Genomic DNA, 64377 nt, shown 5'->3' with positions numbered 1-64377 from the left:
CAGACTTTTGTCTAGGATGTTGTCCTCAGGTTCCCAGGATCTCTCTTCTGGACCACAACCCTCCCAGTCCACTAAAAAAAAGGTTTTCCCTCTGACCTTTTTAGAAGCTAGGATCTCCTTGACGGAGAAGATGTCCGAGGAGCCGGAAACAGGAGTGGGAGGAACAGATTTGGGAGAGAAACGGTTAATGATGAGTGGTTTAAGAAGAGAAACGTGAAAGGCATTAGGGATACGAAGAGAAGGAGGAAGAAGAAGTTTGTAAGAGACAGGATTAATCTGACACAAAATTTTGAAAGGACCAAGATAGCGTGGTCCCAACTTGTAGCTAGGGACACGGAAGCGGACATATTTAGCGGAGAGCCATACCTTGTCTCCAGGGGAAAAAATGGGAGGAGCTCTTCTTTTCTTATCCGCGAACTTCTTCATGCGTGATGAAGCCTGTAAGAGAGAATTTTGGGTCTCTCTCCATATGATGGAAAGGTCACGAGAAATTTCATCCACAGCGGGCAGACCAGAGGGCAAGGGGGTAGGGAGGGGGGGAAGAGGTGACGGCCGTACACCACGAAAAATGGGGATTTGGAGGAAGATTCAGAGACTCTGAAGTTATACGAGAATTCGGCCCATGGCAGGAGATCTGCCCAGTCATCCTGGCGGGAGGAAACAAAATGTCGTAAATAATCACCCAAGACCTGGTTAATTCTTTCTACTTGTCCATTGGATTGGGGATGATATGCAGAAGAAAAATTTAATTTAATCTTGAGTTGTTTACAAAGAGCCCTCCAGAATTTAGACACGAATTGGACGCCTCTATCCGAGACGATCTGCGTAGGCAAGCCGTGAAGACGAAAAATGTGTACAAAAAATTGTTTAGCCAACTGAGGCGCTGAAGGAAGACCAGGAAGAGGGATGAAATGTGCCATTTTGGAGAATCGATCAACGACCACCCAAATAACAGTGTTGCCACGGGAAGAGGGTAAATCAGTAATAAAATCCATACCAATCAGAGACCAAGGCTGTTCGGGGACAGGCAGGGGATGAAGAAAGCCAGCGGGCTTCTGGCGAGGAGTCTTATCCCGGGCACAGATAGTGCAGGCTCGCACAAAGTCCACAACATCCGTCTCCAGAGTCGGCCACCAATAGAAGCGGGAGATGAGTTGTACAGATTTCTTGATGCCCACATGACCTGCGAGATGGGAGGAGTGACCCCATTTGAGGATTCCGAGGCGTTGGCGTGGAGAAACAAAGGTCTTTCCTGGAGGAGTTTGCCTGATGGAGGCTGGAGAAGTGGAGATCAGGCAGTCAGGAGGAATGATGTGTTGCGGAGAGAGTTCAACTTCTGAGGCATCCGAGGAACGAGAGAGAGCATCGGCCCTAATGTTCTTATCGGCAGGCCGAAAGTGAATTTCAAAATTAAATCGGGCAAAGAACAGAGACCACCGGGCCTGGCGACGATTCAGCCGTTGGGCAGACTGGAGGTAGGAGAGGTTCTTGTGATCGGTGTAAATAATAACTGGAAATCTTGATCCCTCCAGCAGATGCCTCCATTCCTCAAGTGCTAATTTGATGGCTAGAAGCTCTCGATCCCCGATGGAGTAGTTCCTCTCCGCCGGAGAGAAGGTCCTAGAAAAAAACCCACAAGTGACAGCATGCCCGGAAGAATTTTTTTGTAGAAGAACAGCTCCAGCTCCCACTGAGGAGGCATCAACCTCCAATAGGAAGGGTTTGGAAGGGTCATGTCTGGAGAGCACGGGAGCCGAAGAAAAGGCAGACTTGAGTCGTTTAAAGGCGTCTTCCGCTTGAGGAGGCCAAGACTTGGGATCGGCATTTTTTTTTGTTAAAGCCACGATAGGAGCCACAACGGTAGAAAAATGTGGAATAAATTGCCTGTAATAATTGGCGAACCCCAAAAAACGTTGGATAGCACGGAGTCCGGAGGGGCGTGGCCAATCTAAGACGGCAGAGAGTTTGTCTGGATCCATTTGTAGTCCCTGGCCAGAAACCAAGTATCCTAGAAAAGGAAGAGATTGGCATTCAAACAGACATTTCTCAATTTTGGCATAGAGTTGATTGTCACGAAGTCTCTGAAGAACCATACGGACATGCTGGCGGTGTTCTTCTAGATTGGCAGAAAAAATTAGGATATCGTCCAGATATACAACAACACAGGAGTATAAAAGATCACGAAAAATTTCATTAACAAAGTCCTGGAAGACAGCAGGGGCGTTGCACAGGCCAAAGGGCATGACCAGATACTCAAAGTGTCCATCTCTGGTGTTAAATGCCGTTTTCCACTCATCCCCCTCTCTGATGCGGATGAGGTTATAGGCACCTCTTAAGTCCAGTTTAGTAAAGATGTGGGCACCTTGGAGGCGATCAAAGAGTTCAGAGATGAGGGGTAGGGGGTAGCGGTTCTTAACCGTGATTTTATTAAGACCGCGGTAGTCAATGCAAGGACGTAGGGAGCCATCTTTTTTGGACACAAAGAAAAATCCGGCTCCGGCAGGAGAGGAGGATTTACGGATAAAGCCCTTTTTTAAATTTTCCTGGACGTATTCAGACATGGCAAGAGTCTCTGGGGCAGAGAGAGGATAAATTCTGCCCCGGGGTGGAGTAGTGCCCGGGAGGAGGTCGATAGGACAATCATAAGGCCTGTGAGGAGGTAGAGTCTCAGCTTGTTTTTTGCAGAAAACATCCGCAAAGTCCATATAGGCCTTAGGGAGACCGGTTACTGGAGGAACCACAGAGTCACGGCAAGGGTTACTGGGAACCGGTTTTAAACAGTCCTTGGAACAAGAGGGCCCCCAACTCTTGATCTCCCCAGTGGACCAATCCAGGGTTGGGGAATGAAGTTGAAGCCAGGGAAGTCCAAGGAGAATTTCAGAAGTGCAATTGGGGAGGACCAAAAGTTCAATCCTCTCGTGATGAGATCCGATGCTCATTAGAAGGGGCTCCGTGCGGAAACGTATGGTACAGTCCAATCTTTCATTGTTTACACAATTGATGTAAAGGGGTCTGGCGAGACTGGTCACTGGGATGTTGAACCTGTTGACGAGAGAGGCCAAAATAAAATTTCCTGCAGATCCAGAGTCCAAGAAGGCCATAGTAGAGAAGGAGAAGGCAGAGGCAGACATCCGCACAGGCACAGTAAGACGTGGAGAAGCAGAGTAGACATCAAGGACTGTCTCACCTTTGTGCGGAGTCAGCGTACGTCTTTCCAGGCGGGGAGGACGGATAGGACAATCCCTCAGGAAGTGTTCGGTACTAGCACAGTACAGGCAGAGGTTCTCCATGCGGCGTCGTGTCCTCTCTTGAGGTGTCAGGCGAGACCGGTCGACCTGCATAGCCTCCACGGCGGGAGGCACAGAAACGGATTGCAGAGGACCAGAGGAGAGAGGAGCCGAGGAGAAGAAACGCCTCGTGCGAACAGAGTCCATATCCTGGCGGAGCTCCTGACGCCTTTCGGAAAAACGCATGTCAATGCGAGTAGCAAGGTGAATGAGTTCATGTAAATTACCATGGATTTCTCGTGCGGCCAGAACATCTTTAATGTTGCTGGATAAGCCTTTTTTAAAGGTCGCGCAGAGGGCCTCATTATTCCAGGATAATTCTGAAGCAAGAGTACGGAATTGTACGGCATACTCGCCAACGGAAGAATTACCCTGGACCAGGTTCAACAGGGCAGTCTCAGCAGAAGAGGCTCGGGCAGGTTCCTCAAAGACACTTCGGATTTCCGAGAAGAAGGAGTGTACAGAGGCAGCGACGGGGTCATTGCGGTCCCAGAGCGGTGTGGCCCAAGACAGGGCTTTTCCAGACAGAAGGCTGACTACGAAAGCCACCTTAGACCTTTCAGTGGGAAACTGGTCCGACATCATCTCCAGATGCAGGGAACATTGGGAAAGAAAGCCACGGCAAAACTTAGAGTCCCCATCAAATTTATCCGGTAAGGATAGGCGTAGACCAGGAGCGGCCACTCGCTGCGGAGGAGGTGCAGGAGCTGGCGGAGGAGATGACTGCTGAAGCTGTGGTAGTAACTGCTGTAGCATAACGGTCAGTTGAGACAGCTGTTGGCCTTGTTGCGCTATCTGTTGTGACTGCTGGGCGACCACCGTGGTGAGGTCAGCGACAACTGGCAGAGGAACTTCAGCGGGATCCATGGCCGGATCTACTGTCACGATGCCGGCTGGCAGGTAGTGGATCCTCTGTGCCAGAGAGGGATTGGCGTGGACCGTGCTAGTGGATCGGTTCTAAGTCACTACTGGTTTTCACCAGAGCCCGCCGCAAAGCGGGATGGTCTTGCTGCGGCGGTAGTGACCAGGTCGTATCCACTAGCAACGGCTCAACCTCTCTGGCTGCTGAAGATAGGCGCGGTACAAGGGAGTAGACAGAAGCAAGGTCGGACGTAGCAGAAGGTCGGGGCAGGCAGCAAGGATCGTAGTCAGGGGCAACGGCAGGAGGTCTGGAACACAGGCTAGGAACATACAAGGAAACGCTTTCACTGGCACGATGGCAACAAGATCCGGCAAGGGAGTGCAGGGGAAGTGAGGTGATATAGGGAAGTGCACAGGTGAACACACTAATTGGAATCACTGCGCCAATCAGCGGCGCAGTGGCCCTTTAAATCGCAAAGACCCGGCGCGCGCGCGCCCTAGGGAGCGGGGCCGCGCGCGCCGGGACAGGACCGAGGGAGAGCGAGTCAGGTACGGGAGCCGGGGTGCGCATCGCGAGCGGGCGCTACCCGCATCGCGAATCGCATCCCGGCTGGAAGCGGAATCGCAGCGCCCCGGGTCAGTGGAACTGACCGGAGCGCTGCAGTGGGGAGAGTGTAGCGAGCGCTCCGGGGAGGAGCGGGGACCCGGAGCGCTCGGCGTAACAATAGAATTTACCTGATTACGTGACCTGAAGGTCCTGCTACGCTTCTCACAGGTGATTAACTATTTATATACATTTTATACAGTTAAACTTCTACAAATAAGAAGCATATGATTAGAGCAATGACTATAGGGGTGAGAGGTGACTAGGGGTGGACTATACAAAATAGACATGTGCAATTCGGTTCGGCACGAATGTCTAAATTAACGAATTTTACCGTTTTCGTGCATTCGGACCCATCCGAATGCACGAAAACATATTTTGAACATTCCCGAATAGCCACAATAATACGAATAGCAAAGTAACGAATACATTCGTTATTTCCCGACCTGTAAATAACGAATGCATTCGTTATCCATAAACGACGTGAAGAATTAATTCTGATAACAAAGTTAATAAAAAGGATACAGATAGTTTGATTTTTCGGATACATTCGGTATTCGGGTACATTCGGTAAATCTTTTTATTCTTTTTTGGACTTTAGCGATCCTAAAAAGTTATGGAGATACCTTTTTTATTAAAATTTCGTAGGGTATCATAAAAAAATCATAATAAAAAAGATACAGTGGTGATGGAAAAAATTGTATCTAATTAAATGTATGATTTTTATTATGAAATGTTTATTCATTTTTAAACAGGGATCAATTTATGTGAGCGGGTAAAGCACTAAAAATGTAGCCGACAATAGCAAAAATGTAGTGTGTGCGTGTTTTTCACTTTTTTTTTTTTTTTTTAAACATTTTTTAGGTAGTACTATTACTCCCAGCATGGAACACACTCTTCCATGATGGGAGTAGTAGTTACCTGTACTAATTGACAGATTGCAGGGGTCCCTTGCGATCCTCTTGTATAATGTATAGATGCGGCGGCTGTTCTTCTATGGTCCCCTGCACTCAAGTATATATACACATATTCATATTTCCCGCAGAGCTGTGATTGGCCAGATGGTTCCAGCCAATCACAGCTCTCTGTGAGAAATAGGAATATGTGTATATATACGGCCGTGCAGGGGACCATAGGAGAGCGGCCGCCGCATTCATACATTATACTGGAGGATCGCAGCGGGTGTCAGGAGTGATACCCGCAGTGATCTTTCCTTTACTACAAGTACTACCACTCCCAACATGGAGTACACTCTGCTCCATGCTGGGAACTGTAGTACCTGTATTAATAGACAGATCGCAGCGGGTGTCAGAAGTTACACTGGCTGCCATATGTCTATTAATGCAGGTACTACAGCTCCCAGCATGGAGCAGAGTGTACTCCATGTTGGGAGTGGTAGTACTTGTAGTAAGGGACAGATCCCAGGGATGTCACTCCTCCTGACACCCGCTGCGATCGTCCTTATGTGAATGTCGGGATCAGCTGTTCTCAGGGCTACAGAGCCGGGAGAACAGCTGACGCTGAGCCGTAGGTATACATCGTATATCTACTGCCCAGCAAGAACTTACAGTGAGCCTGCAATGTGTATATACAGTATACACATTGCTGGCTCACTTAACCCCTTGCTGAGCTGTGCGCTATGCGCAAGCCCAGCAAGGGAAGAGTTAACTTACACTGCTGGACAGTGTAAGTTAACCCTTTGGGCGGTATACACAATATACAGCTATCTATAGATAGCTGTATACAGTGTATACAGAAGATGTAGTCCAGCTTACTTCCCTGAGTCCCGGGCCGGGTTCGTGTAGCTCCGCCCCCTAGTGATGACGTCATTAGGGGGCGGAGCTACAGAAGGGAACAAGACTAGTTAATCTGAAGCTCTGTTCACATTGTACGTTTTGTATAATGTGAACAGACCCTTCTGGCAGTGTCTACCCAGACAGGGAGACTCCAGCTGTTGCTAAACTACAACTCCCAGCATGCCCAGACAGCCAAAGGCTGTCTGGGCATGCTGGGAGTTGTAGTTTTGCACCAATTGGTGGTTCCCTGTTTGGGTAGACATTGCATCATGGGTGCTCTCCCCAGCGGACTGCGCCAAAAATGTCATAACCAATTTTTTGTGTTTTTTTCTTCTCGTTTCAGATCCGTGTATGCAGAGGATTACTGCGGATTCGATGGATTACGGCGGATTATATTTTTTTTCTTTAATAAAATGGTTAACGAGGGCTGTGGGGGAGTGTTTTTTTAAATAAAATAATTTTTCCAATGTGTTGTGTTTTTTTGTTTTTTTTATTGAATTTTCAGGGTTAGTAGTGGAAGCTGTCTTATTGACGGAATCCATTACTAGGCCAGGGCTTAGTGCTAGCCCCAAAAACAGCTAGCGCTAACCCCCAATTATTACCCCGGTACCCACCGCCACAGGGGTGCCGGGAAGAGCCGGTACCAACAGACCCGGAGCGTCAAAATGGCGCTCCTGGGCCTAGGCGGTAACAGGCTGGCGTTATTTAGGCTTGGGAGGGCCAGTAACAATGGTCCTCGCCCACCCTGGTAACGTCAGGCTGTTGCTGTTTGGTTGGTATTGTGCTGAGAATGAAAATATGGGGAACCCTATGCGTTTTTTATTTTTTATTTTTTATTTAAATAAAAAAAAAAACGCATAGGGTTCCCCGTATTTTCATTCTCAGCACAATACCAACCAAACAGCAACAGCCTGACGTTACCAGGGTGGGTGAGGACCATTGTTACTGGCCCTCCCCAGCCTAAATAACGCCAGCCTGTTACCGCCTAGGTCCAGGAGCGCCATTTTTGACGCTCCGGGCCTGTTGGTACCGGCTCTTCCCGGCACCCCTGTGGCGGTGGGTACCGGGGTAATAATTGGGGGTTAGCGCTAGCTGTTTTTGGGGCTAGCACTAAGCCCTGGCCTAGTAATGGATTCCGTCAATAAGACAGCTTCCGCTACTAACCCTGAAAATTCAATAAAAATAAAAAAAAACACAACACATTGGAAAAATTATTTTATTTAAAAAAACACTCCCCCACAGCCCTTGTTAACCATTTTATTAAAGGAAAAAATAAATAATCCGCCGTAATCCATCGAATCCGCAGTAATCCTCTGCATACACGGATCTGAAAAGAGAAGAAAAAAAACACAAAAAATTGGTTATGACATTTTTGGCGCTGTCCGCTGGGGAGAGCACCCATGATGCAATGTCTACCCAAACAGGGAGCCACCAATTGGTGCAAAACTACAACTCCCAGCATGCCCAGACAGCCTTTGGCTGTCTGGGCATGCTGGGAGTTGTAGTTTAGCAACAGCTGGAGTCTCCCTGTCTGGGTAGACACTGCCAGAAGGGTCTGTTCACATTATACAAAACGTACAATGTGAACAGAGCTTCAGATTAACTAGTCTTGTTCCCTTCTGTAGCTCCGCCCCCTAATGACGTCATCACTAGGGGGCGGAGCTACACGAACCCAGCCCGGGACTCGAGGGAAGTAAGCTGGATTTCGTCTTCTGTATACACTGTATACAGCTATCTATAGATAGCTGTATATTGTGTATACCGCCCAAAGGGTTAACCTACACTGTCCAGCAGTGTAAGTTAACTCTTCCCTTGCTGGGCTTGCGCATAGCGCACAGCTCAGCAAGGGGTTAAGTGAGCCAGCAATGTGTATACTGTATATTCACATTGCAGGCTCACTGTAAGTTCTTGCTGGGCAGTAGATATACGATGTATACCTATGGCTCAGCGTCAGCTGTTCTCCCGGCTCTGTAGCCCTGAGAACAGCTGATCCCGACATTCACATAAGGACGATCGCAGCGGGTGTCAGGAGGAGTGACATCCCTGGGATCTGTCCCTTACTGCAGGTACTAATACTCCCAACATGGAGCACACTCTGCTCCATGCTGGGAGCTGTAGTACCTGCATTAATAGACATATGGCAGCGAGTGTAACTTCTGACACCCGCTGCGATCTGTCTATTAATGCAGATACTACAGCTCCCAGCATGAGGCAGAGTGTACTCCATGTTGGGAGTGGTAGTACTTGTAGTAAAGGGAAGATCACTGTGGGTATCACTCCTGACGCCCGCTGCGATCCTCCAGTATAATGTATGAATGCGGCAGCCGCTCTCATATGGTCCCCTGCACGGCCGTATATATACACATATTCCTATTTCTCACAGAGAGCTGTGATTGGCTGGAACCATCTGGCCAATCACAGCTCTGCGGGAAATATGAATATGTGTATATATACGGCAGTGCAGGGGACCATAGAAGAGCAGCCGGCGCATCTATACATTATACAAGAGGATCGCAAGGGACCCCTGCAATCTGTCAATTAGTACAGGTAACTACTACTCCCATCATGGAAGAGTGTGTTCCATGCTGGGAGTAGTAGTACTACCTAAAAAATGTTTTTAAAAAAAATGAAAAACACGCACACACTAAATTTTTATTATTGTCGGCTCATTTTTTGTGCTTTACCCGCTCACATAAATTGATCCCTGTTTAAAAATGAATAAACATTTCATTAAAAAAAATGTACATTTCGTTAGATACAATTTTTTCCATCACCACTGTATCTTTTTTATTATGATTTTTTTATGATACCCTGCGAAATTTTAATAAAAAAGGTATCTCCATTATTTATTAGGATCGCTAAAGTCCAAAAAAAGACTAAAAAGATTTACCGAATGTACCCGAATACCGAATGTATCCGAAAAAAACAACACGAATACCCGAATACCGAATGTATCCGAAAAATCTAAACCGAAAATATTGCCGAACCGAATTTTTTTTCCAAAACGAAAAAACGAAACGAAATTAAACGAAAATTTTTCTAGTGCACAAGTCTAATACAAAAGGACCCTGACGTCCTAGGGACTCTGGCTATGGGGACCTATAAACAGGTACCGTATGGGATGCGGTACCGGGAAACCACACTTGCATCAGTGTACAGTCGGAATGGCTGGCTGTAATCAGGGTACACTAGGATGGGGGGTTCGGTAAAGAGGCCTCAGGGCCTGGAAGGCCTCAGGCTTCAGGGCCTGGAAGGCTACTTGTTGGTCTTCATCCCACTGTATCGGGAGTCTTCCATTGTAGTTCTCTTTGACAATCTCCCGCAGCAGAGTAGTCAGGGGACAGCAATTTGAGCGAAGTGTAATAGCCCGCAAATCCCAAGAAACTTCATATGTCCCGTACAGTTCTAGGCGTAGGCCAGTCTTTTACAGCACTCACTCTATCAGGATCAGGTTGTACGCCTTTGGCACTGACGACATGTCCCGGATAGTAGACTTTGGGTTTCAACAAATGGCACTTGAAGGGCTTGACCTTCAGGCCATGTTGTGTCAGGACTTGGAAGACTTCTCTGAGATGGTCTAGGTGTTCTTGGTATGTCCGAGAATAAACGATGACATCATCCAGATAGAGAAGAACACTTTAGAAATTCAGGTGTCCGAGGCATCTCTCCATCAAGCGCTGAAAGGTAGGCGGTGCGTTGCAAAGTCCAAAGGGCCTACTTTTGAACTCAAAGAGCCCCATCGGGGTCAAAAACGCCGTCTTCTCCAGATCTTCCTCGGCCATGGGAACTTGCCAGTACCCACTAGTCAGGTCTAGTGTAGAAAAATAGGCCGTGGATCCCAAGGCAGTGAGGGACTCTTCTATCCTATGAAGAGGGTAGGCATCTTTGTGGGTTACATTATTCAGCTTCTTGTAATCCACACAAAATCGAATGGTCACATCCTTCTTTTTGACAAGATCTAAAGGAGCATCCCAGGGACTCTGGCTCTCCCGAATGACATCAGCTTCCTTCATCTCCTGCAGCATCTTCTTCACTGTCTGGTACATCCCAGGTGCGACTGGCCGGTGCTTCTCTTTGATCCGATGCTGGATCATCGTGGTCCGGCCAAAATCGGTGGGGTGTTTACTGAAGGCTTCCTGGAACTGTTTAGCCACTTGAATGACTCCTCCAACCTGGTCCTGGGGAGTATCTTCGTCTCCTATCTGCAACTCCACCATGGGTCCACAGGGCTCTTGTCGGCCCCTTGGGCAGCCTGAGCAGTCCACTGTCTAGCAACTTGTGGCTTGGATATGACGTCTTGGGAGTCCAGCTGATGCAACTGAGCGATAGAAGTATACTTAGTTAATCTAGTAATTGCTTGGGAGAGATTAACCCCTCGAACCGGGACTCTCCCATTTCTCAAAGTCACAAGGCTTCTAGCTGCACGTACCAAAGGGTAGTCCTCCAGTTGCATGGGTTCTAGGAGTGCCTGATAATCTTGGTTCTTCACCCCGAGTCGGGAACGACATCAAATAATAGTCTCCGTCTGCGGCTGCAGGGTAACAGCTCCTATGTCTTGAATTCTCACCCGGCAGATCTCCCCTCGAATATTGACGAACTTCTGTTCAGCTTGGAGTGCCCTGAGGTGGTGTTGCGCGGCTCGCCGGCCAGAGGGTGACATTTAGGGAAGAGAGGCACGCAATGAGTTAACTATGTCATCAAATCAGTGTCTCATGATGTTCATTCCTAAAATAAACTAAGCAGCATGTCCATCACCAACACTAGTAACAATAACACCTTGTACCCTGAGGACATGATTCCCTACTTGCACTGTGGGCTCCCAGTAGCCATGCTTCAGTAATGGTTTCCCATTCCCATTCCCAAAGTGTACATCATTAGGCTTGCATAACATCTCAGGACCCCAATATTTGTAAAACACCCCTTGAGGAATAGTGGACACTTGGGACCCAGTGTCGATCAAGGCCTGCAATTTAACCCCTTCTACCACAATTTGTACATAGGGGCAGGGGGCTATTTTGGTGCTGATTGATTCTGGACCTTCAGTGGTTACTCCCGGGGTGCGGTTCTCGATCCCAGGCGATGCCCGTTTAAAGCCCAACATTGGCTCTTCCAGTGTCCAGTCTTATTACAATGACTATAAACAGGTCGTGGAGTCCCAGGTGGCCTTACAGGAGGGGTACTTTGTGGCCTGACAGGGAGAGGGCAGGCTCTTTGGAAGAAGGTGAGTTAGCCCTGCCCACCATAGCTTTAACAGCTTTAATTAACTGATCAATGTCCTGCCGTACATGTTGTAAGTCGTTAGCCCAGGGACTAGAGGGAGTCGAGGCAGTTGCAGGCTGAGGCGTGGTTACGGCCGGGGTTCCAAATGATTCAGCAGAGGGGGGCCTAACTTCTTCCGCGTTGGGCCCTGACTCAAGGACTTTGATGGCTAAGCTCTTGAAGGCAGGGAAAGCCATGTCAGGATTCTGTGCTGCCAGCATCCTGAGTTGGTCCTCATCCCACTTATTCTGTGCCCCATCTATGAACCTGTCCATCAACACCCTGTTGCCCTGATCGGGTGTAATACCATCTAGCTTTTGTACTGCTTCTAAAGCTGTAGGGCTGCAGCATAGGCCCGAAGAGTCTCAACTGGCTTCTGACGTCGCTCAAACAGTCTCAGACCTACCTCAGAGGGGGGAGTGAGACCCAAACACTTGATAAAGCCCCTCAAAGATTTTCCCTACTGTAGCCTTGTCGGCCAGTGGCCATGTGTGTACCTCCTCTAATGCAGGCCCCTGCAGCTGTCCAGTAAGTAACTGCACCTGTAGATGAGGGGAGAAAGCATAAATAGCGAAGAGGCTGGATATCTTTTCCTTGAAGTCCCTCAGTGTAAACGGATCACCGTTGTAGTGCGGGAGGACAGGATTTCCCAGGAAGACAGGTGCGGCAGCAGGTGTCCTGGAGGTCAGTGCAGCACCTGGAGATGAATCGGGTTGAACTTGTCCTGCCGACTGTGCTGGTTCTGCTGATGAAACCACCGGAGCACCACCATCTTGCTGAATAGGGGGTGCAGGTGGCGCAGACGCTGGAGCAGGTACTAGAGCAGGTCCTGGAAGCGGTGTTGCTGCGGCTGGATCCGACATTTCGGCAAACGGAATTGTCCCTTTAAATGAAGCTCAGGAACGTCGTTCCCTTTACGAGAAGTAGCTGTTCTTTAATCTGGAATTTGAGTGCATAGATCTCGAACTTGAGAGCTCTGATCTGGAAATTGAGTGCGTAGATCTCGAACTTGAGAGCACTGGTCTGGAAATTGAGTGCATTGAGCTGGAACTTGAGTGCGACGATCGTGAGTTGAGTAGAACCCAGCCAAGATCTTAACTTAGTGACCTGACACTTCAGGGTTTTACACCGTGCTGGCTCTTTAAAGCTTTCGGTCCTCCGCAACACTCTGCGTTTCTTCATTGTTCTAACTATGCTTTTCTGTAGGTCTTCTGTTTGAGGCTCCGTGAAGATGGCTGCCGCGGCTCCGGAGACCTCGGTAGGCGGGCAACAGGTAATTATAAAACCGGGGATGGGGGAGGCAATGGGGCAGCGCCACATAGGCAATGGGGCAGCGGTGCCGGCAATGGGGCAGCGGCGCCGATAGCCAGGGGGAGAGAAGCGGCGCCGATAGCCAGGGGGAGAGAAGCGGCACCGATAGCCAGGGGGAGAGAAGCGGCGACAGCAGGGCTCTAGACCCCAGGAAAGGCAGGGGGAGAGAAGCGGGCAGCGACGGCCTCTCTCCCCCTGCCTTTCCTGGGGGCTTCTGCGGGGTCAGAAAAACCGGGCGGCGGCGCCGGCAGTCTCTGGACCCCAGGACAAGCAGGGACAGATAATCGGGCAGCGACGGCAGGTCTCTGGACCTGCAAAAGCCGCTGCAATTCATTGATTTAAAGCGCCCGCTTAAATCATTGAACTGCAGCGGCTTATCGGCCTATAACACGCATATAGACTTTAGGCAAAAAATTTTAGCCTAAAAAATGTGTGTTATACGCCGATAAATACGGTATATTATTGTTAAATATGTACACGTAAAACATCACAGAATTAGGGTAGAGGAGAGGTGACTAGGGACTGTCCCACCTGGGGGACCCTAACTGAGTGTAGTTACTCTGATTTTGGGGACCACCATACAAGGTACGGTAAGCAATACGGTACCGGGACACGACAATAGCCTTACAGTCAACACTGAGAAGGTGCACCCTACAGACTGGCTGACTCAGCAAGCAGCAGCTCAGATAGCATCGACGCAGGAGACGTCACACCGGAGCCAGAAGCAACGCGGACCCGACCCGGGCAACAGGTAATTATAAAACCGGGGATGGGGGAGGCAATGGGGCAGCGCCACACTGGCAATGGGGCAGCGGTGCCGGCAATGGGGCAGCGTCGCCGATAGCCAGGGGGAGAGAAGCGGCGCCGATAGCCAGGGGGAGAGAAGCGGCGACAGCAGGGCTCTAGACCCCAGGAAAGGCAGGATGAGAGAAGCGGGCAGCGACGGCCTCTCTCCCCCTGCCTTTCCTGGGGGCTTCTGCGGGGTCAGAAAAACCGGGGATGGGGGAGGCAATGGGGCAGCGGCGCCGGCAGTCTCTGGACCCCAGGACAAGCAGGGGCAGAGAATCGGGCAGCGACGGCAGGTCTCTGGACCTGCAAAAGCCACTTCAGTTCATTGATTTAAAGCGCCCGCTTAAATCATTGAACTGCAGCGGCTTATCGGCCTATAACACGCAGATAGACTTTAGGCAAAAAATGTTTGCCTAAAAAATGCGTGTTATACGCCGATAAATACGGTATATTATTGTAAAATATGTACACGTAAAACTTCACAGAATTAGGGTAGAGGAGAGGTGACTAGTGACTGTCCCACCTGGAGGACCCTATCTGAGCGTAGTTACTCTGACTTTGGGGACCACCATACAAGGTACGGTATGCAACACGGTACCGGGACACCACAATAGCCTTACAGTCAACACTGAGAAGGTGCACCCTACAGACAGGCTGACTCAGCAAGCAGCAGCTCAGATAAAAGATTGCTGCTGTTGGAGCCTATAGGAGACTTTGAGAGAGAGAGGGACTGTCTGCGACTGCCATTCAGGGCCGGACTGGACATTGGGCATTTGCCCGGTGGGCTGGGCCGTCCACCTGCCCTATCGCGATACACCTGTTTTCTGCACTACACTGCACTACATCGGCTGCCGCTTTGAAAGTAGTGGCCGGTGCAGTGAAGAAAACAGCCCGCTCTGCCTGTTCACTGACACAGCCCACCCCATACCCTAAAAGGGGCGGCACTCCGTCCGGTGACCAGTCCCCCGGCCCCAAGTGCAGTGAGCCTGGGCAGGGACACTGCTGCTTTAAAGGGGTAGTCCAGTGGTGAAAAACGTATCCCCTATCCTAAAGTATAAAGGATGATAATTAAATTAAATGAATGATAATTAAATGGCAGGGGGGTGCAGAGGAGAAGAAGGCTGGGAAGAAACATGTAAAGGCAAGTGACTGAAGAGGAGTGTTCGGAGGAGAAGGGGGCTGGGGGGGCTGAGAACCTGAGAAATATAAAGGAAGATGACTGAAGAGGGGCAGGAAATTGTGAAGGAGGATGACTTAGTGGTCTTGGGGAGGGAAGTGAGCGGTGGGGGGGGGGGGGGACAGAAAAGTGCAATGGAGGATAACTGAAGGGGGGTGTGGAGGAGAAGGGGCATGGGAGGGGCCTAAAAAATGTGAAGGAGGATGACTGAGGGGTCTTAGGGGGAGTGAGGGGTCTAGGGGGGGGGGGCAGAAAAATGTGATAGAGGATGACTGATGGGAGGGGTGCGGAAGAGAAGGGGGCAGAAAAGTGTGAAGGAGGATGACTTGGGGTCTTGGGGGAGGATGAGTCTAGGGGGACAGAAAAGTGTGAAGGAGGATGACTGGGGGTCTTGGGGGAGGACGAGTCTGAGAGGGCAGAATAGTGTGATGGAGGATGACTAAAGGGAATGTGTGGAGAAGAAGGGGGCTGGGGGGGCCTGAAAAATGTGAAGGAGGATGACTGAGGAGTCTTGGGGTGGAGAAAGGATCTGTGGGGGGGGGGGGGGTCAGAAAAGTGTGAAGAAGGATGACTGGGAGGTCTTGCTGGAGGATGATTCTGGGGGGGGGGGGTCAAAAAAGTGTAAAGGAGGATGGATGATGTGAGAGTGCGGAGGAGAATGCCTGGGGGGGCAGAAAAAAGTGAAGGAGGATGATTGAGGGGTGTTGGGAGGGAGGTATCTTGGGGGAGGGACAGAAAAGTGGGAAGGAGGATGACTGAGGGGTCTTGGGGGAAGCGGTCTGGGGGTGGTGCAGAAAAGTAAAGGAGGATGACTGAGGGGTCTTGGGAGGGGAGCAGAAAAGTGTGAAGGATGATTGAAGGGGGTGTCAAAGGAGAAGGGGGCTGGGAGGGCACAAAAGTGTGGAAAAGGCTGACTGAGGGGTCTTAGGGGGGTGAAGGGGTATGGGCAGAGGTCAGAAAAGTGTTAAGGAGGATGATGGGGGCAGAGGAGTCTTGTGGACTTAGGGGTCTAAAGGAAGAGGGGAAAGATGGGTCTGAAAGAGTACTAAGGAGTCTTGGGGTAGTTGGGTATCGTTCACACTGGAGACAGTCTGTTGGCATAAATCCACTTGCAGCAGACTCCCATCTGCCCAAAGAATTAACTTTTTCATTCTTTGGGCTGATTTCCACCGGACCATCTATGAGATCCAATTACTTTAGCGGCACCTAGCAGACATTCAGCTGGCTTAAAGGACATCTGCAGCAAAAGATAAGTGTCTGACCACCGCTCGGACCCCCCCATGATCTCCCAAACAGGGCCCCCGCATTGCCTCTCTATGTGAGCAGCTAATGCGTGTAATGTCTATGGAGATCGATGGTACGCCCCCTCCATACACCCTCCCCATACAGTTCCATGGGGGAGGCACGAACGCTGCATCCCCGCCTCTCCCATAGAGATACATGGAGGATGCCTGCTGAATGATTTCAGCAGTCATCCCGGTCCGATCACCGCCTGGAGAGCGGCAGTGATCGGAAATGCAGAGGGCGTACAGGTACGCCCTCTGTCCTTATGTGACGGGACGCGAGGGCGTATCCATACACCCTCCATCCCCAATGGGTTAAGTGCCAGTGCACGTACCCAAAAGTTGATCCTTTGCAACTGTATGACCCAGGGGCGTAGGAAGCCCAAAAAATCTGGGGGGGATAGCATTGAGACGTCGGAAAAAGGCAGAGCCATTAATGGGGAGGGACTAAAAGGGGAGGGGCTAAACGGGGGGGTCAATACAGGCTCCTCATCACAGGTACCTTCAGGAAGCAGTGAATTCAAGGGATAGGGATCTGTCAGGACTGTGGGAGGTAGGCTGTGTGTGAGGTCAGGACGAGGGGTTAGTGTAGGCACTATTGACATCATTTTCATATACCCGGTATATTGTTATATAATTGCACAAATCTAACAGCAGCCATAGGAAAGCAAAGTGAAAAATATTATTGCAGCCATATTTTTTCCACCCAGCTTTCCTAGGCTTCAAAACAGCCAAGTTTGCCTACATATGCGGTAACACCTAAAATATAATTGCACAAATCTAACAGCAGCCATAGGAAAGCTGAGTGAAAAATATTATTGCAGCCATATTTTTTCCACCCAGCTTTCCTAGGCTTCAAAACAGCCAAGTCTGCCTACATATGCGGTAACACCTAAAATATAATTGCACAAATCTAACAGCAGCCATAGGAAAGCTGAGTGAAAAATATTATTGCAGCCATATTTTTTCCACACAGCTTTCCTAGGCTTCAAAACAGCCAAGTTTGCCTACATATGCGGTAACACCTAAAATATAATTGCACAAATCTAACAGCAGCCATAGGAAATATTATTGCAGCCATATTTTTTTCACCCAGCTTTCCTAGACTGTCTTCAGAACAGCAAAGTTTGCCTAAATATGTGGTAACATATATTTAGGCAATGTTTGCTGTATTGAAGTCTAGGAAAGCTGGGTGAAAAAAATATGGCTGCAATAATATTTCCTATGGCTGCTGTTAGATTTGTGCAATTATATTTTAGGTGTTACCGCATATGTAGGCAAACTTGGCTGTTTTGAAGCCTAGTAAAGCTGGGTGGAAAAAATACGGCTGCAATTATATTTCTCACAGGAATCCTACTAGGAAAGCTGAGTGATTCCTGTGAGAAATATAATTGCAGCCATATTTTTTCCACCCAGCTTTCCTAGACTTCAATACAGCAAACATTGCCTAAATATATATTACCACATATTTAGGCAAACTTTGCTGTTCCGAAGACAGTCTAGGAAAGCTGGGTGAAAAAAATATGGCTGCAATTATATTTCTCATAGGAATCATCATTCACTCAGCTTTCCTAGTAGAAAGCTGAATGATGATGATTCATGTGAGAAATATCATTGCAGGCGGGCGGGCGGCCATAGATTAAGCTGGAGCAGCAGGAGCTACCTTGCGGGCGACCGTCTTGGTGAAGGGCTCTTTTCCAACTGCGACACAGCTCTTCTTTGGCGGGCAAATAGAGCTACGCTGCAGTACGTAACTGCGCACAGGCACGTCGCCTCACTCATCCCCCAGAATTCATTACTTTCTTAAAGGGAAAGTAATGAATTAATACGTGCAGGCCGCAGGCATCAGCGGGGCCTGCTGAAGAATACAGGTAGTATAGGGTTGCCACCTTTCCCTCAGAAAAATACCGGTTGTGGGTGTGGCTATGTGGGGGTGGAGCTAAAAAGAGTGTGGCCCGATTGCACAGAGGACAAGGGATCAGGGGTAAAGAAATGCAGAGGGGATGGGATGGATACAATATATATGCGGGGGAAACTTTCCTATATCGCACAAAAAAATTACATTTAGAGAATAAAACTTACAATTGTAAATAACATTTATTTAACAACAGGCAATAAATTTAAGGGGATACCCAGCAAATATAAATATAATATACCGTATTTATCGGCGTATAACACGCACTTTTTAGGCTAAAATTTTTAGCCTAAAGTCTGTGTGCGTGTTATACGCCGATACCCCCCAGGAAAGGCAGGGGGAGAGAGGCCGTCGCTGCCCGCTTCTCTCCCCCTGCCTTTCCTGGGGTCTAGAGCGCTGCTGTCGGCCCTTTTCACCCCCTGGTTATCGGCGCCGCTGCCCGTTCTGTCCCCCTGACTATCGGTGCCCGCGCCGATAGCCAGGGGGAGAGAAGCGGCGCCGACAGAAGGGGGAGAGAAGGGGCAGCGGTACCCATTGCCGGCGCCGCTGCCCTGTTGCCTCCCCCCATCCCCGGTGGCATAATTACCTGAGTCCGGTCCGCGCTGCTCCAGGCCTCCGTCGTGCGTCCCCGGCGTCATTGCTATGCGCTGAACGGCGCGGCGCATGACGTCAGAGCGCCGCGCCGTGCATAGCAACGACGCTGGGGACGCACGACGGAGGCCTGGAGCAGCGCGGACCGGACTCAGGTAATTATGCCAACGGGGATGGGGGGAGGCAACGGGGCAGCGGCGCCGGCAATGGGTGCCGCTGCCCCTTCTCTCCCCCTGGCTGTCGGCGCCGCTTCTCTCCCCCTGGCTATCGGCGCCGGCACCGATAGTCAGGGGGACAGAACGGGCAGCGGCGCCGATAACCAGGGGGTGAAAAGGGCCGACAGCAGCACTCTAGACCCCAGGAAAGACAGGGGGAGAGTAGCGGGCAGCGACGGCCTCTCTCCCCCTGCCTTTCCTGGGGGTATATCGGGGTATACACGCGCACACACGCACCCTCATTTTATCATGGATATTTGGGTAAAAAACTTTTTTTACCCAAATATCCTTGGTAAAATGAGGGTGCGTGTTATAGGCCGGTGCGTGGTATACCCCGATAAATACGGTAAATACATTTGACAACCTCACCAAATAGTGCAAATGCAAACATTGTAACAGCTCCTCTGTATACACACTACCAACAACAAAAAATAGGATGAAAAAATCATCAAAACCAAATTGATACCGATAAAGCCCTCATATAGCTCTGTAGGTGGAAAACTGAAAATGTTGTACTGAATAAAACCACTATATACAGACCAGTATACTATAAAGGATCTGTACACAATATAAGTGATTATATACAGGACCATAAGGCGGTAGATATCAGCTGTACACAGGATGTGTATACCATATAAGTGATTATATACAGGACCATATGGCGGTAGATATCAGCTGTACACAGGATGTGTATACCATATAAGTGATTATACACAGGACCATATGGCGGTAGATATCAGCTGTACACAGGATGTGTATACCATATAAGCGATTACAGTTACATTTTGGGACTCACAATTACGTCTTTTCTGATCAGCGGCGTCCTCTTTCCTTTTCTTCTCCGCCCGGATAAGACCGCCATGTGGATCTCTTAACATCTGCAGGAAAAACATCTCAGACTCTGCATATATTCAGTGCCCTCCTCTCCTCTACACAATCTTTCCATCTATAGGCCCACAAACTGTAATAATGCCCTCCTTGGTGTCCTGCACAGTAAAAGGGCAGGTAGGTAGGTAGCCAGGTAAATAGGTAACTAGGTAGGTAGATCAGGAAGCCAGATATGTAGGTAGGTGACAAGCCAGGTAGGTAGGGGGCTAGCTAGGTAGTTAGGCAGCCATGTATGAAGGCCAGGTACATAGTTAGATAGCCTTGTATGTAGTTAAGTAGTTAGGCATCCAGGTCTAAAGTTAGGTAGCCCCCCCCCAATAAGTATAGGCAGTTACACCCCCCCCCCATTCCCTATAGGCAGAGTCACCCCCTCTCTTCCCCAAAGGTATAGGCAGTTACCCCCCTCCCTCTCTTCCCCATAGGTATAGGCAGTTACCCCCCTCCCTCTCTTCCCCATAGGTACAGGCAGTTACCCCCCCCCCCTCTCTCTTCCTTATAGGTATAGGCAGTTACCCCCTCCCTCTCTTCCCCATAGGTATAGGCAGTTACCCCCTCCCTCTCTTCCCCATAGGTATAGGCAGTTACCCCCCTCCCTCTCTTCTCCATAGGTATAGGCAGTTACCCCCCTCCCTCTCTTCCCCATAGGTATAGGCAGTTACCCCCCCCTCTCTCTTCCCTATAGGTATAGGCAGTTACCCCCCCCTCTTCCCCATAGGTAATGGCAGTTACCCCCCCTCTCTTCCCCATAGGTATGAGCAGTTACCCCCCCCTTCTTCCCCATAGGTATAGGCAGTTACCCCCCCCCTCTTCCCCATAGGCATATGCAGTTACCCCCCCCCCCCTCTTCCCTATAGGTATAGGCAATTACCCCCCCCCTCTTCCCCATAGGTATAGGCAGTTACCCCCCTCTCTCTTCCCCATAGGTATAGGCAGTTACCCCCCCTCTCTCTCTTCCCTATAGGTATAGGCAGTTACCCCCCCCCCTCTTCCCCATAGGCATATGCAGTTACCCCCCCCCCCTCTTCCCCATAGGTATAGGCAGTTATCCCCCCCTCTCTCTTCCCTATAGGTATAGGCAGTTACCCCCCCTCTCTCTTCCTTATAGGTATAGGCAGTTACCCCCCCTCTTCCCCATAGGTACAGGCAGTTACCCCCCCCTCTTCCCCATAGGTATAGGCAGTTACCCCCCCCCCTCTTCCCCATAGGTATAGGCAGTAACCCACCCCCCCTCTTCCCCATAGGTATAGGCAGTTACCCCCCCCTTCTTCCCCATAGGTATAGGCAATTACCCCCCCCCTCTTCCCCATAGGAATAGGCAGTTACCCCCCCCCTCTTCCCCATAGGTATAGGCAGTTACCCCCCCTTCTTCCCCATAACTATAGGCAGTTACCCCCCCCTCTTCCCCATAGTAATAGGCAGTTACCCCCCCCCTCTTCCCCATAGGTATAGGCAGTTACCCCCCCCTCTTCCCCATAGGTATAGGCAGTTACCTTCCCCATAGGTATAGGCAGTTACCCCCCCCCCCTCTTCCCCATAGGTATAGGCAGTTACCCCCCCCCTCTTCCCCATAGGTATAGGCAGTTACCTTCCCCATAGGTATAGGCAGTTACCCCCCCCCCTCTTCCCCATAGGTATAGACAGTTACCCCCGCCCCCTCTTCCCCATAGGTATAGGCAGTTACCCCCCCCCCCTCTTCCCCATAGGAATAGGCAGTTACCTTCCCCATAGGTATAGGCAGTTACCCTCCCCTCTCTTCACCATAGGTATAGGCAGTTACCCCCCCCTCTCTTCACCATAGGTATAGGCAGTTACCCCCCCCCCCCCTCTCTCTTCCCCATACGTATAGAAAGTTGTAGACTGGGACTGGGAAACAGGGACAGCCTCAAAGTCAGACAGGGTGCTGTGCTGAGCGGCATGGTGCGGGCGTAGTAGCAGCGGCGGGCAGCGGGTGGCGAGTGGGGGGGGGGGGGTGAAGCCATTATCGGTCCCCCAGCCTTAATTCTTGGGGGGGATCCATCCCCCCCCATCCCCCCCGGTTCCTACGCCCCTGGTATGACCGCTAGCAAGTTCCGGTTCATCAGAAAAAGGCTTATGCACGGAACTTGGTGGGTGTGCTACGGTTGCCTCAGCAACTATACCAACCAGCATCAGCCGCCTCTCTCTGCACCGCACTGTGCAGATTGTGCAGGAGAGCAACATTTGACACTTAAAAAAAACAACTCATGTCATCCATATTTTTTTAACACAATTTTTCACACACAGAAATAAAATAAAATGAGTTGAACAAGTCAAAGAACAGTTTAAAAAAGGGAAACTTTATTTATTATTTATTATAATGTTTGTGTAGGGATTTTTTGTAACCTCCCATCACTCACAAAGAGCGGACAGTAACTAACTCAGGACAGGAAAAACCTCCAGAGGGGAGGAAACCTGTAGGGAATCCATGGCTACTGTATTGCCCTTCCTCTGGGCATACTAAAGGAGGTTACCTGTAGAATTTGGGCAAATGTGTCTGTGTATGTGCGTGATTCGAGGGGCTGTGCCTTCATCCAACTTCTTGCTGTAGGTCCGGAAATCTAGGCCTCATCCAACGTCTTGCTGTAAGTCCGGAAATCTAGGCCATCATCCAACTTCTTGCAGTAAGTCCGGAAATGCTACTCCACATGCTGGAAATAGTGCATCTAAGATAGGAAAACAAAAGATAGATTATTTACAAGGTTATTATAGAAATGCACATGGTACTGCACTAAACACTAATGTGGCACTTACCAGTCACAGTCATGTTTTTGACTTCACATTCCCGCGTCCCTACAGTGTCCAGCACCGGCCCCTCACTGGTGAAGAATGAGCAGGAGCAGTGTTATATCTGCTCAGTGCTGCTCTCTGGTGGACAATGATTATGACATCACGTGTGACACGCTGTTACCTCCTGGGAGTTCTATTTGAGCAGTGCTGCTCTCTGATTGGCTGAAACTTAAAAAAAGCTTTTTAACATATTCTGCATGACTGTTATCTAAGGGATTTTTTTTTTTTTGCATTTTTTACAAAATGGCGCTACTCCCTATGGGTGCGTTATATTTGTTTCTCCTATCCAGACGCTTAATATTTGTAACATCATTTTGTGGCCCCAACAGCCTGGGCGTCCATCGAGTGACGTCCCTGCAGCATAGGATGTCACTCGTCAGACGTCCCGGCAGTAGGGTTGCCACCTTTCCCTCAGAAAAATACCGGTCATGGGTGTGGCTATGTGGGGGTGGAGCTACAAAAGGGGAGGGGCCAGATTGCACAGGGGCTGAGGGATCAGGGGTTTAAGAAATGGCACGGGGGTTTAAGAAATGGCATAGGGGATTGGAGGGATACAATATATATGTGGGGGGAATTTTCCTATATCGCACAAAAAAAAATTATATTTAGAGAATACCTACCAAAACCCTATTTATGCCAGCGGCGGCGGTAGTGGTGGTGCGCGACAGCAACGCTGGCTCTCTGTGATGACGAGTGACGTCCCCCTGCGCAACGTCAGATAAACAGGCTAATCACACAGTATCACACATGACAGATTTAGATACACAGGCTCAGCAGATAGTATCCCACATGACAGGATTAGATACACAGGCTCAGCAGACAGTATCACACATGACAGATTTAGATGCACAGGCTCAGCAGATAGTATCCCACATGACAGGATTAGATACACAGGCTAATCAGACAGTATCACACATGACAGGATTAGATACACAGGCTAATCAGACAGTATCACACATGACAGGATTAGATGCACAGGATCAGCAGATAGTATCCCACATGACAGATTTGGATATACAGGCTCAGCAGACAGTATCGCACATGACAGGATTAGATACACAGGCTCAGCAGACAGTATCGCACATGACAGGATTAGATACACAGGCTCAGCTCACAGTATCACACATGACAGATTTAGATGCACAGGCTCAGCAGACAGTATCACACATGACAGGATTAGATACACAGGCTCATATCCCACATGACAGATTTGGATATACAGGCTCAGCTCACAGTATCACACATGACAGAATTAGATACACAGGCTCAGCAGACAGTATCACACGACAGGATTAGATACAGAGCGCAGCAGATAGTTTCACACATTAAAACATTAAATCAGTGTTTTCCAACCAGGGTGCCTCCAGCTATTGCAAAACTACAACTCCCAGCATGCCCGGACAGCCAAAGGCTGTCTGGGCATGCTGGGAGTAATAGTTTTGCAACAGCTGGAGGCACCCTGGTTGGGAAACACTGCATTAAATACACAATTTTGCAGAGAGGACTCACCAGTCTCTTGTCTTCACTTTCTCCTTTCCCCGGGCGGCTCCAGGTTAAGGAATGTCCGGGGTTGAGGAGGAATGAGGGGGGCAATTATTTATCCCATGGGGCCACATGAGAAACTAAAAATATTGTGGAGGGCCGGGTAGTTTTTCCCCAGATTAGGCAGCATAGTTGTCCCCCAGATTAGGAGCATAGCTGTCCCCCAGATTAGGAGCATAGTTGTCCCCCAGATTAGGAGCATAGTTGTCCCCCAGATTAGCAGCATAGTTGTACCCCAGATTAGGCAGCATAGTTGTCCCCCAGATTAGGAGCATAGTTGTCCCCCAGATTAGGAGCATAGTTGTCCCCTAGATCAGGCAGCATAGTTGTCCCCCAGATTAGGAGCATAGTTGTCCCCCAGATCAGGCAGCATAGTTGTCCCCCAGATTAGGAGCATAGTTGTCCCCCAGATCAGGCAGCATAGTTGTCCCCCAGATCAGGCAGCATAGTTGTCCCCCAGATCAGGCAGCATAGTTGTCCCCCAGATTAGGCAGCATAGTTGTCCCCCAGATCAGGCAGCATAGTTGTCCCCCAGATTAGGAGCATAGTTGTCCCCCAGATCAGGCAGCATAGTTGTCCCCCAGATCAGGCAGCATAGTTGTCCCCCAGATCAGGCAGCATAGTTGTCCCCCAGATCAGGCAGCATAGTTGTCCCCCAGATCAGGCAGCATAGTTGTCCCCCAGATTAGGCAGTTTACCCCCCCTACACACACACACACACACACATATATACACAGACACATAGAGACACATCCACAGACACATATATACACAGACACATAGAGACACATCCACAGACACATATATACACAGACACATAGAGACACATCCACAGACACATGTATACAGACACATATAATCACATACAGACACATATATACACAGACACATATATACACAGACACATATATACAGACACATATAATCACATACAGACACATATATACAGACACATATATACACAGACACATATATATACACAGACACAGACACATATATACAGACACATATATACAGACACATATATAGAGACACATATAATCACATACAGACACATATATACAGACACATATATACAGACACATATATACACAGACACATATACACAGACACATATATACACAGACACTCACCCGCCCTGTGCAGCAGAGGGAGACAGGATACACGGCCTCTCCCCTCCCTGCTCTGCCTATGGAGGGTTGTAAGACTGCACGGGGCAGAGAGAAGACTGACAATAGGTGACCTTCAGTTTATTTATGTTTCTAACTGTTCGCTGGATATAATAAAAACACTGACCACTTCTAACTTTTGCTGGACAACTGGGGGTCGGCCACAGCGTTTATTTAATAACCATTAAAATAAACCATTTATATCCGAACTTCTGATTGAACACTCTCAGAGGTAAGCGGTCAGCCGGCCGCCCTCTTCGACGGGCATCACACTCTACTCTCCAGGAAAATCTCCTCCAAATTTCTCCTCCGCCACGGAGGAGTTCGGCAAGGAACTAAGCCGCACTCCGACCCCCACCGAGGAGAAATAACGCCTGCTCCACCCCATCCTGTAGCCCCGACAGAAAAATATCAGTGCCTATGTCATTCAGATGAACACCATCCGCAATCATTAACCGGCGATTATCACCTTCCAATTGCCTGTGTCTCACTACCACACCCCCTTTTGACCTCACATACCTCGCCATACGGGAATTAACTGTACGACGAGCTTTTTCAATAGCCTGAGCCTCCCTGGCCCCTTGCCACGTCACCCTGGGAACCATTTCTGACCAGACTACCACCATCTCCCTGAAAAATTCCCGAATCCTCTCAACATCCGCTTTCATCAAAGTAATGAGTTCAGCCATTCTCATGGAACAAAGGTCATTGCCCCCCGCATGAATCACAAGCACCACAGGGGAATTGACAACACGAGCAATACCCACCGCCTCCACCAGCACCCGAAGCCACTTGAGTCCACCGATTCCTCTCCATTGAACATCATTGGGAAAACCAAGGGACTGTCCCCCTGGCCTGCAAGCAGCTCTCTGTCCAGCCCGAAAGATGAAAGAATGACCCAGAAAAACCACAACAGGAGAACGAGAACCTGAAACGAAAAACAAATTAAAGCAACAGTTCCGGGCGAACATAAGAGGCGTAACAATCTGATTTCCATCGACCTATTCTCCTGATCTCAGCCGCAGGCAGACCCGCCCGTGCAGCCTCAGTGGCTGCCCCAATCCTGAAAGAATGCGTACCATATTCTCCCTCTGGGAAACCCAGAGCCACCAGACATCTCTTAAAAACTGCCCCAAACTGAAAGCGAGAAAGCGGGGAACCTGACTCATGCAAAAGGAAATTACGCCCTGACGGGCGCACTAACACGTAAGAACCCACTAAACGCACCGGGCAGGCACTGCCCGACACTACACTAAGGGTTAACCATTCCCCCCTGCCTAACATATCCGTCTTCGACTTTCTCACCTTGACCTGAACCGAGGATTCCGTCAACATTACATCGTCTTGCAACAAACCCCCCACCCCACCTGCGGAACTAGGGACCAACTCCCCCACCCTAAGAGCCCCAAAGAAGGCCAAAGAAAAAGCCACCTGAAATAAGAGGGACTCATAAGGAGAACGACAAACCCCTTGCAAGGCAGCCATTAAGGACAACAATAAGGAAAAGGAAACTGTCCGTCTAGCATCTGAAACCCTGGGCGTCCTATCCCAACCTTTGAGCGCTTGCAAAATAGAAAAACGCTTAGTAACATCAACCCAACCCCTTAATTTAAAGTGAAAACTAAGGCCCGAAAGCCTCCGCCTAGCTACTATTGCTGACCTGCCCAACTCTCTCATGCGTAACAGATAATCCACGGTGACAGTAAAACGCCATTCATCATCACCCGCCACATCCCGGCCACCCACCAGTTCCAGCCATTCACCCCACGCCTTACCATGTCCAGACCAAGTAGCCGGGGCAACTGACGAGGACACCAATGGCATCAATCTCTGCTCACCACCTCCCAAAGGAAAGAGGGGCATTGCCGGCCCTCCAATGCCGCATCCGGACACAACTCTCGGAATTCCTGGAAATTAAAACGAGACAATGCATCAGCAACTGAGTTCTCAATACCAGGCACATGGCGAGCCCTGAAAAGCACATTAAGCTCTAGACAGCGGAGAACTAAACGCCGAAGCAGAGATAGAACAGGAAAAGAAGAAGAAGATAGATGATTAATACAATGTACAACACTGAGGTTATCCGTCCAAAAACAAACCTTCCGGTTCTCAAAACGATCCCCCCACAACTCCAGGGCTACTAATATGGGAAAAAGTTCGAGAAGCGTTAAGTTGCGACAGAAACCGTTATCCACCCAAAGAACAGGCCAACGTTCAGCACACCACTCCCCGTCCAGGAAAGCCCCAAAACCCACCGAGCCAGCCGCGTCAGTAAAAAGGGCCAAATCAAAGTTAGAAATAACAGGCTGTTGCCAACAGGTGCGACCATTGTACCGGGCAAGGAAATCAATCCATACCCCACAATCAGCTTTTAGAGGCCCGGTAACCCTGATCCTGTGCTCCGGTCTGCGAGCGCCCTTGGTGGCAAGAGAAAGCCTTCTGGAAAAAACCCGCCCCATAGGCATGATTCTACAAGCAAAAACTAATAAACCCAAAAGGGATTGTAATTGGAAAAGAGTAACCTTGTTGGCTGCACAAAAAACCCATCAGCTGATCCCGAAGCCTGTTCAACTTGTCCACCGGCAAGCGAAAGACCATGTCCACGGTGTCAATTTCGATGCCCAGAAAGGACAACCTCGTGACAGGACCCTTCGTCTTCTCCTTGGACAAGGGAACACCGAATCTACTCATAAGGGAACTAAAACAGTCTAACAAAAATTGACAACGGGAAGAATCACCTGTAGCAACGAACAAAAAATCATCCAGGTAATGTATAATCGAGTCTGAACCCGCCTCAAAGCGAACAGCCCATTCCAAGAAGGTACTGAACATCTCAAAATAATGACAAGAAATCGAGCAACCCATAGGAAGGCAGGCATCAAAATAATAAAAACCATCTACCATACAACCAAAAAGGTGATAGCATTCCGGATGCACCGGCAAGAGCCGAAAAGCTGACTCAATGTCCGACTTGGCCAAAAATGCGCCCCGTCCGGCCCTGCCTACCAAATGGACCGCTCGATCAAAGGAGACGTAGGAGACTGAAGCATCCTCCTTAGATATGCCATTGTTCACCGACGTGCCCTTTGGATAAGACAAGTGATGAATTAAACGATAACTACCCACTTCCTTCTTCGGAACCACACCTAAAGGGGACACCCTCAGGTTCTCATATGGGGGGGCCAAAAACGGACCCATCATACGACCAAAATTTACCTCTTTTTGAACCTTTTCCCGGAGAACCTGTGGGAGTTCCCTGGCGGATTTCAAGTTTCTTGCCAGCTGAGGGGATCGGGAGGGAACAAACGGTATGAAAAAAACAATAGAAAAACCCTCCATAATTTGCTCTGCAGCCGCCCTATCCGGGTACCTATTTAACCACGGCAGCATCCCTTCCACCGACACCGGACTCTTTGCATTCAGCCTGACCCTGGGGCCTGCTGGGTTGCTTAACCTGCTTGGTGCAACGCACTGCTGCATGAGATCCGCCACAGGTGGAACACTCATGTTTAAATTTACAGAGGCCATAGAACTTACAGTGCCCCTCATTGAACAACCAGCAGGCTCCTGGGCGGCGGACGGCCACTGAACCTGAGGCAGCCTGCTGCCCCCCAGTGACCCCAGATTGAAAGGGAGGAACTCTCTGTGACATCATAAGTCGCAACCAGACATCTGTCGCTTTTACCCCCCAACCCAAATCCGATTGCAACGCAAGGCGGCGACGAAACTCCTCGTCATATCGCCACCATGCGTTACCGCCGTATGACTTATGAGCATTGAATATAGCATCCATGTACATAAAAAGTTCTGAGCAACGCTCGGGATGCCGCTGCCCCATCACACAACCCAGAACAGCGAAGGCCTGGAGCCAATTTCCCATCGTCTTCGCTACACGAGGTTTCCTATCCACGAACCTATCCTGAGTAACCGGTCTACGCTCCCTATCCACTGTATGCTGATCAACTGATACCAACGACCATATGTCTATATACTGATTGGCCCAAATTTTTTCCCGTACAGTATCATCAATATGGGCCCCCAGATGACTGAGTCCGCAGAAAATTGCTTCCTTGTGCAGGCCCGCCCGCACCGGGGACGCCTTCCGTTGGGTAGCAGCCGATGGCGGAACAGAACCTGGGGACTCAAACCGATGCAACAAGGCCTTAAGGGCCGGAATAAAACCCTGGACCCCTCCCTCACCCCAAACCCCAGATAAATCACACTTACCAACTGCCGGGGCAGGAACCGGAATCACATGCGGGGCCGCCGGCCCCGTTGGATCCAATGGCGTAACAGCAATGGGGACATCGTGTGAGCGTGTAGCACCGCAGGTCGAACGACGGGAGGATCTTGAAATCCCCCGCCGAGACCCACGTCGGTGTGACCTCCTATCTGGACTCATAGAGCTATCGGATGAATATTCTGAGGAGGAAGGGGACCTCCAGCGGGAGGACCTGGACCGACATCGATGACTGCGATATCTGGATTCGTGGCCCTTGCGACCTCGGCGGCGCCTCCCGGAACCGCTAGCCTCGCCACGGTTTTCACGGGCAGAGCCCCTGGCGGACCCAGATGAAGATTGCCTGCACCCTCCAGATGGGCCAGCAACTTCCGGCTGCACGGTATGGGGAAGTATAACCGCTTGCTGATCCATAATGGGAAGCTGGGGGGGAGATAAAGCAACACTAGCAGCGGGAACCACAGGAGCCCCAAGTCCCCCAGCAGCATCTAAAGGCACAGGAGAAGGATCAGGGGACGGAGTAACAATTGCAGCGGGCCCCTGAAGGACCCCTGCCAGTGCCTCACCCTCGTGCACTGAGGAGGATGAAGACGCCTGCTGGGTGTTGCCCATATCCCTAGGGGGCAAACGTACTGGTAGGGGACTGGGGGCAGAAACAGTGGGTGCAGAGGAATCCAGAAGGGGGCTGTAGATAGAAGTAGGGGGTGGGGAATCTCTAAGCAAGGGGCAAGGGACGGGAGTAGTAGGAGCAGACCCTAACAGCTGGGCACTAGAGCCAGAAGCAGCAGCCGCTGCAGAGCAATGTACCTGGGCCACGTGAAGCTGCTGCCTAACTGCCGGTAACATGGGAAGAGAGAGAGGCGCGCACAAGGGAGGGGGCGGAGCCGGCGCCGCCGCGCGAGCAGCCCGAGAACCACGCCCCCCTCCATGCTTTGCACTATCGCTCCGTCCAGCGTGGCCACGCCGTCTGGACATGGGGGGACTAGGACTAAGCCTAGCCGGAGGACGGGATCGCCGCGACGGGCGCCCCGATCCCGACACCTCCGACGGCGCAGACACTTGACTCAGGGGAGGTGTAAGGGAAGGGTTCCCCAGCCCGGCAAGCAGCCGTGCCAGGAAACCCTCCTCAAGCAACGCCCTCTCCCGGATTCTCTCACAGAGGTCGTCGGCCATAATAGCTACCTGCTGCACAGAAGCTTCTCACTTGCCGGGGACTCCACAAAGAGGAAGCCGGAAGCTTCACAACACATTTTATCCCCTATTACTCCTCCTCCCCTTCCTGTTAACTTAGCCTATCCCTGTCCTCCTGCCCTTCTAGGTTACACCCCCCCCCTATTTCTCCAGCTCCTCATTTATTCTTCTCTTCTAACTTTTATTTAACCCCCTCCTTGCCAGTCCGAGACGCCACCTCCTAAATGGCGCGGCGTCGAACAGGCGGGGGAGGGGGTGACAGGAGGTGCACGCCCCCTCCCCAGCACTGTACAATCTCTTCCTGTCATCGCACGGAGCTCTCCCTGTCACAGGCTGGTGGTGTCAGACCTGGGCATTGTACGGCAGGTCATGAAAGAAGTGCTGTTCTGGGGATCCTGCTCCGTCCGCCCCTGTCAGTGAATGAAAAATACCGGCCATTGCATGGCCGGTATTTTTCATCCAAACTTACCGGCACAGCCCGGAATGTAGATGAAAATACCGGCTGTGCCGGTAAAATACCGGCAGGGTGGCAACCCTACCCGGCAGCCATTGATTTAAAGTGGTCGTGGCTCCTGCTGCCAGTTCAAGAGCAGACACCTTGGTCCTAGATTGACATACTGCATCAGTTATCCCTTGTGGCTGTCCACTTGTAGCAAAACTACAACTCCCAGCATGCCCTGACATGGGGGGGGGGGGGGGGGGGGGGTGACTGCCAAAGATAAAGCAATGTGTGATTTGAAAATTGCCACATATAAACTGTGTTTAATCCCAGCCTAAGCCTTGTAACAGTCGCAATTTTTGAAAAACACCACAAAAACTGCCCCACCTCATTTATTTTCTACCAAAATGACATCTTTGTGGCATTTTTGACAAAAACACTGGGGGAGATTTATCAAAACCTGTGGAGAGGAAAACCAGTTGACCAGTTGCCCATAGCAACCAATCAGCTTGCTTCTTTCATTTTTAAAAAGGCCTCTGAAAAGTGAAAGAAGCGATCTGATTGGTTGCTATGGGCAACTGGTCAACTTCCTCTGCACAGGTTTTCATACATCTCCCCCTATGTGTAGGATTATTATTATCATTATTATTCTTATTGGCATTTTTTTTCTCCCTGGCTTTTCTCTTTACAAGTCATGTGATTCTTTCATCTTGTGACTCAAGGGATTCTATTGAAAAATTGGGAAGAAAAATGCCAAAACTTCATAAGGGTACGCTCACACGGACGTATTTTTTGGCGGGCTTCCCGCTGCGTATTTGAAAGTGGGCGGGCTCTTCTCGGCTGTCCGCAGCAGATTTTCCGTGGCAGAATTTACGCTGCGGAAAATTCACCGCAGTCCCTACTGACTTCATTGGGGCTTGCGGTGGATTTTCCGCAGCGTAAATTCCGCCGTGGAAAATCTGCTGCGGACAGTCGAGAAGAGCCCACCCCTTTCAAATACGCAGCAGGAAACCAGCAAAAAAATCCGCCTGTGTGAACGTATCCTTAAATACAAAAAATTTGATAGCCAAAAACGCAACAAAAAGATGGAGAAAACACAATTAGTGTCTGGTGTTTCATATTACCCTATTGATTCCAACATAACATGTGCCCGCAGCGAGCATGGGGTTTTTTCTTTTTCTTTTTACAAATGCGTCAAGTGTTATCTCAGCCTGAGGTGCCAGTGCAGTTTTTGAGCCAAAGTCAGAAGTGGATCCATGAGGGAGGAGAAGTGTAAGTCCTTCCTTTATATGTCCTATTCCTTTTGAATAAACTTCTGGCTTTGGCTCAAAAACTGCAAGAAAAAAAAAAAAAAAACAAGTGTAACCCCAGCCTAAATGATTGTTTTCACAATAGGTTGGACCAGGCTGCAGGTTGTGCTATATATCTGTATAGTTTCAGCATACAGCGCGTTCCGCATTTATGTGGCAGCTTTCTGATGGTATATATGGCTTTCTGCGCTGGCGAATGGGTGTGGTTTTCTAGGTGCACAGTTTACACACTGATTTATGATATGCAACTTGTGCAAAAATCACAGAGTTTTGCACACCAAACACTCTGGCCAAGACTAGGCTGATTGAGATGGCACAGGGTGGGGAATCAGAGGGGGACTGCGGATTGGAATGGCACAGGGTGATCAAAATGGGGGGGGGGGGGGGGGAGGGGTTGAAATGGCACTGGGACCCTGCCTGTGGCCGCTGCCACCAGGGCTGGTGCAAGGCATTTTGCCACCGTAGGCAAAACCTCATTTTGCCGCCCCTTTGTCCTGTCTTTTGGTCTCACCCCTTCTTTGCACCGTCCACCTTTTAATAATTCTTAGGTTATGTTCACACATCAGGATTTCCGCACAGAAATTCTGAAGCAACATTCCACACGGTAATTATGCTGCAGCAGAGTCCCCTTAATTTCAATGGGATTCTGGCACACTGTGCGCACAGCAGAATTTCAACACAGGAAATATCTGGCACAGAAAATCAAATTCTGGCATCCGCAGAAAGAATAGAAATGTCTGTGTATTCTGCTCAGAAATGCATTGCCGGCTATGAGACAGCAAATTTCCGAGCGGTCCTAGCGCCAGCATGTTTTGACACCACTCCACTATCTACAGAATATCCTCATGTAAATTTTCTGTGTGAACATAGTGTGATAGCCTGGGGGAGTAGGGTATATTGGGTGTAGCTGTGCAGTGACTAAAGGGTGTCTGGTTAACTCTTGCTATTCATGACGCCAGGGTGAGGGCTCCTCCGTAATGCTTGCCCTACCGCCACCCTTCCCAATAGGTATTGAATAATTGAATGTCCACAACCAGAGAGCTTGCTGAAAACAGTTGTAACTTTTACTGAAGATTTTCTGCAAACTTCACAACAGGAACAGTCTCTACATATGCAAGTTCTCGTGGAGATTGAGAAAGGTTGGGACCTTAAGCAATTTGAGTCTTTAGATTGATATGCGCTGTTCCACTGGATTCAGGGGATTTAGTAGGGTCCAGATTTAGTAGGGTCCAGTAGTCATGCTAGCTTTAGCGGGGATTAGTTTAGAACTCACGGTTTAGTTCAGCTGAGGCCGGTAGGTTTTCAGGCCTAGCGTGTCTTTGAAATTTGCGCAGATCCGTCCTGCTAGTCCAGCATCCACGAGAGCACCAACTCAAGAGAGCGATAGTTGGCTACAGCTCCCTTATATGGGCAGGGGCTGAATTAGAGCTAATTGGTCCAATACTGACCTTCACACAGGATTATGGGTAGCAGGTGACCCAAGGACCTCCAAAGGTCCTCTAACATACCATAGAGGATTTAACCCAGTCACATGACCAAAGGTCTGCGACGCTAACAAGGTAAGTATACTATACATTATAATAAATATACATTATTATTATTAAATATGTACACGTAAAACATCACAGATTTAGAGTAGAGGAGAGGCAACTAGGGGCTGTCCCACCTGGGGGACCCTACCTGAGCGCAGTTACTCAAACTTTGGGGACCACCATACAAGGTACGGTATGCAATAAGATACCGGGACACCAGAAACCCCCTTACTTAAAGTAAGTCGACCTCGACGTCTGTTCCCTAAGACAGAGGGATGAAGTGTAGGTTGGTTTATAACAGTCCTGAACATAACTTCTTGAATGACCATCATTCAGGCTGTCTATCTCTACAATGGACCAATGGACCCTAGTAGCATGTTTATTGGTAGAAAGCCTCAGGCAAGCCAGTAAAACCCTCAGTGTACTAAACAGGTAACTAATATGGCAAAAATGTCTAGTGAGATTTAGAACTGTTAAGTAGGATGTATCTCATGTAAATAATATCATCCTGTTACTAAATTCATGAACCAAATAATCCTGTTCATGAGATTACCCATGCTTATGTATGTATGGGTAAACTCATGAACAGGATTATTTGGTTCATGAATTTAGTAACAGGATGATATTATTTACATGAGATACATCCTACTTAACAGTTCTAAATCTCACTAGACATTTTTGCCATATTAGTTACCTGTTTAGTACACTGAGGGTTTTACTGGCTTGCCTGAGGCTTTCTACCAATAAACATGCTACTAGGGTCCATTGGCTACATGCTCTTATCTCTAGAACACAACAGATAAACCTTACCTAGGTTACCTTTTGATTACGTGCATTATTTTTCACTCGCAAGAGCACCTACTGGCCAGGCAGGGCATCTCGTACACGTAAGAGAAAGAAGAGAACAGTTGGTGTACATAACAGTGGCAGGAATTGGAAAATGACATAGGCTACAATTCCTAGAGCATTTACTTGAGTGTGAGATATTTTTGTTGTTTGGTGTACTAAGGTTAAGTGAGGTAAGTACACTTAAGTGATTAATTTGAGGTACTATGTGTGCAGTACTACTTGAAAGGTCAGCCTTGGTATCTTAAGGGTAGTTTCCCTTGTGTGGACCTTTGACACAGACGCAACACCACTTCTTGACTCTCAGGAACCTCATTAAAAGACAATTCTCTAGAAACTTCAGTCCCCGAGGGAATAACTTGAGGACTGGAAACAGGAGTCATATCTTTTGCAGGACTGGTGTGACCCATGAGGCTTGGTGAGGAGAGTCCTGGAGTGCTTGGAGCTGTCACTGGAGTACTTGGAACTGTCACTGGAGCACTTGGAGCTGTCACTGGAGTGCAATCGGTGCTGGGCGAGGAGATCAAAGCTGGTTGGGCTAAAGCCGGACACTGTAGGCCGAAGAACATTGCAGGCTGATGAGAGGAGAACAGTGGAACGTCCATTGTAGGATGGATTCCCTCTCCTGGAACATACTCTCTTGTTGGCCTTGCTTCTGAGGGAGCAGGAGGGGGTGGCTCTGGCAAGTCGTCCTTCATGCACAGTTTTATCCTATTTCGTTGGACCACTTGTGGTTGAAACCCCACCTTCTGTACTTCATAAACATCCGTGTCGGGATATGGCATTGCTGTAATAGTGTAAGGCTCCGTCTCCCACAGAGAATCCAGTTTATGTGACCGAGGAAACTTTCTGAGCCAGACTCTATCCCCAAGTTGCTGTGGCTGAGCGGAGGCATGCTGATTGTAGTCCTTTTGCTGCCTGTACTGAGCCTCGCCCATTTTCTTTTCCACAATGTCCTTAGCTTCTTCAATCCTCCTTCGATGCTCAGAAACCCAATCTTGAGAAGTTTGAGGGGAATTTTTGAAAGGTGCTTGTAACCCAAAGGCTCTATCGTTGGGCAGTTGGCCATGTCAATCCATCATAAGGAAGAAGGGAGTGTATCGGGTGGAGCAGTGGATAGTATTATTGTAAATCTCCAACAGTTCAGGCAGGAGTCGGGGCCACTCTTCATGTTTTGAAACAGATGCCCTTAGCATGTGGATGAATATCTGATTAATCCTTTCGCACAACCCATTCCCCTGAGGGTGATATACAGTCAGTGGCGTTGCTAGGGTTGGTGTCACCCGGTGCGGTAGAAAATGGTGTCACCCCCATACCTACCCCCTCCCCCCAGTAAGTTTTTAGCCTGTTGTGACAGACACCACTGTTGTAGCGCATTGTGAGAAATTCCAGTATAATAATTAGATATACCAGTTGCAACAGAATAGGAAAGTGTTAAAGAAGTTTTCACCATTGAAATATACAGCTCCCAGAATTACTTAAAGGGGTACTCCACTGGAAAACATTTACTTTTATATCAACTGGTGCCAGAAAGTTAAACAGATTTTTAAATTACTTCTATTTAAAATCTTAACACTTACAGTACTTATAAGCTGGTGTATGCTCCACAGGAAGTTGTGTAGTTCTTTCCAGTCTGACCACAGTGCTATTTGCTGACACCTCTGTCCATGTCAGGAACTGTCCAGAGCAGGATAGGTTTGCTATGGGGATTTGCTCCTACTATGGACAGTTCTTGACATGGACAGAGGTGTCAGCACAGAGCACTGTGGTCAGACAGAAAAGAAATTAAAAAAGAAAATAACTTCCTGTGAATCGCTTATACAGCAGCTAATAAGTACTGGAAGGATTAAGATTTTTAAATAGAAGTAATTTACAAATCTGTTTAACTTTGTAGCACCAGTTGATTAAAATTTTTTTTTTCCAGTAGAGTACCCCTTTGAGCAGTGGTGAGGTTATGCTGGGAGTTGTAGTTTCACTGACCTAACTGTAGAACTGACAAGTGACTACAGCTCTGATAGGACATAGAGAGGAGAATGTACAGCGATATCAGTGACGTCTTCTCTATAGTCTTCCCTTATCTAATTCAGATGGTACATACCGCCTGGTCCAGCTAAAACTTCTCTCTGCAGAATGTGACGCCCAGACGTCTCCTCACTATGTCAGCTCATTCTCATCCTCTATATGAAAACAATAATTATTATAAACCTGACAGACACTGTATCCTCTAAATATAATACTACTATACACTATACTCTTTGATTATAAACCTTCCATACACCACACCCACTGAATATAATACTACCACACACTGTACATTCTGAATATAATACCAACACATACTGTACACTCTGAATATAAATCTGCCACATACTGTACCCCTGAATATACCGCTACACACTGTACCCACTGAATATAATACTACCACACACTGTACATTCTGAATATAATACCAACACATACTGTACCCTCTGAATATAAATCTGCCACATACTGTACCCCTGAATATAATACCGCCACACACTATACCCTCTGAATATAATACTACCACAAACTGCGCCCTCTGAATATAATACTACCACAAACTGCACCCTCTGAAAATAAATCTGCCACATACTGTACCCTCTGAATATAAATCTGCCACATACTGTACACTCTGAATATAAATCTGCCACATACTGTACCCCTGAATATACCGCTACACACTGTACCCACTGAATATAATACTACCACACACTGTACATTCTGAATATAATACCAACACATACTGTACACTCTGAATATAAATCTGCCACATACTGTACCCCTGAATATAATACCGCCACACACTGTACCCACTGAATATAATACTACCACATACTGTACCCTCTGAATATAATACTACCACAAACTGCGCCCTCTGAATATAAATCTGCCACATACTGTACCCTCTGAATATAAATCTGCCACATACTGTACCCTCTGAATATAATACCACCACACACTGTACCCACTGAATATAATACTACCACACATTGTACATTCTGAATATAATACCAACACATACTGTACCCTCTGAAAATAAATCTGCCACATACTGTACCCTCTGAATATAAATCTGCCACATACTGTACCCCTGAATATAAATCTGCCACATACTGTACCCCTGAATATAATACCGCCACATACTGTACCCTCGGAATATAATACTACCACCCACTGCACCCTCTGAATATAATACTTAGAGATGAGCAAAGTACAGTAAATTCAACTCGTCACAAACTTCTCTGCTCGGCAGTTGATGTCTTATCCTGCATAAATTAGTTCAGCTTTCAGGTGCTCCGGTGGGCTGGAAAAGGTGGATACAGTCCTAGGAGACTCTTTCCTAGGACTGTATCCACCTTTTTCAGCCCACCGGAGTACCTAAAGGCTGAACTAATTTACGCAGGATAAAGCATCAACTGCCGAGCCGAGAAGTTCGTGACGAATCGAATTTACTGTAATTTCGCTCATCTCTAATAATACTACCACAAACTGCGCCCTCTGAATATAATACTACCACAAACTGCGCCCTCTGAAAATAACGTTGCCATACACTGCCCCCTCTGAATATAATACCACAACCAAAGTAACACCCCTCAACATCCGTTAGCTGATGCTATTACCACGGGAGGGGGGTATTGGTGGTGTTGCTAGTGGATGATAGGGGTGCTACTACTGGGGGGGTGTTGCTGGAGGATGATGAGGGTGCTACTGGCCATCCCCCCTGGCAGTATCACCCCCATCATCCATCGGCAGGATCATCCTCCTGGCAGGAGCACCTCCATCATCCACCATCAGGATATGTTGATGGAGGTGCTGCTGGGGGGGGTGTTGCTGGTGGATGATGAGGGTGCTACTGCCAGGGGGGGGGAGAATTAGGTAGGCAGCAGTGCCCCCACATTAGGTAGGTCGCAGTTTCCCCACATTAGGTAGCATCTATTCCCCACATTAGGCAGCATAGATTCCCCACATTTGGTACCAGTTCCCCCACATTAGGTAGGTACCAGTTACCCCACATTAGTTAGCAATTTCCCCATATTAGGTAGCAATTTCTCCACATTAGGTAGCACAGATTCCCCACATAAGGTAGCATAGACTTCCCACATTTGGTAGCACAAATTCCCCACATTAGGTAGCATAGACTCCGCACATTTGGTAGTAGTTTCCCCACATTAGGCCGCAGTTTCCCTTGCAGGTTCCCCATAATGGGTCAAAGTCTCCCCACAATAGATCGCTGGTTATACCCCCCCCCCCACACAAAAAAAAAACACATACAACACAGAGAGACAAACACACACACACACACACACACACACAGTCAGAGAGACACACTCACAGACAGACACACACAGAGTCACACAGTCACACACACACAGAGTCGCACAAACACACACACACAGAGTCACACACACACTCAGAGAGTCACACAAACACACACACATACAACACAGAGAGACAAACACACACACACACACACACACAGTCAGAGAGACACACTCACAGACAGACACACACAGAGTCACACAGTCACACACACACAGAGTCGCACAAACACATACACACAGTCACACACAAGCATAGATAGAGACAGACAGACCTAGAGACAGACATACACAGTCACCCATCCAGCGCAGCGATCCTTCTCACCGGGCGCCGTGCGAGTGACGTAACTCACGTCCTCCTGCGCGGCCATGCGGTGTAACGTCAGGCCGGCGCAGACGTGGGAGCGGAGGACGGGCACAATGCTGGTGAAGGTGAGGGGTGTGATGACGGTCGGGCGCACAGTGAAGGTGAAAGAGGGGGTTTGCTGACGGACGGGCGCACCGCACACACAGCGCAGGGGGGGGGGGGGGTGCTGACGAATGGGAGGCCGGTCGGGCACAGATGGGGGGGGGGGTGCTGCGGAGCGTCTTGGTGTCACCCCATTAGGTTGGTGTCACCCGGTGCGGGCCGCACCCCCCGCACCCGGGTCGCAACGCCACTGTATACAGTGGTCCGGAGCTTCTTGCAATCATGGAACTGGCAGAGTTCCTGAAATAACTGAGCCTCAAACGCAGTTCCTCGATGGTGTTGAGCGGCATAAGCCATATTCGAATTAGCGATATTTTGCGAATATATGGACGAATATTCGTCATATCTTCGCTAAATTCGCATATTCGTAATATTCACGTTTTATTTTCGCATATGCGAAAATTCGCGCATGCGAAAATCAGCATATGCGAAAATTTGCATATACAAAAAATCGCATAAGCGAAAATTAGCATGTGCGAAAATTAGCATATGCACATTTTCGCATATGCGAAAATTCGCACGCCAGTCTCACACAGTAGTATTAGAGCCTTCTTTACACCACACAAGCTGGAAGCAGAGAGGGGTGATCACTGTGATGTGTACTGTTAAAAAAAAAAAAAAATATTCGTAATTACGAATATATAGTGCTATATTCGCGAATAAAATTCGTATCGCGAATATTCGCGAGCAACACTTTTCCTCGATCAGTGAGGACCGATTCAGGACACCCCAGAGGTTGGACCCAATGGCTGTAGAAGACCTGGGCAGCTGTTCTGGCTGTTAGATCCTTGACGGGCACAACGACCAACCACCATGGCCAGGGCATAGCTATATCCCGATTGGGTTGGGGATAACTTCACGTGGTCCAGAGCAAACAGTTTGTCAGGCCGTTCAGTATGGATGGGATGTGAGGTGCTCTTGTGTCCTTGCGAGGGTTCTTGGTGATGCTGCAGATGGTGCACTCGGCACACCACTTCTCAATATCTCCACGCATCCACACCCAATAGAACCTCCTTTGGATAGTAGCCTCGGTCTTGTGGACCCCAAAATGTCCCGATTGCTGATGATAGGCATTAAGAACCATGGCTGCATCCCTTCGAGGGACTAAGATCTGATGCAGGCGTTCTCCGGAGACTGGGTCCAAGGAATTTTGGCACAGCAGTCCTTTGTGGAGGAACAGACGATTTCTCTGTCGCTACAACTGCTTCAACTCCAAGTCCCCTTGCACCTTGCGGAGCCTAGTCGGCATTCTCTTCTGCAATAGATAGTCCAGAAGATGCCCCATGACCCGACTCTCATCTTGCAAGGTCTTCCAGGTGTACAGATCTTCGGGGACCTTAGGACGCCCAGGGTCTTCACCTTCTTGAGCCGTCAGAGTACTCTGACTCACAAAACAGTGTCTCATGATGTTCATTCCTAAAATAAACTCAGCAGCATGTTCATCACCAACACTAGTAACAATAACACCTTGTACCCTGAGGACATGATTCCCTACTTGCACTGTGGGCTCACAGCAGCCATGCTTCGGTACAGGTTTCCCATTCCCTGCCATCACCCGAAAGTCTACATCATTAGGCTCGCATAAACATCTCAGGACCCCAATATTTGTAAAACACCCCTTGAGGAATAGTGGACACTTGGGACCCAGTGTCGATCAAGGCCTGCAATTTAACCCCTTCTACCACAATTTGTACATAGGGGCAGGGGGCAACATACATTGATAGTCCTATTTTGGTGCTTCTTAATTCTGGACCTTCAATGGTTACTCCCGGGGTGCGGTCCTCGACCGCAGGGGATGCCCGTTTAAAGCCCAACATTGGCTCTTCCAGTGTCCAGTCTTATTACAATGACTACAAACAGGTCGTGGAGTCCCAGGTGGCCTGGCCTCACAAGAGGGGTACTAGGTGGCCTGGCAGGGCGAGGGGCAGGCTCCTTGGATGAAGGTGAGTTAGCCCTGCCCACCATGGCTTTAACAGCTTTAGTTAACTGATCAATGTCCTGCCGTATATGTTGTAAGTCATTAGCCCAGGGACTAGAGGGAGTCGAGGCAGTTGCAGGCTGAGGCGTGGTTACGGCCGGGGCTCCCAATGATTCAGCAGAGCGGGCCTAACTTCTTCCGCGTTGGGCCCTGACTCAATGACTTTGATGGCTAACCTCTTGAAGGCAGGGAAAGCCATGTCGGAATTCTGTTCTGCCAGCATCCTGAGTTGGGCCTTATCCCACTTGTTCTGTGCCCCATCTATGAACCTGTCCATCAACACCCTGTTGCCCTGATCGGGTGTAATGCCATCTAGCTTTTGTACTGCTTCTAAAGTGTTCTGTAGGGCTACAGCATAGGCCCGAAGAGTCTCACCTGGCTTCTGACGTCGCTCATACAGTCTCAGACGTACCTCAGAGGGGGTTTGAGACTCGAACACTTGATAGAGCCCCTCAAAGATTTTCCCTACTGTAGCCTTGTCGGCCGGTGGCCATGTGCGTATCTCCTCTAATGCAGGTCCCTGCAGCTGTCCAGTAAGTAACTGCACCTGTAGATGAGGGGAGAAAGCATAAAAAGCGAAGAGGCTGGATATCTTCTCCTTGAAGTCCCTCAGTGTAAACAGATCACCGTTGTAGTGTGGGAGGACAGGATTTCCCAGGAAGACAGGTGCTGCAGCAGGTGTCCTGGAGGTCAGTGCAGTAGCTGGAGATGAATCGGGTTTAACTTGTCCTGCCAACTGTGCTGGTTCTGCTGATGAAACCACCGGAGCACCACCATCTTGCTGAATAGGGGGTGCAGGTGGTGCAGACACTGGAGCAGGTACTAGAGCAGGTCCTGGAAGCGGTATTGCTGCTGCTGGATCCCACATTTCGGCAAGCGGAATTGTCCCTATAAATGAAGCTCGGGAATTTCGGTCCCTTTACAAGAAGTAGCTGTTCTTCAATCTGGAACTTGAGTGAGTAGATCTCGAACTTTAGAGCGCTGATCTGGAAATTGAGTGCATAGATCTTGAACTTGAGAGCGCTAGTCTGGAAATTGAGTGCATTGAGCTGGAACTTGAGTGTGACGATCGTGAGTTGAGTAGAACCCAGCCAAGATCTTAACATAGTGACCTGGCACTTCAGGGTTTTACACCGTGCCGGCTCTTTAAAGCTTTCGGTCCTCTGCAACACTCTGCGTTTCTTTATTGTTCTAACTATGCTTTTCTGTAGGTCTTCTGTTTGAGGCTCGGTGAAGATGGCCGCCGCGGCTCCGGATACCTCGGTAGGCGGAGTTTCAGGATCGCACGTGCGGGAAGGACTAGCGCTGCCTTTAACCCCTTGCGCTGCAAATTGCAGCTTCGTAGTACTTTTCGCCTCTCCCCTTACATTTCGTGCGCACTTTTTGCACACAGCACCAGAAACACAGTCCCGTAGCTTTGAAGGAGGTTTACAGTACATAAGTAAAGTCCTTTACATAGGAGGGAGTACACTTTGATTGGTGGCAACAGCTGTAGGCACACACCCATATCCTGTTCGTAGGACACCAAAAAGCTATGTGATAGCCTGGGGGAGTAGGGTATATGGGGTGTAGCTGTGCAGTGACTAAAGGGTATCTGGTTTACCCTTGCTATTCGTGACACCAGGGCGACGGCTCCTCTGTATTGCTTGTCCTACCGCAACCCTTCCCAAGAGCGATAGGGAGGTATTGAATAATTGAATGTACACAACCGGAGAGCTTGCTGAAAACAGTTGTAACTTTTACTGAAGATTTTATGCAAACTTCACAACAGGAACAGTCTCTACATTTGCAAGTTCTCTTGGAGATTGACAAAGGTTGGGACCTTAAGCAATTTTGAGTCTTTAGATTGATATGCGCTGTTCCACTGGATTTAGGGGATTTAGTTGTGGTCCAGTAGTCACGCTAGCTTTAGCGGGGATTAGTTTAGAACTCACGGTTTAGTTCAGCTGAGGCCGGTAGATTTTCAGGCCTAGCGTGTCTTTGAAAGTTGCGCAGATCCGTCCTGCTAGTCCGGCATCCACGAGAGCAGCAACTCAAGAGAGCGATAATTGGCTACAGCTCCCTTATATGGGCAGGGGCTGGACTAGAGCTAATTAGTCCAATACTGATCAATCACCTTCACACAGGATTATGGGTAGCTGGTGACCCAAGGACCTCCAAAGGTTCTCTAACATACCATAGAGGATTTAACCCAGTCACATGACCGAAGGTCCTGCGACGCTAACAAGTTATGTTATATACTATACATTATATTAAATATACCGTATTTATCGGGGTGTACCACGCACCGGCCTAAAACACGCACCCTCATTTTACCAAGGATATTTTGTAAAAAACGTTTGCCGGCGCAGCTGCCCCATTGCCTCCCCCATCCCCGGTTTTATAATTACCTGTTGACGGGGTTGGTCTGCGCTGCTTCTGCCTCCGGTGTGACGTCTCCTGTGTCGTTGCTATGTGCTGCGAGGCGCAAGGACGAGTGACGTCTTCAACGCGACATCACTCGTCATTGCATAGCGCAACGCCTAGCAACGGCACAGGAGACACCACACAAGAGCAAGAGGCAGAGCGGACCCGACCCCGGCAACAGGTAATCATAAAACCGGAGATGGGGGAGGCAATGGGGCAGTGACGCCGTCAATGAGGCAGCAGCGCCGATAGCCAGGGGGAGAGAAGCGGCGCCGATAGCCAGGGGGAGAGAAGCGGCGGCAGCAGGGCTCTAGACCCCAGGAAAAGCAGGGGGAGAGAAGCGGGCAGTGATGGCCTTTCTCCCCCTGCCTTTCCTGGGGGATTCTGCAGGATCAGAAAAAACGGGGATGGGGGAGGCAATGGGGCAGCGGCGCCGGCAGTCTCTGGACCCCAGGACAGGCAAGGGCAGAGAATTGGGCAGAGACGGCAGGTCTCTGGACCTGCAAAAGCCACTGCGTTCATTGATTTAAAGCGCCCACTTTAAATCATTGAACTGCAGCGGCTTATCGGCGTATAATACGCAGATAGACTCTAGGCTAAAAAATTTAGCCTAAAAATGCGTGTTATACACCGATAAATACGGTACATTATTATTAAATATTTACGCGTAAAACATCACAGAATTAGAGTAGAGGAAAGGCAACTAGGGGCTGTCCCACCCTGGGGACCCTACCTGAGCGTAGTTACTCTGACTTTGGGGACCACCATACAAGGTACGGTATGCAATATGGTACCGGGACTGTTACGCCGAGCGCTCCGGGTCCCCGCTCCTCCCCGGAGCGCTCGCTTCTCTCTCGCTACCGCAGCTCCACTGACCCGGTGCGCTGCGATACCGTCTCCAGCCGGGATGCGATTCGCGATGCGGGTAGCGCCCGCTCGCGATGCGCATCCCGGCTCCCGTACCTGACTCGCTCTCCGTCTGTCCTGTCCCGGCGCGCGCGGCCCCGCTCCCTAGGGCGCGCGCGCGCCGGGTCTCTGCGATTTAAAGGGCCACTGCGCCGCTGATTGGCGCAGTGGTTCCAATTAGTGTGTTCACCTGTGCACTCCCTATTTATACCTCACTTCCCCTTCACTCCCTCGCCGGATCTTGTTGCCATTGTGCCAGTGAAAGCGTTTCCTTGTGTGTTCCTAGCCTGTGTTCCAGACCTCCTGCCGTTGCCCCCGACTACGATCCTTGCTGCCTGCCCCGACCTTCTGCTACGTCCGACCTTGCTTCTGTCTACTCCCTTGTACCGCGCCTATCTTCAGCAGTCAGAGAGGTTGAGCCGTTGCTAGTGGATACGACCTGGTCACTACCGCCGCAGCAAGACCATCCCGCTTTGCGGCGGGCTCTGGTGAAAACCAGTAGTGACTTAGAACCGATCCACTAGCACGGTCCACGCCAATCCCTCTCTGGCACAGAGGATCCACTACCTGCCAGCCGGCATCGTGACAGGGACACCACAATAGCCTTACAGTCAACACTGAGAAGGTGCACCCTACAGACAGGCTGACTCAGCAAGCAGCAGCTCAGATAAAAGATTGCTGCTGTTGGAGCCTATAGGAGACTTTGAGAGAGAGAGGGACTGTCTGCGACTGCCATTCAGGGCCAGACTAGACATCGGGCATTTGCCCGGTGGGCTGGGCCGTCCACCTGCCCTGTTGTGATACACCTGTTTTCTGCACTACATCGGCCACTGCTTTAAAAGCCTCGGCTTCCGCTTTGAAAGTAGTGGCCGGTGCAGTGAAGAAAACAGCCTGCTCTGCCTTCTCACTGACACAGCCCGCCTCATACCCTAAAAGGGGTCGTGGTCCGTCCGGTGACCAGTCCCCCGGCCCCAAGTGCAGTGAGCCTGGGCAGGGACACTGCTGCTTTAAGAGCAGCAAACGTCGTTGCGCAGGCACGCCCCTGATGTCACAGACGTCCCTGCTCCAGCTACTCTGCTCCGAGGAGGAGAGGAACCCGGAGCCCCGCTCACTTCTACAGCCTGCTGACTAAGCCTCCCCTACCAGTGGCAGAACCCGGGGGAGGGGGGCAACGGGGCAATTGCCCCCCCCCCCGAGATTTCTGCCCCCCGATCTCTAACATGGTGGAGCGGGAGCTGTCAGCTCTCACTCCACCATTCGCTCATTAATTTACCTGGAACGCTGGAACGTGATCGGCGATCAACGGCAGGCCGGCGCGATGATGTCACATTATCGCGCCGGCGCCTGAAGATCCCGTCACCGCGGCTCGTCGCTCACCTGTCTGCACTGTCTGTGCAACTAAGAAGAAGAGAGCTTCTCAGTGTGGGAACGTAATATAAGTGTATGTAGTTTTCTTTTACTGTTTGGCACATCTATATGGCACTGGGCTCAGGGGGCAATAAAAAAGGATACATTTGATGTGAGGTTCCCCTGACTGGGGGGCATTATATGTGAAGAGCACATGACAGGGGGTCCCCTGTCTTGTGCTCTTCACATATAATGCCCCCTGTGCTGTGCCCCTCACATATAAAGCCCCCATCATCATCATGTGCCCTTCAGATATAATGCTTCTTTCATGTGTCCCTCACATATGATGCCCCCCTGTGGGGCAGGACAGGGGTCATTATATGTGAGGGGCAAGTCACAGGGGGCATTATATGTTAGGGACACAGGACAGGGGCAGTATATGTGAGGGGCACATGATGAGAGCATTATATGAGGGACACAGCACAGGGGGCATTAAATGTTAGGGGAGCATGACGGGGGCATTATATGTGAGGGGCACAGCACAGGGGGCATTATATGTGAGGGGCACGTCACAGGGGGGCATTATATGTTAGGGGCACAGGACTGGGGGCAGTATATGTGAGGGGCACATGATGAGAGTATTATATGAGGGACACAGCACAGGGGGCATTAAATGTTAGGGGAGCATGACGGGGGTATTATATGTAAGGGACACAGCACAGGGGGCATTATATGTAAGGGGCACAGCACAGGGGGCATTATATGTGAGGGGCACAGAACAGAGGGCATTATATGTGAGTGGCACAGCATAGGGGGCATTATATGTGAATGGCACAGCATAGGGGGCATTATATGTAAGGGGCACAGGACAGAGGGCATTTTTATTATGTGGGGGGAACAGGACGGACATTATTAATATGTGGGGGGGGGGGGGTGCAGGAGGGGCCATAATTATTATATATGAGGGCACAGGATGGGGCATAATTACTATATGTGAGGGGCACAGAGTGTTTTGCATTTTAGAGGTATGGTGTATATTACAAAGGAATTTCAGGTTTGGTACGATTTTTATGGGCCACAATACATTACAGTATTGTATTCAGAGGGTGCACTGCACGGCAAGGTTATATTCAGATGGTACAGTGTGTGGAAGTATTATATTCAGAGAACGCAGTATGTGGCAGTATTATTTTCAGAGAGCACAGTATGTGGTAGTATATTCAGAGAGCGCAGTGTGTGGTAGTATTATATTCAGAGGGTGCAGTGTTTGGTAGTATTATATTCAGAGGGTACAGTGTGTGGTATTATTACATTTAGAGGGTACAGCATGTGGTAGTATTATGATCAGAGAGAGCAGTGTGTGGCAGTATTATATTCATAGGGTACAGTGTGTGGTAGTATTATATTCAGAGGGTACAGTGTGTGATAGTATTATATTCAGATTGTGCAGTGTTTGGTAGTATTATATTCAGAGGGTACAGTGTGTGGTAATATTACATTTAGAGGGTACAGTGTGTGGTAGTATTATGTTCAGAGAGCGCAGTGTGTGGTAGTTTTATATTCAAAGAGCGCAGTGTGTGGTAATATTATATTCAGAGGGTACAGTGTGTGATAGTATTATATTCAGAGAGCGCTGTGTGTGGTAGTTTTATATTCAGAGAGCGCAGTGTGTGGTAGTTTTATATTCATAGAGCGCAGTGTGTGGTAGTATTATATTTAGAAAGCGCAATGTGTGGTAGTATTATATTCAGAGGGTACAGTGTGTGATAGTATTATATTCAGAGGATACAGTGTGTGATAGTATTATATTCAGAGGGTACAGTGTGTGGTAGCATTATATTCAGAGGGTACAGTGTGTGGTAGTATTATATTTAGAGAGCGCAATGTGTGGTAGTATTATATTCAGAGGGTACAGTGTGTGATAGTATTATATTCAGAGGATACAGTGTGTGATAGTATTATACTCAGAGGGTACAGTGTGTGACAGTATTATATTCAGAGGGTACAGTGTGTGGTAGTATTATATTCAGAGGGCGCAGTGTGTGCTAGTATAATATTCAGAGGGTGCAGTGTGTGGTAGTATAATATTCAGAGGGTACAGTGTGTGGTAGTATTATATTCAGAGGATACAGTGTGTGGTAGTATTGTATTCAGAGGGTGCAGTGTGTGGTAGTATTATATTCAGAGGGTGCAGTGTGTGATAGTATTATATTCAGAGGGTGCAGTTTGTGGTAGTATTATATTCAGAGAGCGCTGTGTGTGGTAGTATTATATTCAGAGGCTACAGTGTGGGGTATTCAGAGGATACGGTGTTTAGCAGTATTGCAATAATTATTGTTTTCATATAGAGGATCAGAATCCGCTGACAAATTAAGGAGCCACCTGGGTGTCATTTTCTGCAGAGAGAAGATTTAGCTGACAAAGTCACAGCGGTATGTACCATCGAAGCTGTCACCTGTAGTCACTGATATCAATGTGTATTCGCCTCACTATGTCCCATCAAAACTGAAGTCACTTGTAAGTTTTGCAGTTTTCATGGGTGAAACAACAACTCCCAGCATACCCTTACCACTACTTAGGTCATACTGGGAGCTGTAGTTTTAAATGGTAAAAACTTCTTTAGCACTTTCCTATTCTGTGACAATTTGTATATTTGATTATTATGCTGGAAATTATTTTCTGCAACTTGCTACACTGCGGACATCACATCTATACTGTCAACCTAATGTGGGGGAACTACAATCTAATGTGGGGGAACTATACTGCAAACTAAATGTGGGGGAACTATACTGCCAACCTAATGTAGGAGGACTATAGTGCCAACCTAATGTGGGGGAACTATAGTGCCAACCTAATGTGGGGAAACTACAACCTAATGTGGGGGAACTATACTGCCTACCTAATGTGGGGGAACTACAACCTAATGTGGGGGAACTATACTGCCAACCTAATGGGGGGGGGACTACAACCTAATGTGGGGGAACTATGCTGTCTACCTAGTGTGGGGGAACTGGAAACTATGCTGCCTATCTAGTGTGGGGGCACTATGCTGCATACTTAAAGAGGTGCTCCACTGCCCCAGCGTTCTGAACATTTTGTTCCAATCCCTGGGTACAGGCTGCGGGGGTTGTGATGTCATAGCCACGCCCCTTGTTATGTCACACCACACCCCCTCAATGCAAGTCTATGGGAGGGGGCGTGTCGACCAGCGCCTGATACTCTAATAGTGCCCCTCCCGAGACTAGACTCTGGATCCGCCCCTGTCCCCTACAAGGTAAGAGAGGAAGGGGGAAAGGCAGAAAGTATAAAGGATGATAATTAAATGGCAGGGGGTGCAGAGGAGAAGAAGGCTGGGAAGAAACATGTAAAGGCGGATGACTGAAGAGGGGTGTGCGTAGGAGTGAGGGGTCTAGGGGGGGGGGAAATGTGATAGAGGATGACTGATGGGAGGGGTGCGGAAGAGAAGGGGGCAGTGTGAAGGAGGATGACTGGGGGTCTTGGGGGAGGATGATTCTGGGGGGGGCAGAAAGGTGTAAAGGAGGATGAATGATGACAGGGTGCAGAGTAGAAGGGCTGAGGGGGCAGAAAAGTGGGAAGGAGGATGACTGAGGGGTCTTGGGGGAAGCGGTCTGGGGGTGGTGCAGAAAAGTAAAGGAGGATGACTGAGGGGTCTTGGGAGGGGAGCAGAACAGTGTGAAGGATGATTGAAGGGGGGTGTCTGAGGAGAAGTGGGCTGGGAGGGCACAAAAGTGTGGAAAAGGCTGACTGAGGGGTCTTAGGGGGGTGAAGGGGTATGGGCGGAGGTCAGAAAAGTGTTAAGGAGGATGATGGGGGCAGAGGAGTCTTGGGGACTTAGGGGTCTAAAGGAAGAGGGGAAAGATGGGTCTGAAAGAGTACTAAGGAGTCTTGGGGTAGTTGGGTATCGTTCACACTGGAGACAGTCTGTCGGCAGAAATCCACTTGCAGCAGACTCCCATTGTTTTCTATGGGATTCTGCTGCACTGTGCATAGTGTAAAATCATCACAGTGGTATGGACATCTGCCCAAAGAATTAACTTTTTCATTCTTTGGGCTGATTTCCACCGGACCATCTATGAGATCCAATTACTTTAGCGGCACCTAGCAGACATTCAGCTGGCTTAAAGGACATCTGCAGCAAAAGATAAGTGTCTGACCACCGCTCGGACCCCACATGATCTCCCAAACAGGGCCCCCGCATTGCCTCTCTATGTGAGCAGCTAATGCGTGTAATGTGTATGGAGGTCGATGGTACGCCCCCTCCATACACCCTCCCCATACAGTTCCATGGGGGAGGCACGGACGCTGCATCCCCGCCTCTCCCATAGAGATACATGGAGGATGCCTGCTGAATGATTTCAGAATCCCGGTAAGATCACCGCCTGGAGAGCGGCAGTGATCGGAAATGCAGAGGGCGTACAGGTACGCCCTCTGTCCTTATGTGACGGGACACGAGGGCGTATCCATACACCCTCCATCCCCAATGGGTTAAGTGCCAGTGCACGTACCCAAAATTTGATCCTTTGCAACTGTATGACCCAGGGGCGTAGGAAGCCCAAAAAATCTGGGGGGGATAGCACTGAGACGTCGAAAAAAGGCGAAGCCATAAAAGGGAGGGACTAAAAGGGGAGGGTCTAAACGGGGAGGGGCTAAATGGGGCGGGTCAATACAGGCTCCTCATCACAGGTACCTTCAGGAAGCAGTGAATTCAAGGGATAGGGATCTGTCAGGACTGTGGGAGGTAGGCTGTGTGTGAGGTCAGGACGAGGGGTTAGTGTAGGCACTATTGACATCATTTTCATATACCCGGTATATTGTTATATAATTGCACAAATCTAACAGCAGCCAAAGGAAAGCAAAGTGAAAAATATTATTGCAGCCATATTTTTTCCACCCAGCTTTCCTAGGCTTCAAAACAGCCAAGTTTGCCTACATATGTGGTAACACCTAAAATATAATTGCACAAATCTAACAGCAGCCATAGGAAAGCTGAGTGAAAAATATTATTGCAGCCATATTTTTTCCACCCAGCTTTCCTAGGCTTCAAAACAGCCAAGTTTGTCTACATATGCGGTAACACCTAAAATATAATTGCACAAATCTAACAGCAGCCATAGGAAAGCTGAGTGAAAAATACTATTGCAGCCATATTTTTTCCACCCAGCTTTCCTAGGCTTCAAAACAGCCAAGTTTGCCTACATATGCGGTAACACCTATACTATAATTGCACAAATCTAACAGCAATCATAAGAAAGCTGAGTGAAAAATATTATTGCAGCCGTATTTTTTCCACCCAGCTTTCCTAGGCTTCAAAACAGCCAAGTTTGCCTACATATGCGGTAACACCTAAAATATAATTGCACAAATCTAACAGCAGCCATAGGAAATATTATTGCAGCCATATTTTTTCACCCAGCTTTCCTAGACTGTCTTCAGAACAGCAAAGTTAGCCTAAATATGTGGTAACATATATTTAGGCAATGTTTGCTGTATTGAAGTCTAGGAAAGCTGGGTGAAAAAAATATGGCTGCAATAATATTTCCTATGGCTGCTGTTAGATTTGAGCAATTATATTTTAGGTGTTACCGCATATGTAGGCAAACTTGGCTGTTTTGAAGCCTAGGAAAGCTGGGTGGAAAAAATACGGCTGCAATTATATTTCTGACAGGAATCCTACTAGGAAAGCTGAGTGATTCCTGTGAGAATTATAATTGCAGCCATATTTTTTCCACCCAGCTTTCCTAGACTTCAATACAGCAAAAATTGCCAAAATATATATTACCACATATTTAGGCAAACTTTCCGAAGACAGTCTAGAAAAGCTGGGTGAAAAAAATATGGCTGCAATTATATTTCTCATAGGAATCAACATTCACTCAGCTTTCCTAGAAGAAAGCTGAATGATGATGATTCATGTGAGAAATATCATTGCAGGCGGGCGGGCGGCCATAGATTAAGCTGGAGCAGCAGGAGCTACCTTGCAGGCGACCGTCTTGGTGAAGGGCTCTTTTCCAACTGTGACACAGCTCTTCTTTGGCGGGCAAATAGAGCTACGCTGCAGTACGTAACTGCGCACAGGCACGTCGCCTCACTCATCCCCCAGAATTCATTACTTTCTTAAAGGGAAAGTAATGAATTAATACGTGCAGGCCGCAGGCATCAACGGGGCCTGCCGAAGAATACAGGTAGTATAGGGTTGCCACCTTTCCCTCAGAAAAATACCGGTTGTGGGTGTGGCTATGTGGGGGTGGAGCTAAAAAGGGTGTGGCCCGATTGCACAGAGGACAAGGGATCAGGGGTAAAGAAATGCAGAGGGGATGGGATGGATACAATATATATGCGGGGGGAACTTTCCTATATCGCACAAAAAAATTACATTTAGAGAATAAAACTTACAATTGTAAATAACATTTATTTAACAACAGGCAATACATTTAAGGGGATACCCAGCAAATATAAATATAATATAAATACATTTGACAACCTCACCAAATAGTGCAAATGCAAACATTGTAACAGCTCCTCTGTATACACACTACCAACAACAAAAAATAGGATGAAAAAATCATCAAAACCAAATTGATACCGATAAAGCCCTCATATAGCTCTGTAGGGGGAAAACTGAAAATGTTGTACTGAATAAAACCCCTATATACAGACCAGTATACTATAAAGGATCTGTACAAAATATAAGTGATTATATACAGGACCATATGGCGGTAGATATCAGCTGTACACAGAATGTGTATACCATATAAGTGATTATATACAGGACCATAAGGCGGTAGATATCAGCTGTACACAGGATGTGTATACCATATAAGTGATTATATACAGGACCATATGGCGGTAGATATCAGCTGTACACAGGATGTGTATACCATATAAGTGATTATATACAGGACCATAAGGCGGTAGATATCAGCTGTACACAGGATGTGTATACCATATAAGTGATTATATACAGGACCATAAGGCGGTAGATATCAGCTGTACACAGGATGTGTATACCATATAAGTATTACAGTTACATTTTGGGACTCCCAATTACGTCTTTTCTGATCAGCGGCGTCCTCTTTCCTTTTCTTCTCCGTCCGGATAAGAATGGCATGTGGATCTCTTAACATCTGCAGGAAAAACATGTCAGACTCTGCATATATTCAGTGCCCTCCTCTACACAATCTTCCCATCTATAGGCCCACAAACTGTAATAAAGCCCTCCTTTGTGTCCTGCACAGTAAAAGGGCAGGTAGGTAGGTAGCCTGGTAAATAGGTTACTAGGTAGGTAGATCAGGAAGCCAGATATGTAGGCCAGGTACATAGTTATATAGCCTGGTATGTAGGTAAGTAGTTAGGCATCCAGGTATAAAGTTAGGTAGCCCCCCCCCCCCCCAATAAGTATAGGCAGTTACACCACCCCCTCCCCCGTTCCTTATAGGCAGAGTCACCCCCTCTCTTCCCCATTAGTATAGGCAGTTACCCCCCTCCCTCTCTTCCCCATAGGTATAGGCAGTTACCCCCCCCCCCTCCCTCTCTTCCCCATAGGTACAGGCAGTTACCCCCCTCCCTCTCTTCCCCATAGGTAGAGGCAGTTACCCCCCCCCTCTCTCTTCCCTATTGGTATAGGCAGTTACCCCCCCTCTCTCTTCCCTATAGGTATAGGCAGTTACCCCCCCCACTTCTTCCCCATAGGTATAGGCAGTTACCCCCCCCTCCACACTTCTTCCCCATAGGTATAGGCAGTTACCCCCCCCCCACTTCTTCCCAATAGGTATAGGCAGTTACCCCCCCTCTCTTCCCCATAGGTATAGGCAGTTACCCCCCCCCCCTCTTCCCCATAGGTATAGGCAGTTACCACCCCCCTCTTCCCCATAGGTATAGGCAGTTACCCGCCCCTCTTCCCCATAGGTATAGGCAGTTATCCCCCCCCTCTTCCTCATAGGTACGGGCAGTTACCCCCCCCCTCTCTCTTCCCTATAGGTATAGGCAGTTACCCCCCCCCCTCTCTCTTCCCTATAGGTATAGGCAGTTAACCCCTCCTCTCTCTCTTCCCCATAGGTATAGGCAGATACCCCCCCCTCTATCTTCCCTATAGGTATAGGCAGTTACCCCCCTCCCTCTCTTCCCCATAGGTATAGGCAGTTACCCCCCTCCCTCTCTTCGCCATAGGAAGAGCCAGTTACCCCCCCCCTCTCTCTTCCCTATTGGTATAGGCAGTTACCCCCCTCTCTCTTGCCTATAGGTATAGGCAGTTACCCCCCCCCCCCACTTCTTCCCCATAGGTATAGGCAGTTACCCCCCCCACTTCTTCCCCATAGGTATATGCAGTTACCCCCCCCCTCTTCCCCATAGGTGTAGGCAGTTACCCCCCTCTTCCCCATAGGTATAGGCAGTTACCCCCCCCCCTCTTCCCCATAGGTACGGGCAGTTACCCCCCCTCTCTCTTCCCTATAGGTATAGGTAGTTACCCCCCCTCTCTCTTCCCTATAGGTATAGGCAGTTACCCCCCCTCTCTCTTCCCTATAGGTATAGGCAGTTACCCCCCCTCTCTCTTCCCCATAGGTATAGGCAGTTACCCCCCCCTCTTCCCCATAGGTATAGGCAGTTACCCCCCCTCCCCTCTTCCCCATAGGTACGGGCAGTTACCCCCCCTCTCTCTTCCCTATAGGTATAGGCAGTTACCCCCCCCTCTCTCTTCCCCATAGGTATAGGCAGTTACCCCCCCACTCTTCCCCATAGGTATAGGCAGTTACTCCCCCCCCTCTTCCCCATAGGTATAGGCAGTTACCCCCCTCCCTCTTCCCCATAGGTATATGCAGTTACCCCTCCCCTTCCCTTTAGGTATAGGCAATTACCCCCCCCCCTCATCCCCATAGGTATACCCCCCCTCTCTCTTCCCTATAGGTATAGGAAGTTACCCCCCCCCTTCTTCCCCATAGGTATAGGCAGTTACCCCCCTCTTCCCCATAGGAATAGGCAGTTACACCACCCCCTCTTCCCCATAGGTATAGGCAGTTACCCCCCCCCTCTTCCCCATAGGTATAGGCAGTTACCCCCCCCCCCTCTTCCCCATAGGTATAGGCAGTTACCCCCCCCCCCTCTTGCCCATAGGAATAGGCAGTTACCCCCCCCCTTCCCAAAAAGGTATAGGCAGTTACTACCCCCCCCCTCTTCCCCATAGGTATAGGCAGTTACCCCCCCCTCTTCCCCATAGGTATAGGCAGTTGCCCCCCCCTCTCTTCACCATAGGTGTAGGCAATTACCCCCCTCTCTTCACCATAGGTATAGGCAGTTACCCCCCCCCCCTCTCTCTTCCTCATACGTATAGTAAGTTACCCCCCCCCCCTCCCTCTTCCCCATGGAATTGGGGTGGGTGGGGGGGAATTGCCACAGGGGAATTGGGGTGGGTGGGGTGTAATTCAGAGACACACACACTGGCCGACAGACACACAAACACTGACACACACATAGTAACAGACACACACAGACACACTTACCTACTACCGCAGCACCTCTCCAGTCTCCTCTCAGTCTCGGCGAGTGACGTGACGTACTGCGCGGGTCTGCGGAGGGACCTCATTTCCGCAACGTCCCTCCGCAGATCCAGCCGCCCGGCCGCACAGCATTGCACAGTGCCAGGTAAAGTTTTAGACTGGGACTGGGAGACAGGGACAGCCTCAGAGTCAGACAGGGTGCTGTGCTGAGCGGCATGGTGCGGGCGTAGGGTTGCCACCCTGCCGGTATTTTACCGGCACAGCCGGTATTTTCATCTACATTCCGGGCTGTGCCGGTAAGTTTGGATGGGGCGGACGGAGCAGCATCCCCAGAAGAGCACTTGTTTCATGACCTGCTGTACAATGCCCAGGTCTGACACCACCAGCCTGTGACAGGGAGAGCTCCGTGCGATGACAGGAAGAGATTGTACAGTGCTGGGGAGGGGGCGTGCACGTCCTGTCTCCTCTCTCCCCCTCCCCCGCCTTCTCTCTGCCGTGCAGTCTTACAACCCTCCATAGGCAGAGCAGGGAGGGGAGAGGCCGTGTATCCTGTCTCCCTCTGCTGCACAGGGCGGGTGAGTGTCTGTGTATATATGTGTGTGTGTGTATATATGTGTCTGTATATATGTGTCTGTGTATATATGTGTCTGTGTGTATATATGTGTCTGTGTATGTGTCTGTGTGTATATATGTGTCTGTGTTTATATGTGTCTGTGTCTCTATGTGTCTGTGTATATGTGTGTGTGTGTGTAAGGGGGGTAAACTGCCTAATCTGGGGGACAATTATGCTGCCTAATCTGGGGGACAATTATGCTGCCTAATCTGGGGGACAACTATGCTGCCTAATCTGGGGGACAACTATGCTGCCTAATCTGGGGGACAACTATGCTCCTAATCTGGGGTACAACTATGCTCCTAATCTGGGGGACAACTGGGGTACAACTATGCTCCTAATCTGGGGGACAACTGGGGTACAACTATGCTCCTAATCTGGGGGACAACTGGGGTACAACTATGCTCCTAATCTGGGGGACAACTGGGGTACAACTATGCTCCTAATCTGGGGGACAACTGGGGTACAACTATGCTCCTAATCTGGGGGACAACTGGGGTACAACTATGCTCCTAATCTGGGGGACAACTATGCTGCCTAATCTGGGGTACAACTATGCTCCTAATCTGGGGGACAACTATGCTGCCTAATCTGGGGTACAACTATGCTCCTAATCTGGGGGACAACTGGGGTACAACTATGCTCCTAATCTGGGGGACAACTGGGGTACAACTATGCTCCTAATCTGGGGGACAACTGGGGTACAACTATGCTCCTAATCTGGGGGACAACTGGGGTACAACTATGCTCCTAATCTGGGGGACAACTGGGGTACAACTATGCTCCTAATCTGGGGGACAACTGGGGTACAACTATGCTCCTAATCTGGGGGACAACTGGGGTACAACTATGCTCCTAATCTGGGGGACAACTGGGGTACAACTATGCTCCTAATCTGGGGGACAACTGGGGTACAACTATGCTCCTAATCTGGGGGACAACTGGGGTACAACTATGCTCCTAATCTGGGGGACAACTATGCTCCTAATCTGGGGGACAACTATGCTCCTAATCTGGGGGACAACTATGCTCCTAATCTGGGGAAAAACTACCCGGCCCTCCACAATATTTTTAGTTTCTCATGTGGTCCCATGGGATAAATAATTGCCCCCCTCATTCCTCCTCAACCCCGGACATTCCTTAACCTGGAGCCGCCCGGGGAAAGGAGAAAGTGAAGACAAGAGACTGGTGAGACCTCTCTGCAAAATTGTGTATTTAATGCAGTGTTTCCCAACCAGGGTGCCTCCAGCTGTTGCAAAACTATTACTCCCAGCATGCCCAGATAGCCTTTTGCTGTCCGGGCATGCTGGGAGTTGTAGTTTTGCAATAGCTGGAGGCACCCTGGTTGGGAAACACTGATTTAATGTGTGAAACTATCTGCTGCGCTCTGTATCTAATCCTGTCATGTGCGATACTGTCTGCTGCACTCTGTATCTAATCCTGTCATGTGTGATACTGTGAGCTGAGCCTGTATATCCAAATCTGTCATGTGCGATACTGTCTGCTGAGCCTGTGCATCTAAATCTGTCATGTGTGATACTGTCTGCTGAGCCTGTGTATCTAATCCTGTTATGTGTGATACTGTGAGCTGAGCCTGTATATCCAAATCTATCATGTGGGATACTATCTGCTGAGCCTGTGTATCTAAATCTGTCATGTGTGATACTGTCTGCTGAGCCTGTGTATCTAATCCTGTCATGTGTGATACTGTGAGCTGAGCCTGTATATCCAAATCTATCATGTGGGATACTATCTGCTCAGCCTGTGTATCTAAATCTGTCATGTGTGATACTGTCTGCTGAGCCTGTGTATCTAATCCTGTCATGTGTGATACTGTGAGCTGAGCCTGTATATCCAAATCTGTCATGTGCGATACTGTCTGCTGAGCCTGTGTATCTAATCCTGTCATGTGTAATACTGTCTGCTGGGCCTGTGTATCCAAATCTGTCATGTGGGATACTATCTGCTGAGCCTGTGCATCTAAATCTGTCATGTGTGATACTGTCTGCTGAGCCTGTGTATCTAATCCTGTTATGTGTGATACTGTCTGCTGAGCCTGTGCATCTAAATCTGTCATGTGTGATACTGTCTGATTAGCCTGTTTATCTGACGTTGCGCAGGGGGACGTCACTCGTCATCAGAGAGAGCCAGCGTTGCTGTCGCGCACCACCACTACCGCCGCCGCTGGCATAAATAGGGTTTTGGTAGGTATTCTCTAATTGTAAATTTTTTTGTGCGATATAGGAAAACTCCCCCCGCATGTATATTGCATCCCTCCAATCCCCTATGCCATTTCTTAAACCCCCCTCCCATCCCCCATGCCATTTCTTAAACCCCCCTCCCATCCCCCGTGCCATTTCTTAAACCCCTGATCCCTCAGCCCCTGTGCAATCTGGCCCCTCCCCCTTTGTAGCTCCACCCCCACATAGCCACACCCATGACCGGTATTTTTCTGAGGGAAAGGTGGCAACCCTATGCGGGCGTAGTAGCGGCGGCGGGCAGCGGGCGGCGAGTGGGGGGGGGGGGTGGATGAAGCCATTATCGGTCCCCCAGCCTTAATTCTTGGGGGGATCCATCCCCCCCCCGCCCTCCCGGTTCCTACGCCCCTAGTATGACGCCTAGCAAGTTCCCGTTCATCAGAAAAGGTTTATGCACGGAACTTGGTGGGTGTGCTACGGTTGCCTCAGTAACTATACCAACTAGTGTTGCTCGCGAATATTCGCAATTCGAATATTATTCGCGAATATCGCATATTCGCGAATTCGCGAATTTCGCGAATATAGCGCTATATATTCGTAATTACGAATTTTCATTTTTTTTTTTTTTCTTTTTTTCTTTTTTTTCTTCACAGTAAACATCACAGTGATCACCCCTCTCTGCTTCCAGCTTGTGTGGTGTAAAGAAGGCTCTAATACTACTGTGTGAGACTGGCGTGCGAAAATTCGCATATGCGAAAATTAGTGTATGCTAATTTTCGCATATGCGAATTTTCGCGTATGCGAATTTCCTATATGCTAATTTCCGCATACGCGAAAGTTTGCATATGCGAAAATAAAACGAGAATATAACGAGTATGCGAATATTCGCGAATATATGACGAATATTCGTCCATATATTCGCGAATATTCGCGAATTCGAATATGGCCTATGCCGCTCAACACTAATACCAACCAGCATCAGCCGCCTCTCTCTGCACCGCACTGTGCAGATTGTGCAGGAGAGCAACATTTGACATTTAAAAATAAAATAAAAATAATTAAAAAACTCATGTCATCCATATTTTTTTAACACTATTTTTCACACACAGAAATAAAATTAAATGAGTTGAACAAGTCAAAGAACAGTTTAAAAAAGGGAAACTTTATTTATTATTTATTAAAATGTTTGTGTAGGGATTTTTTGTAACCTCCCATCACTCACAAAGAGCGTACAGTAACTAACTCAGGACAGGAAAAACCTCCAGAGGGGAGGAAACCTGTAGGGAATCCATGGCTACTGTATTGCCCTTCCTCTGGGCATACTAAAGGAGGTTACCTCTAGAATTTGGGCAAATGTGTCTGTGTATGTGCGTGATTTGAGGGGCTGTGCCTTCATCCAACTTCTTGCTGTAGGTCCGGAAATCTAGGCCTTCATCCAACGTCTTGCTGTAAGTCCGGAAATCTAGGCCATCATCCAACTTCTTGATAGTCCGGAAATGCTACTCCACATGCTGGAAATAGTGCATCTAAGATAGGAAAACAAAAGATCGATTATTTACATGTTTATTGTAGAAATGCACATGGTACTGCACTAAACACTAATGTGGCACTTACCAGTCACAGTCATGTTTTTGACTTCACATTCCCGCGTCCCTACAGTGTCCAGCACCGGCCCCTCACTGGTGAAGAATGAGCAGGAGCAGTGTTATATCTGCTCAGTGCTGCTCTCTGGTGGACAATGGTTATGACATCACATGTGTGACACGCTGTTACCTCCTGGGAGTTCTATTTGAGCAGTGCTGCTCTCTGATTGGCTGAAACCTAAAAAAAGCTTTTTAACATATTCTGCATGACTGTTATCTAAGGGATTTATATTTTTTTTGCATTTTTTACAAAATGGCGCTACTCCCTATGGGTGCGCTATATTTGTTTCTCCTATCCAGACGCTTAATATTTGTAACATCATTTTGTGGCCCCAACAGCCTGGGCGTCCATCGAGTGACGTCCCTGCAGCATAGGATGTCACTCGTCAGACGTCCCGGCAGCCATTGATTTAAAGTGGTCGTGGCTCCTGCTGCCAGTTCAAGAGCAGACACCATGGCCCTAGATTGTCATACTGCATCAGTTATCCCTTGTGGCTGTCCACTTGTAGCAAAACTACAACTCCCAGCATGCCCTGACATGGGGGGGGGGGGGGGGGGTGACTGCCAAAGATAAAGCAATGTGTGATTTGAAAATTGCCACGTATAAACTGTGTTTAATCCCAGCCTAAGCCTTGTAACAGTCACAATTTTTGAAAAACACCACAAAAACTGCCCCACCTCATTTATTTTCTACCAAAATGACATCTTTGTGGCATTTTTGACAAAAACACTGGGGGAGATTTATCAAAACCTGTGAAGAGGAAAACCAGTTGACCAGTTGCCCATAGCAACCAATCAGCTTGCTTCTTTCATTTTTAAAAAGGCCTCTGAAAAGTGAAAGAAGCGATCTGATTGGTTGCTATGGGCAACTGGTCAACTTCCTCTGCACAGGATTTCATACATCTCCCCCTATGTGTAGGATTATTATTATCATTATTATTATTATTGGCATTTTTTTTTCTCCCTGGCTTTTCTCTTTACAAGTCATGTGATTCTTTCATCTTGTGACTCAAGGGATTCTATTGAAAAATTGGGAAGAAAAATGCCAAAACTTCATAAGGGTACGCTCACACGGACGTATATTTTGGCGGGTTTCCCGCTGCAGCAGAGTCCCCTTAATTTCAATGGGATTCTGGCACACTGTGCACACAGCAGAATTTCAACACAGGAAATATTTGGCACAGAAAATCTAATTCTGGCGTCCGCAGAAAGAATAGAAATGTCTGTGTATTCTGCTCAGAAATGCATTGCCGGCTATGAGACAGCAAATTTCCGAGCGGCCCTAGCGCCAGCATGTTTTGACACCACTCCACTATCTACAGAATATCCTCCTGTAAATTTTCTGTGTGAACATAGTGTGATAGCCTGGGGGAGTAGGGTATATGGGGTGTAGCTGTGCAGTGACTAAAGGGTGTCTGGTTAACCTTTGCTATTCATGATGCCAGGGTGAGGGCTCCTCCGTAATGCTTGCCCTACCGCCACCCTTCCCAAGAGCGATAGGGAGGTATTGAATAATTGAATGTCCACAACCGGAGAGCTTGCTGAAAACAGTTTTAACTTTTACTGAAGATTTTATGCAAACTTCACAACAGGAAAAGTCTCTACATATGCAAGTTCTCTTGGAGATTGAGAAAGGTTGGGACCTTAAGCAATTTTGAGTCTTTAGATTGATATGCGCTGTTCCACTGGATTCAGGGGATTTAGTAGGGTCCAGATTTAGTAGGGTCTAGTAGTCACGCTAGCTTTAGTGGGGATTAGTTTAGAACTCACGGTTTAGTTCAGCTGAGGCCGGTAGGTTTTCAGGCCTAGCGTGTCTTTGAAATTTGCGCAGATCCGTCCTGCTAGTCCGGCATCCACAAGAGTAGCAACCCAAGAGAGCGATAGTTGGCTACAGCTCCCTTATATGGGCAGGGGCTGGACTAGAGCTAATTGGTCCAATACTGATGTCAATCACCTTCACACAGGATTATGGGTAGCAGGTGACCCAAGAACCTCCAAAGGTCCTCTAACATAACAACTTAAATAACAACGTTAGACCCAATAACGCAAAAAATCCCATTAGCCCCAATAACTTAAATAGCACAATTAACCCTTATAACTCAAATAATAACATTAACCCCAATAACTCAGAAAATCACATTAGTGAGACTATATGTGTAAAACTTAATGAAAATGTAAAGTGTATGTTCACAAATGCCAGAAGCCTAGCAAATAAAATGGGGGAGCTTGAGGCCTTGATACTGGAGGAACATATTGATATAGTAAAAAAGTAAAAAACACTAAGTACACACATACCCCTACACATCCCCCCTCCCCTCCCCAATAAAAATGAAAAACGTCTGGTATGCCACTGTTTCCAAAACGGAGCCTCCAGCGGTTGCAAAACTACAACTCCCAGCATGCACTGATAGACCGTACATGCTGGGAGTTGTAGTTTTGCAACAGCTGGATGTTCCCCCCCCCCCCCCCCCCCCCCAATGTGAACGTACAGGGTACACTCACATGGGCGGAGGATTACAGTAAGTATCCGGCTACAAGTTTGAGGTGCAGCAAATTTTCTGCCGCAGCTCAAACTGCCAGCGAGAAACTACTGTGAACCCCTGCCCGTGTGACTGTACCCTAAAAACACTGCACTACATTAACACAAAATAAAATAAAAAGTAAAAACACTACATATACACATACCCCTATACAACCCCCCTCCCCTCCCCAATAAAAATGAAAAACGTCAATGATATAGAGGATGGCATTAACAGCTCTGTTTCTATCTTTGCAGATGACACCAAGCTTTGTAGCACAGTACAGTCTATAGAGGATGTGCATAAGTTACAAGATGACTTGGATAGACTAAGTGTCTGGGCATCCACTTGGTAAATGAGGTTCAATGTGGATAAATGTAAAGTTATGCATCTGGGTACTAATAACCTGCATGCATCGTATGTCTTAGGGGGGATTAAACTGGCAGAGTCACTGGTAGAGAAGGATCTGGGTGTACTTGTAGATCACAGACTACAGAATAGCACAATGTCAGGCTGCTGCTTCCAAAGCCGGCAGGATATTGAGGGGCATTTATTAAGGGGTTTAGTCATATTTTTCTGACTATTTTTGGCGCAAAATTGTCGCAATTGCGCCTACCCTATTTTTTTGTGCGACTTTCTCTAGCAAGAGCTAGAAAGTCAAATATTAATTTTCCCGCTTAATTTACGCAAGTTTTCATTTTTTACTTGCAGTGGTCAGGAATTTATTAACTGAGACAGTCGCAGTTGCGCAATAAACTGTCGCAACGGCCGAAAAAAATGACTAAATTTACTCCAGCTCCAACGTGGAGCAGGAAAAGCTACTGCCGCCCGGGCTCCGACATACTTTCTCCCCGCTACCCTCACTGCGCTACCGGGACACTACAGTGATTTACATTCCCCCCTCACCTGCTAGCGCCACACAACTCCCATCTGTCTGCTAACTGTTGCAAGTCTACAAGTCCCAGTATGCCCTTACAGTAAGGACACACTGGGAGTTGTAGTCTTGTAGCAGCGGGAGCTGAGCGGTGCGGGCAGGAGACAAGGGGGGGGAGGGGTAGCGGGGAGGCCATATGAGGAGCCCGGGCGGCTGCACTGTAATCTCAGCCCGGGCTCCTGCCCTGAGAGCCAAAGGCTTTGGCTGTCAGGGCATGCTGGGTGTTGTAGTTTTGCAACAGCTAGAGGGCCGCAGTTTGCAGGCCACTGGTGTGTGGTCTGTAAACTGTAGTCCTCTAGCTGTTGCAAAACTAAACAGCTGAAGGGGACCAGCAAAGACATTCACTTACCCTTCCGAGGCTCCAGCGACGATCGCTGACGGAGATCGTCGCGCGGCACTGTTGCGCGCCAGTGTCTCGCGGCAGTGTCGTGCAGCGCTGGATCCTACGGAAGCCGGTAAGTT

At 48.8% G+C, this 64377-nt stretch overlaps 1 protein-coding gene and 1 long non-coding RNA gene across 4 annotated transcripts; both read right to left on the bottom strand.

The window, feature by feature from the left end:
* Positions 1–22298: 22298 nt before the first annotated feature.
* On the bottom strand, positions 22299–24847 carry LOC130304538 (uncharacterized). Of its 3 annotated transcripts, XR_008854293.1 has the most exons (4): positions 24291–24847; positions 23402–23485; positions 22903–22949; positions 22299–22810 (listed from the first exon to the last, which is right to left on the bottom strand). It is a non-coding gene; the product is annotated as an uncharacterized LOC130304538 (long non-coding RNA). The 3 variants fall into 3 exon arrangements; XR_008854294.1 differs by lacking the exon at positions 22903–22949 and having other exon boundaries at positions 22299–22859; positions 24291–24846; XR_008854292.1 differs by lacking the exon at positions 22903–22949 and having other exon boundaries at positions 24291–24844.
* Positions 24848–25577: 730 nt separating this feature from the next.
* On the bottom strand, positions 25578–30689 carry LOC130304537 (uncharacterized). Its single transcript, XM_056551937.1, has 3 exons — positions 29720–30689; positions 27268–27399; positions 25578–26420 (listed from the first exon to the last, which is right to left on the bottom strand). The coding sequence occupies exons 1-3, from the start codon at positions 30576–30578 to the stop codon at positions 25828–25830; spliced, it is 1584 nt and encodes a 527-aa protein (XP_056407912.1). The 5' UTR covers positions 30579–30689; the 3' UTR covers positions 25578–25827.
* Positions 30690–64377: the final 33688 nt, after the last annotated feature.

Source organism: Hyla sarda, unplaced genomic scaffold (assembly GCF_029499605.1).
Source record: "Hyla sarda isolate aHylSar1 unplaced genomic scaffold, aHylSar1.hap1 scaffold_128, whole genome shotgun sequence".
In the NCBI taxonomy this organism is placed as follows: domain Eukaryota; kingdom Metazoa; phylum Chordata; class Amphibia; order Anura; family Hylidae; genus Hyla; species Hyla sarda.
The sequence above is the reverse complement of the archived record's forward strand: the minus strand, read 5'-3'. Positions and strand labels throughout refer to the sequence as shown.

Bases quoted from the DNA above. Each gene is read 5' to 3' on its own strand.
- LOC130304537 (XM_056551937.1), bottom strand. From the start codon at position 30,578: ATGTTACCGGCAGTTAGGCAGCAGCTTCACGTGGCCCAGGTACATTGC. The intron at 27,400-29,719 runs GTAAGTGTGATT...TTTAATTTCCAG, and splicing joins GGTTCCTGCCCCGGCAGTTG to GAATTCCGAGAGTTGTGTCC. The intron at 26,421-27,267 runs GTAAGGCGTGGG...TTTTCGTTTCAG, and splicing joins GGCTACTTGGTCTGGACATG to GTTCTCGTTCTCCTGTTGTG.